The 71,664-nt window shown below is 49.9% G+C and overlaps 1 long non-coding RNA gene across 5 annotated transcripts; it reads right to left on the bottom strand.

Moving 5' to 3' along the window:
* Positions 1-27,126: 27,126 nt before the first annotated feature.
* LOC105603900 (uncharacterized) lies at positions 27,127-64,250 on the bottom strand. Of its 5 annotated transcripts, none has more exons than XR_009597769.1 (6): positions 60,867-64,250; positions 60,337-60,460; positions 59,329-59,552; positions 48,136-58,603; positions 29,711-31,871; positions 27,127-29,133 (listed from the first exon to the last, which is right to left on the bottom strand). It is a non-coding gene; the product is annotated as an uncharacterized LOC105603900 (long non-coding RNA). The 5 variants fall into 5 exon arrangements; XR_009597767.1 differs by having other exon boundaries at positions 27,127-27,861; positions 28,899-31,871; positions 58,525-58,603; XR_009597766.1 differs by having other exon boundaries at positions 27,127-31,871; positions 58,525-58,603.
* Positions 64,251-71,664: the final 7,414 nt, after the last annotated feature.

Below are 71,664 nucleotides of genomic sequence, written 5' to 3'. Positions count from 1 at the left end.
CCTGCGAGGCCCCTGCACGGCAGGTGTCTCCAGAGCGTCAACACGCCCTTCTATTGTTGGATAAAGCATTTCCAAAGTCCTCGTTTGTAAACAATTCTGAGCCAGTATTTGGATCTCAAAACATTAATTCAGACTGAAAGTGGGATTAACCACCACATTCACCAAGCTCGGTGCCAGGATTTATGCTGTCTTTAGAAGTCAGGTTCACTAGCAAAAGATAAACATCTCCCAACCTCAAGGACCGTCGAAAAATACAGCTCTGAGAACAAGAGGTTGCTTCCTATCAGAGCCATCGGGGATGCCTGTTGTTATTAATACTAGGGTTACCAATACCATCTCTCACATTAAGCTGAAAGGAGTCAGGATACAGCAGTGCTTAAATGACAAGCTCTGAGGGCAAAATATCCCTGTCCCCTCTCTGGTTGGTTATGGAACTTTGGCCACATTCCTGCAGCCTCAGCTTTCATTCATGAAATGGAAGAATCACTGATTATTTCAAAAGCATTGTTGGGAGGGTTCAGCACAATTTTGTGCGCCAGACCTGGCACAGGACGAATCCTCAACAAAGCAGCAGCTATTATTATTATTACTAAAAATTTTGAGAATGGGCATTATGCCTTCAGAGTGTGCAGGTCAATGCCAGATACTCACATCTCTAAGAACACAGACATTATTGTGCAACACAGAACACTTTCTCCCCCAAGGTTATATTCTTTTGGAGTATCCATTTTAGCAACAGCCTACCATTCAACTAACCAGATTTTTTTTTCAAGCCAAAGAAAACCTTGTAACTATGATAGGATTATTCCTGAACCTGTTTTGTGAGTGTGTGTGTGTGCGTGTGTGTGTGTGTGTATGAGGGCATTCTGTGACGCTCAGAATTTGCAATTATTTCCAGTGAAAGCAGAAATGAAACAAAATTCTTTCCTGGTAGCAGAAAGAACACTCAGAGACATTCTACCAGCTTTCTTTTTGTCTTGTTTTGATCTCATCAAATACACAGAAAGGAAAATAAACAAAACAGAACACTTCAAACGTTCCATTGCAGTGAAGTCCAACTGTGTGAAAGCCTGGAGTGGAATAGAACCTGGTGCCCTCTCGTCCAGCTCTTCTGGGGAAAATCATCTAGAAGCAGAAATCACACAGCTCCAATGACTCTGCGTCCCCAGCCCCCAGCACAGTACCTGCCCAGGGGGAGCCTCAGCATGTGACCTGGGGTAGAACCTTACTATTTAATGGCCGCGCTTTAACAAGCAGTGTATCATGTTTATGTGGAAAAGCCCGGGGAAGCCAGGGCTAGCTTGCTCCTGCCTTCCTCTCCTCCCCAAAGCACTCTCTACCCAGAGTAGGGCAGCGAGCAACCACCTAGGTTTGTCCTAGAAGGAAACCTTGGCAGCAATCCCCCGTAAGATCTCAGTTTGTAGAGACTGGGGGTTCCCGGCTCCTCCTCCTTCGTTCAGAGGGCCTGCTCTTGACAAGATGGACCGTTTTCATCCTGCATGCGTCCCCGGGCCTTCAGAAAACAGCCTGGAATGTAGATGCTTCTGCAGGGAGGGAAGTGGGTTTTCTCCAACAGTTGGGCGCTGCTGAGTATCTTGTGTGCAGGAAAGCGGCAGCTATGTGGGTCCGCCTTATGATCACTCATCCTTGGTCTGAAAGGTTGAGTTTCTCCTCTGCAAACACAGCACCTTTGTCTCTTCTGAACTTCACTCGTGTTAGTTTCTCTCCGGGTCCCTAAGCCACCAAAGCCATTTAGAATTCTAAACCAGTTGGATCTCTGTTCAAAACGAACGTTCAACATAACCCCATCACGCCCTGCCCCCCGCTGCCCTAGGTGCCAGCGTCCCCAGACTGGACTGCTGCGGTAGCCTCCCAAGCCGTCTCTCCCTCATCGCCCAAGGCCAGCACCCACACAGAGACCCCAGCAGCCCTGTTCACGTGTTAGTGGGGCCCGTCTGCTGCCTGTATGGTGGGCATGCCCCCATGGAGGTGATGGTGCCTTTAGGGGAGGAGAGGCAGTGATGTTATCCAAGGGCCTGGCTAGCTGTAGGGGACGAGGACATGATAACAAAGGGGCCTGTGATGAAGGCGATTGCAGAGGGCCAGCGGGAGCGGGTGCTGAGCCAAGGCAGGGCCCCCAGGGTGGACAGGAGACTGCGGTCTCTCCTCTCACTGGGCCTGAGATCTGGGGACCCCCACCCCCTGAGTGGATCAGGTATCAGAGGCTGAGCCATCTTTATTAAAAGATCATGCAGCACCGTGATGGGGCATCTCCCCCGGGACCCACAGAGATGGCTGGGCAGGGGAGGCTGATGCCTTCGGCAGCACAGCGCTGCTGACCTGGCCCCAATCAGTGGGGGAGGAGGAGGGACAGGCGGGCACTGACTGAGTGGGGATGTGGCCCCGCCTGACCAGCACCCCACCCCCACTTCCTGACTCCCTGCTGCTGGCCCGACAGCCCCGGGAGGTCAGCCGTCACACGCTGGGCAAGGCCCCGAGAAGGGCAGAGATTCCGTCCTTCCCCGGAGTCTGTCCAGATCTCCGAGTTTGGGGTAGACAGGAGCCATGCCCGACACTCGCCACCAGCTGTGCCTTTCTCCTCAGGCACCTAGGAGGCCCTGTTGCCCACTGGGGAGCCTCACTTAGCCCCAAGACCCCCAGCGGAGGTGTGGCGGTACCCAGGCCACCCCAGCCAAGGCACGATGGGCCACAGACGGCCTGGAGCCCCCGGTGTTCCCAGAGCCACCGCAGCATCTCTTCCTGTGGTCAGAGGGAACCCGGCTGACAGAGGCTCAGAGGGAGAGGCCTCCGCTATGGAATCCCACAGCCCACAGCCCAGCGACTGCACAGCGGAGTCCACGACGCCCCCAGCCCCCAGAGGGGCCTCGCCTGCCCTCTCCCTCTGGAAGACAAGGTGCAGACGCAGCCTTGCCTCCCGGTCCTGACTCTGGTCCCCAGGCTGCTGACCGGGAGGCGCCCCCTCCTTCCTCGTCTCCGCTGGAAGCAGACCCCAGTCCAGGCCACAGACCGAGCAAGGGCGGGATTCCCATCCCCTTGGGGGGCCCAGTGGGGAGGGCGGGTGCTTCAGTCTTTCCGGTGGACAGACCAGAAAGTGGGCCATGTAGACCCAGCAATTCCAGAGGTCTGAGCTCTGGGGATAGGCCCCCAAGTGTTCTGGGACACAAGCAGGGAAGGCTGGTGGGAAAGTGGTTTGTAGCAGCAAACACAGGGAACCCCAAGCACCCCCGACCAGGAGAGCAGAGGTCCCTGGGGGGCAGAAGGAAACATGCAGAGCAGTTCAAAGAGGAGCCCGAAGATGCGTGGTGAGGGCACGTGTTTGCAGCAAGAGTAGGGAAGCAGACAGGACCGAGACCGCCGCCAGGAGCGCGGACGGGTGTCCGGCAGGGGGCTGGCAGGATCGGGAGGCGCCCATGCAGCCTGGACGGAGCAGAAACAGGGCCCCTGGGCAGGCCGGCGTTCTTCCCGCTTTACCATCCCCGCAGTCGGGACAGCCTTTAAACTCCTGGCAGCCAGGTGGATGCGCTTGCCTCGCCTTAGAAAGACCTCAGAGTCTCTTGACATTGATGCCAGCTTCTCCAAGGTAGAACATTCTGGAAAGGAGAAGACTCATTTCAGTGAAAATCTCATGATCTGCCTGATCGCAGTCCAACCTGATTTTCAGAATTGATTTCTTGATCACACTTAGCATCGCCGACTAGAGAGAAGCTGACTGCAGACGCCTCAGTGGGGTGATCATACCCCACCCCTCTGGTGTCCGTGCCAGAACTGTTTTGCCTGACTCTCATCATGAGGACACCACCAGATAAATTCAGATCATGATGCATTTTATGAAGCAGCTGGCCTGAGCGCCTCAAAAATGTCAGTATCATCATCAACAAGGAAAGGCTGTTCTAAACCAAGGGACAGTGAAGCAGCTTAATAACAAACACAGCGAAGGAAGCTTGGTTCAACTCTGGGGGAGAAATCTATAAAGGACCACTGGGAGATGATCCATCAGGAATGTTTGAATACGGACTGTAATTGGATTACACTAAATTAATGGATTTCTGAGGTGTGATCCAGGCATTAAAGGCACACAGGAAACTGTTAGTACTTAGCATACATATAATATGTAGAAGTGGAGGGAACATCATGATGGCTGCAATTTTCAAATATCTCAACAAAATAAAAAAGGCAGGGGGGAGGGGGAGGAGGGGGAAGCAAACGTGACCAGCTGTTAACAACTGAGGAGTAAAAAGATGTTTCTTGAATTATCTTTCCAAATGTTTATGTTTGAAGTTTCTAAATAAAAAGGTTTTGAAAATCAGTTTCTTCTATATCAGAGCAAAATATATGCCTAAAAGAAAGGTTTATAAACCCAAGAACTATTACGGGGTTTTTAGTATTCTTAAATAGCTCACATAATTGGGAGAATGGCACGGAAAGTGAATGCCGCAGACACAGACACGTCCTCACTGAAGCTGACAGACCAGGAGAGTGAGGAGGAACACACTGAGAGGACTTTGATGCCTGATGTCTGAGCTGGAATCCCAGCCTTTTACCTAAAGCCTAGGCTGACTCCCGTTCAAGCACTACAGTTTATTTCCAGCAAGAGTCAGCTGAATGAATACGTTCATAACGCTTTGCAGCTATCAGGATCTATTTGATTTTGCCAATACATGCTACCAGCAGAGAAGAAAATGACTCAACATTAAAATTTATTTTAAAACTACTTAAGGTCTACAATGTCATAAGAAAAACTGTCGAATTGGGCAACCATTTCTACTTTTCAGAAGCACTGGAGCTAGTAAGCACTGAAACCCATCCTTCAAAACACAGCTTCCATGACAGCAAGACTTGCAATGATTTTATAACAAAATATTTAAACTCAATATTCTCTATTTCTTGTGACTTAAAATATGAACTACCATTTCATAGGTAATACTTTCATTTATATAATTCATCTAGGATAACTTTGCTCTAATTATTACTAAGAAGAAATAATATGCTCCTTTTTCTTACTTAAAAATAGAAGAAGGACCTTGGTTTTATCCTTCACACAATATCACTCTATTATCAGCCCTGGCTAGATTAGATGAGTAAAGAAATAATAACTGCAAAGAGTAAAATCGAGGAACAAAACGCAAAGGAGTCACAAACTCAAACTGATGTTATGAGCACATTGATATACATTTTAAAATCAAGCGCCATTAGCTTTATCCTCTGAAATTCTGGATGTTTTGCCTCCTCAACTCAATTGAAACAACCAAGAGTACTTGATAATATTAGGCTTGTGGTCACCTAAATTAAATTTGCAATCAACATTGAACTTTGGGGGAAATCAAATTTATTAAATTTATAGGTTCTTTTTCATTTAATCATTGTGTGGCTGGTGTCTGAATATTAAGATGGAGGGTGATTGTTTGAAGATTAATAAACTGGACACTCAACAAAATAGAAACAGCACTGGGTACATCTCTCTGCGCACAAAACACCCAAGGAGATTTCAAGCTCCACCAAGATTCACCACATTCCAGGATGTGATGCCTGGACTACATGTAAGAGGCTGGTCCAGGTCTAGGAGGGTACCTGGCTCGGGAACCCTGCCCAGGAGGCACACTCGACACTGAACAGGCGCTGGCCAAGGCACTCAGTCCTCTCCCCTGGCGTCTAAGACAAACAGAGTTGATCGTCCATGCGGAAAAGCAGGCAGGAACAGCAGAGAGGGGAGACGCTTTGCAAGACCAGGGAAGCCCCTGCAGTGAGCACCCCACCTGCTTGCCGGCGAGCAGCAAGGAGGCTGGCCACCCTGCTGCCGGTAGCCTCCCGGCTCTGCCGGGTCCAGGGCTCCACCGCCTCCCTGGGGAGTTCCTCTGGGCTCCCCTCCTCCAGTGCCCCCGCAGTGCCGAGTGGGTTCATGACAGCCGGTAGGAGTCAAGTTCAACCCAGCCTCCGAGCCAAGCAGGAAACAGGCAGGGAGCATCTGTCATCATCGCCGGGGCTGGTCTCAGCGCTGAGGGTGAACAGAATGCGCCCTATTCAATCTCAAGACACGTGTAGTCTAGCAATTAAAATACAACATCCGAGGGCTTCCCGGGTGGTCCAGGGTTAAGAACCCACCTTGCAATGCAGGCGACTCAGGTCTGATCCCGGCCTGGGGAGTAAGATCCCACATACTGCGAGGCAACTCAGCCCAAGCCCCGCAACTAGAGAGACCTTGGGCCACAGTGAAACATCCTTCATCACGCGATGAAGATCTCGTGCGCTGCCTAAGACCCAATGCAGACAAATAAATAATCAACAAGTAAATAAACATTCTAAAGACACGTATAACATCCAGAAGGCACCAACAGCGTCTATGAACTAAGTGCAAAGACGCCGCCTAGAAGCGGATGATGAACCCTCGGGAGCCTGAGTAGGAGGGATTAAGGATTAGAAAAGTCTCCAAGAGGAATGGGACATTTGGGCTGGCCTTGAGAAGAACAGTAAGGTATTTTACCAAGGTGCAAAAACTGGGAGAAGTGATGCAAACCAACAGCACAGGGGCAGCGTAGTCTGTGCTCAGCTGCCCATTTTTAAAACCTAACCTCACAACTTACTACCCGTGTGACTTGGAGCAAGCTACATTGCCTCTCCATCACTCATTCAGTTCAGTTCAGTTACTCGGTCGTGTCCAACTCTTCACGATCACATGGACTGCAGCACACAAGGCCTCCCTGGCCACCACCAACTCCTGGAGTTTACTCAAGCTCATGTCCATTGAGTCGGTGATGCCATCCATCCATCTCATCCTCTGTTGTCCCCCTTCTCCTCCTGCCCTCAATCCTTCCCAGCATCAGGGTCTTTTCAAATGAGTCAGCTCTTTGCATCAGGTGGCCAAAGTATTGGAGCTTCCGCTTCAACATCAGTCCTTCCAATGAATATTCAGGACTGATCTCCTTTAGGATGGACTGGTTGGATCTCCTTGCAGTCCAAGGGACTCTCAAGAGTCTTCTCCAACGCCTCATCTTTCTTTATAATCCAACTCTCACATCCATACATGACCACTGGAAAAATCATAGCCTTGACTAGACAGACCTTTGTTGGCAAAGTAATGTCTCTGCTTTTCAATATGCTATCTAGGTTGGTCATAACTTTCCTCCCAAGGAGCAAGCATCTTTTAATTTCATGGCTGCAGTCACCATCTGCAGTGATTTTGGAGCCCCCCAAAATAGTCTGTCACCGTTTCCATTGTTTCCCTATCTATTTTCCATGAAGTGATGGGACCAGATGCCATGATCTTAACTTTCTGAATGTTGAGTTTTAAGCCAACTTTTTCACTCTCCTCTTTCACTTTCATCAAGAGGCTCTTTAGCTCTTCTTCACTTTCTGCCATAATGGTGGTGTCATCTGCATATCTGAGGTTATTGATATTTCTCCTGACAGTCTTGATTCCAGCTTATGCTTCACTCAGCCGAGTGTTTCTCACGATGTACTCTGCATACAAGTTAAATAAGCAGAGTGACAATACATAGCCTTGATGTACTCCTCTCTCAATTTGGAACCAACCTATTCTTCCATGTCCAGTTCTAACTGCTGCTTCCTGACCTGCATATAGGTTTCTCAAGAGGCAGGTCAGGTGGTCTGGTATTCCCATCGCTTGAAGAATTTTCCACAGTTTGTTGTGATCAACACAGTCAAAGGCCTTGGCATGGTCAATAAAGCAGAAGTAGATGCTTTTCTGGAACTCTCTTGCTTTTTTGATAATCCAACAGATGTTAGCAATTTGATCTCTTGTTCCTCTGCTTTTTCTAAATCCAGCTTAAACATCTGGAAGTTCATGGTTCACGTACTGCTGAAGCCTGGCTTGGAGAATTTTGAGCATTACTTTACTAGCTTGTGAGATGAGTGCAATTGTGCGGTAGTTTGAGCATTCTTTGGCATTGCCTTTCTTTGGGATTGGAATGAAAACTGACCTTTTCCAGTCCTGTGGCCTCTGCTGAGTTTCCCAAATTTGCTGGCGTATTGAGTGCAGCGCTTTCACAGCATCATCTTTTAGGATTTGAAATAGCTCAACTAGAATTCCATCACCTCCATTAGCTTTGTCCATAGTGATGCTTGCTAAGGCCCACTTGACTTTGCATTGCAGGATGTCTGGCTCTAAGTGAGTGATCACACCATTGTGATTATCTGGGTCATGAAGATCTTTTTTGTACAGTTCTTCTGTGTATTCTTGCCACCTCTTCTTAATATCTTCTGCTTCTGTTAGGTCCAGACCATTTTTGTCCTTTATTGTGCTCACCTTTGCATGAAATGTTCCCTTGGTATCTCTAATTTTCTTGAAGAGATCTCTAGTCTATCCCATTCTATTGTTTTCCTCTATCTTTGCACTGATCACTGAGGAAGGCTTTCTTATCTCTCCTTGCTATTCTTTGGAGCTCTTCATTTAAATGGGTATATCTTTCCTTTTCTCCTTTGCCTTTCACTTCTCTTCTTTTCACAGCTATTTGTAAGGCCTCCCCAGACAGCCATTTTGCCTTTTTGCATTTCTTTTTCTTGGGGATGGCTTTGATCCCTCTCTCCTGTACAATGTCACGAACCTCCATCCATAGTTCTTCAGGCACTCAGTCTATCAGATCTAGTCCCTTAAATCTATTTCTCACTTCCACTGTATAGTCATAAGGGATTTGATTTAGGTCATACCTGAATGATCTAGTGGTTTTCCCTACTTTCTTCAATTTAAGTCTGAACTTGGCAATAAGGAGTTCATGATCTGAGCCACCGTCAGCTCCTGGTCTTGTTTTTGCTGACTGTATAGAGCTTCTCCTTCTTTGGCTACAAAGAAGATAATCAATCTGATTTCGGTGTCGACCATCTGGCGATGTCCATGTGTAGAATCTTCTCTTGTGTTGTTGGAAGAGGGTGTTTGCTATGACCAGTTTGTTCTCTTGGCAAAACTCTATTAGCCCTTGCCTGCTTCATTCTGTACTCCAAGGCCAAATTTGCCTCCAGGTATTTCTTGACTTCTTACTTTTGTATTCCAGTCCCGTATAACAAAAAAGGACATCTTTTTGGGGTGTTAGTTCTAAAAGGTCTTGTAGGTCTTCATAGAACCGTTCAGCTTCAGCTTCTTCAGCATTTGTGGTCAGGGCATAGACTTGGATTACAGTAATATCGAACGGTTTACCTTGGAAATGAACAGAAGTCATTCTGCTGTTTTTGAGATTGCATCCAAGTACTGCATTTCAGACTCTTGTTGACCATGATGGCTACTCCACTTCTTCTAAGGGATTCCTGCCCACAGTAGTAGATATAATGGTCATCTGAGTTAAATTCACCCATTCCAGTCAATCTTAGTTCACTGATTCCTAAAATGTCGGTGTTCACTCTTACCATCTCCTGTTTGGCCACTTCCGAGTTGACTCATTGGAAAAGACTCTGATGCTAGGAGGGATTGGGGGCAGGAGGAGAAGGGGACGACAGAGGATGAGATGGCTGGATGGCATCACTGACTCGATGCACGTGAGTCTGAGTGAACTCCGGGAGTTGGTGATGGACAGGGAGGCCTGGCGTGCTGCGATTCATGGGGTCGCAAAGAGTCGGACACGACTGAGCAACTGAACTGAACTGAACTGAACTGAACTGAACTGAATTTGCCTTGATTCATGGACCTGACATTCCAGGTTTCTATGCAACATCGCTCTTCGCTTCCATCACCAGTCACATCCACACTGGGTGTTGTTTTGCTTTGGCTCCGTCTCTTCATTCTTTCTGGAGTTATTTCTCCGTTGATCTCTAGTAGCATACTGGGCACCTACCAGCCTGGGGAGTTCCTCTTTCAGTGTCCTATCATTTTGCCTTTTCACACTGTTCATGGGGTTCTCAAGGCAAGAATACTGAAGTGGGTCGCCATTCCCTTCTCCAGTGGGCCACATTCTGTCAGACCTCCCCACCATGACCCGCCCGTCTTAGGTGGGCCTAAACTCCATCCCTCAGTTTATAATAACAGTATTAGTCCTTGCTCAGAGGGGCTTCCCGGTGGCTCTAGTGGTAAAGAGCCCACCTGCCAATGCAGGAGACATAAGAGATAAGAGTTCGATCCCTGGGTGGGAAAGATCCCCTGGAGGAGGGCACAGCACCCCACTCCAGTATTCTTGCCTGGAGAATCCCATGGACAGAGGAGCCTGGCAGGCTACAGTCTGTGGGGTTGCAAAGAATCGGACGTGACTGAGAACTCGTGCCCTCGTAAGATTATATGGAGGACTAAGTGAGTTGCAGTGTGTAGTGACCTTAGATCACTGCTTCACCCGTGACCAGCGCTCAGTAGCATCAACTAGTACTTCCACACCCCGTGCTCACGTAAAGCCGCCAACTCTGCCTCCTGCCTTCTGCTCCTGGTGATCTGAGCACACTCGGTGCTCTGCGTTCCGCCCCTCTAGGCGTGTGTGTTTCGGCACGGCCCGTTCAGGCCACCTCCGCCCAGGAGGGCAGTGTGCTCACGCGGGTGTTCCCCGCTCTCCTGTCTGCATCCAGGAGACCCTGAGCTAGGTTCGTCCCAAGCCTGGTCCTCCACCAACCTTGGTGGGTCAGAGATACCTTCCAGTGGGAGCTCTTGGTCTTGAGTTGGATTCAAACCCAACTTTATCCTTGGCTCCCTTGTGCATATTAAACTCTCTGAACCTCTGGTCTTTTGTCTGTAAGTAGAGGGTAGCAACACCTACCTCACAGATGCTATTGTAAGGTTTAAATAAAATGAGGTAAGTATGCAGAGCTGCTTGACCCAGGGCCCAACACAGAGTAACTGCCCAATAGCAGAAGAACTGAGTCTTTCAAACTGTGGTGAAGGAGAAGACTCTTGGGAGTCCTTTGGACTGCAAGGAAAACCAGTCAGCCCTAAAGGAAATCAACCCTGAATATTCACTGGAAGGACTGTTGCTGAAGCTGAAACTCCAGTAGTTTGGCCACCTGATGTGAAGGTGGCCAACTCATTGGAATAGACCCTGATGCTGGGAAAGATTGAAGGCAGGAGGAGAAGGGGATGACAGAAGATGAGATGCTTGAATGGTATCACCCACTGAATGGACATGAGTTTCAGCAAGCTCCGGGAGACGGTGAAGGACCGGGAAGCCTGGCGTGCTGCAATCCATGGGGCCGCAAAGAGTCAGACATGACTTAGCAGCTGAACAACAACAGACAAGCTTTAATACACAAACAATAGCCTTGCTGTGGTGCACAGATTGTTAGTATTTGCTCATTTTTTTTCAGAAATAGTCATCACTTTTATCAGATTATCAAAGAGGTCCTTCTTGCTGTCTGGTGTCCTCCCAGCGTGGAGGGCCTCTGGCTCAGACTGGAGTGTGTGGGCTGTCATCACTGGCCAGGACCCCCCTGAGGGTATGAAACACGGGAAAGGAGCTATCCTGGCCCGTCTCCATTTGCGGAGTTACCTTCCCGGAGGGATTCAGGGAAGACAGATGTTTCTATGGAAAATGATTGATAAGCAAGCTGAACAGGGCTCCCACTTCTCCTCTCTTCTTCTTCACACCCTCACCCCCATTCCCAGGGCCCCCAATTTGGCCAACTTCCTACACCAGCTGCACTTGTTCCAGACAAGGATCTGAGAAATTCGCTGGTACTGAGGCCACGATGAACAAGAACACAAGAGTCCCAGGAATACCTGCCTTTGATCCATTGGGCGAAGCTGGAGTCAAAGGGGAGAGGGCCTAATCAGGGGATTACAGGACTCGGGAATGCCGGGGAGGAGAAACGCTGTTACCGGGAGGTGTTCCCAGGACACGAGGCCTGTCCCAGGTGTGGCAGCTGTGGCTGGCCTGAACAGGGGCACAGGAAGCAGAAACACAAATCTGGAATGCCTGTTCCAAACATCACGCGTGTGTGCTGAGTCGCTTTCGGTCATCTGACTCTTGGCGACCCTATGGACCATAGCCTGTCAGGCTGCTCTGTCCGTGGGATTCTCTAGGCAGTGCTGGGGCGGTGAGTGGGGGTGGGAGGTTGCTTCTTCTCTAGGGGATCTTCCCAACCCAGAGATTGAACCTGAGTCTCCTTCATTGTTAGGCAGATTCTTTACCACTGAGCCACCAGGGAAGCCCCATACATACATGTATATTTGTGCATAAATGGAAAATTCCAGAAAGATACAGAGCTAATTGGTAACGATGACTCTTTGGGGAGGAAGCCTTGGAGGGTTGGAGACCTGGAGTGGAAGAAAGGTTTGTTTCTACTGATACTTTTTACCACTTACATTCTTTTATATCACTGATTTTTTTAAGCATATGTAGGTATGACTCTTTCAATTTAAGAAATAAATATGAAAAGACAGTATGAGTAAATTCGGTGAGCTATGAAATCTTTTGATAAAACCGACAGCATGAAATATTACTTTTAAAAATTCACAAGAGACCACAGTTAACAAAACAGATGCTGTAAATCAAGCCCACAGTCAAAATATTTGCTAGGATTCAGAACTCAAGTAAATTCTGTGATGCAAAGCGTCCTTAAAGGTGACTGAGGATGTACTAGGAAAATTGAGAGGAAATAGGCCCGATACTGGAGTAGGCTTTCTTAACAACATGGGTTTTTATTTTAGAAAGAACATCCAATACATCTCCACACCTATTTTTGAATGAGGAGAAAGGGTTTCAGGAAGTTGTGTTCTTCACTAGTTAAATCAGCCCCCTCCCTACAAGCCTGCTTTGGTTCTGAGCCTGAGAGCCACACTGCACACACCAGCTGACTCAGTCCTTACAGAGAGCATTTTCCCAGGAAGCTTGGAGTGGTCAGTATTAAGGTGGGAGGCCAGAAGCCATGGAACTTCGGGGATGGAAAGGGAACCAGGCCTGGGCATCACACTCAGGCTTCGGGGCTACTCTGGGGATCTTTACTCAGTTTCTCACGCTTCTGCTTTGGGGATACGATGATTACGTCTTTCTGACAGAGAAAAACAAAACTAAAGCCCCACAAGTCCTGAAAATTAGAAGAGTTCCCAGTGGAACATTCTATTAAGAAGGAGGAGAAAAATACTCACACGTTCACCAGCCAGGCACCACCATCAATCCCCAAAGGCGTTGAAAACAGCAAGAGAAAGTGCTCTTGCAGAAATTACAGAGGCATATTCTGCATCACCAGATACTACGCAACCGAAAATAAAGTAAAACAATTTTTTTTAGTTGGCTTTGAAAACACGCTACTAACATCCAAAACGCTCATATGCTCTAGTAATCATGAAAGCAGTATATAAATTTGTGAACTAAAAAGGCAACTGACGAACAGCGAAAGGCAGATGGGTCTATGCAAACACACGGTGGGTTCCACGTTACAGGCAGTTTCCTGGTGCGTTTCTTTAAGCATGTTGGCTCAGACAAGCCTCTGACATTTGTTAAAAGAGAAAGATCCAGAACCAGATTAATCTGCCAGAGTCTCCTGTATTTGGCACAGTTGGATGTAACAGGGAGAGTCTCCATCCTTAAGGAATTACTCCATTTAGAAAGAGACATATAAATGCATAGGAATGATTAGAATAGCACCATAGTGTAAGTAAGATCAAAGTGAAAGCCGATTTTTTCAAATTAACATCTATAAACAGTTTACAGTGTGTGCCAGGCAGTATGCTTACTGCCTCGAATGCATTATCCTGTTTAATTCTCACCCACCTGCAGGAGGCAGATGAAACTGCTGTCTCCACGTCACAGATGATAAAACAGAGGCTTACTCAGAAAGATCGGTAAGTACCTGTTCCAGAGCCCAGGCCCTTAACCAACCTGTTCTATTTCTTCTGCTCATTTCATCAGAAGCAGCTAACAATCAGCGCGGCAGAATGCCCAAGCCACACATGTCCAGGCACCGGGTCTGTCTTCAGTCCTCAGGCAGCATCAAAGGCCAACTTCCTAAACTCACTCCGTTCTTCTATAATCTGTCTGCTCTGCGGGCAGCTGCGCCAAGGTTGGGTGCTGGAGCTGTCGTGTCTGTCCTTTTCAGTCACTTTAGAAACAGTCCTTCTTTGCACGTTTTGACAAAGTAAATAACTCGACCCACAGGGCAGAAGTGAATCGGAACCAGAGCCAACATCTTAGAGGTTATTCTTTTAACATCGAGGTCATATAAATTTAACTTCTTCCTTGATTCAAAATGTTCTCTTACTTATACAAGAAAAATTAGATCAAATCAAAATATGTTCATCTCCTATAATGAATGTGTTTTCAGAAAGTAATATAAACAGAAGTGTGTGTTAAATACACAAGGGAGAATTGGCTATTGGGAAGAAGTTGGTAATGATTCATTCTGCACCACAAGAAATCCTTTGGTATGATTTATTCGTCACGCGCCCCATACCAAACCCATGTTTCAGGCAGCTTAGAAAAGTACACATAATCCCAGATAAAATAAAATTTGAAAACAGTAATGGATTTAAGGCAAATGGAACATAATGACAGCCGGGGGGGAAAAGCAGTGCCCAGAACCCACGGAGGTCTTAGGCCTCCCTGGGGCGGGCTCCCTGGTCAAGCCCTAAACTGTCCGGCGGCCAGTGTCTAGGAAACACCATCCCTGCCCGACTTCAGGTGCGTGGCAATCGCTCTGACAAAACTGGCGGATGTTTTCCGAATGGTTCCGGGGCCGCCCGACCTTAAGGAGGCCCCTGTCTGCTCCCACACCTGCTGCCCCGCAGCCGCCCCCGTGAGGCCGCGGTCGCTCCCGAGTGGAAGCCACCCTCCAGCTGCGCTGCTCTTTCCAGACCACTTTGCAAAAGCTGCTGCTCCTATCGTCATCTTCCAGTGCCCGCCCCCTTCCCCTCGCCCCTCCAAGACCGCCTCCTCCTCCCCTTCCTGTGTGTCCACGGAGCCTGCACCTTGGGCGACAACGGAAACGGTGCCCGCCCGCGCAGCCCGCCCTGTCACCCTCCTTGTCCTGCCCCATCCCGCCGCACCGGCCACGCACTGACACCTCGTGCACCCCGCCTTCCTCGTCCTGCCCCTGGGAGCCCCCACAGCCACCTTCCAGGGCCGGTTCCCCAGCCCGCTGCAGCTGCAACCACCTGGTCCCGGAGCGCCTGTGCCCGGACGCCTCCGAGAGTCTCGAGTAACTGACCCGGAGTTAGTTTGGCCTCCTACCCAGTTCTAATCCCATGCTACCATTTCCCTCTGCCACTTTTTTGCCAGTGTCTTAAACTCTCTTGACCTATTGTATTTACATAGCAACTACAGAAATAAAAAACAAACAAAAAGTTCCAATCTGAATGAATTCAACTATTTCCTTTCTTAGCGCCTGCGACTTCTGAGCAGTGCTTCGAGAAAAAAAAAATCAACATTCCTCATGTAAATTAAAAGTGAAAAGAAAAAATCTTAGCAAATTCAAGATAGAAGAGCATTTCGTTAATTTATAAAATGGAATTTGCAACAAACGTCTTAAACAGAAAAGGTCTAGATGAACTTAGGTTAAATTATTAGAATTAAAGACAAAGTTTGCAAATTTTCTGGACAGATTGTTGTTGTTCAGTTACTCAGTCATGTCCAGCTCTTTGCAATCCCATGGACTGCAACATGCCAGGCTTCCTTGTCCTTCACCATTTCTCAGAGTTTGCTCAAACTCATGTCCATTGCACCAGTGATACCATCTAACCATCTCATCCTCTGTTGTCCCCTTCTCCTGCCTTCAATCTTTCCCAGCATCAGGATCTATTCCAGTGAGTCGGTTCTTCCCATCAAGTAGCCAAAGTTTTGAAGCTTCAGCTTCAGCATCAGTCCTTCCAATGAATATTCAGGACTGATTTCCAGACTGATGGACTGGCTGGATCTTCTTTCAGTCCAAGGGACTCTCAAGAGTCTTCTCCAATACAACAGTTCAAAAGCATCAATCTTTTGGTGCTCAGCCTTCCTTATGGTCCAGCTCTCACATCCAGACATGACTACTGGAAAAACCATAGCTTTGATTACACAGACCTTTGTCAGCAAAGTGATGTCTCTGCTTTTTAATATGTTGTCTAGGTTTGTCATAGCTTTTCTTCCAAAGAACAAGCAACTTTTAATTTCATGGCTGCAGTCACTGTCCACAGTGATTTTGGAGCCCAAGAAAGTAAAATCTGTCACTGTTGCCACTTTTTCCCATCTATTTGCCATGAAGTGATGGGACCAGATGCCGTGATCTTAGATTGTCAGTGTACAGAACTCAGTTGTATTTTTCTGTTATAGCAATGAAGAGTTTGAATATGAAAAAAAATTAGGATGTCATTTATTTCATCAGAAGATATCATGGACTCAGAAATAAATATGACGTTGTTTAAACTGCCCAACTGAAATGAGAAACATATTCACAGAAAAACCTATGCATAAAATTTTATAGTGGCTTTATTCATAACTGCCAAAACCTGGGAGCAACCCAACTGTGTCTCACGTGGAGAGCGGATAAACTGGGATACGCGTCTCTGACAGACACTTACTCAGCAGCGTAGGGAAATGAACTCCCAATACACGCACAGGCAGCGGTGAACCCCAAAGGCACTGGGAGAAATACAAGCCAGACCCAAAGACAGGTTTCCATTTCCACGACATTCTGGAAAAACCCAGTTATACAAGGTGACTGCCAGATGCAGAGGTGGGAAGAAAGGTTTACTAACTTGTGAGGCAGGGGGATTGCTGGAGCTGTTCTGGATCTCGGGGCTTTTTCCTAGCTTTATTGGTAACATGCAACGTTGTGTATATTTAAGGTATACAGTGTGATGACTTGATAATATGTATACATATCACATCACAATAAGGTCAGTTAACACATATGTCACCTCACGTAATTAGCACACGCATCGCCTCGCCTTGTGTGTGTGTGGTGAGAAGCTTTAAGATTTACTCTCTTAGCAAATGTCAAGCATGCAATACAGCGCTGTTAACTGAAGTCACTGCGCTATGCCCCACACCCCCAGACACGTTCGTCTTATAACTGGGCACTAGACTCTGCCGCCTTCACGAACTCCCCCACCGTCCAGCCCCGGCAACTGCCAAACTACTCTACATTTCTATGACTTGGGGCTGTTTTTTTTTTTTTTTTTTTTGATTCCACAAACAGATGAGATCACACAGTAATTGCCCTTCTCTGCCCGACATATTTCACTCAAAGCCTTCAAGCTTTGAACATGCTGTTGCAAACGGCAGGATTTCCTCCTTTTTATGGTTGAATAATATTCTTCTAGAATTGGACATGGAACAACAGACTGGTTCCAAATAGGAAAAGGAGTACGTCAAGGCTTGTCACCCTGCTTATTTAACTTATATGCAGAGTACATCGTGAGAAACGCTGGGCTGGAGAAAGCACAAGCTGGAATCAAGATTTCTGGGAGAAATAGCAATAACCTCAGATATGCAGATGACACCACCCTTATGGCAGAAAGTGAAGAGGAACTAAAAAGCTTCTTGATGAAAGTGAAAGAAGAGAGTGAAAAAGTTGACTTAAAGTTCAACATTCAGAAAATGAAGATCATGGCATCTGGTCCCATCACTTCATGGGAAATAGATGGGGAAACAGTGGAAACAGTGTCAGACTTTATTTTGGGGGGCTCCAAAATCACTGCAGATGGTGATTGCAGCCATGAAATTAAAAGATGCTTGCTCCTTGGAAGGAAAGTTATGACCAACCTAGACAGCATATTGAAAAGCAGAGACATTACTTTGCCAACTAAGGTCCGTCTAGTCAAGGCTATGGTTTTCCAGTGGTCATGTATGGATGTGAGAGTTGGACTGTGAAGAAAGCTGAGCACTGAAGAATTTATGCTTTTGAACTGTGGTGTTGGAGAAGACTCTTGAGAGTCTCTTGGACCGCAAGGAGATCCAACCAGTCCATCCTAAAGGAGATCAGTCCTGGGTGTTCATTGGAAGGACTGACGCTGAAGCTGAAACTCCAATACTTTGGCCTCCTAATGTGCAGAGTTGACTCATTGGAAAAGACTCTGATGCTGGGAGGGATTGGGGGCAGGAGGAGAAGGGGATGGCAGAGGATGAGATGGATGGACGGCATCACGGACTCGATGGACATGAGTTTGAGTGAACTCCGGGAGTTGGTGATGGGCAGGGAGGCCTGGCGTGCTTCGGTTCATGGGGTCGCAGAGTCGGACACGACTGGGCGGCTGCGCTGAGCTGACTGATTTCTACGATGCGCTCTTTAATCCAGGCATCTGTAAGTGGATGTTCCCATGTCCTGGTTGTTGCAAATGATGCCGCAATAATCACGGGATGCAGATGTCTCAAGACAGTGACTTAAGTTCTTCTTGTTTCACATCTTGACTGTGGTGGTGGTTACGCAAAAAATACCTTTGTCCAAATTCATAGGCTTGCGTAATAATGAGTGAGTTTCATTGGGTGCAGATTATACCTCAATTGCAAAGCTTTTAAAAGACGAAAAATAAACAGCATATTCTATATTGTTTACAAGATTTTTTTAAAAATCTCAGTAGTAGAAATATTTCAAGGGGAAGTTTGTAACAATTCAAAATTGCTATTTGAATGTCCCATGGTGCTACGTAGTCATGTGTTTAAATAGTAGATTTAAAATGAACAATGAAAACACAGTGATTATAAGAAAAAACAGAACTTGTATTATTTAAGTTGTGTCATTCTATATCACTTGGAATTTGATTGGTGTTTAAGTTTTAGAATAGTGAAAAGTGTGAGAGGTATAACCTTTGTGCTTGATAAATGCACATTTAGTTCACATATAAAACATTTTATATATTTGGTTACCATATTTAAAATTGAGATTCATTTTATTTTATTTAAATAAAATAAATAAAGCTGAAATAAATAAATTAATTAATTAAATTAAACTGAAACTCCAATACTTTGGCCATCTGATGCAAAGAACGGACTCCTTGGAAAAGACCCTGAGATGGTTGGATGGCATCACTGACTCCATGGCATCATGGACATGAGTTTGAGCAAGCTCTGGGAGCTGGTGATGGACAAGGAAGCCTGGCGTGCTGCAGTCCGTGGGTTAACAAAGAGTTGGACATGACTGAAGAGCTGAACTGAACTGATTTAAATTATTTAATAATTTAAATTTATTTGAATTTAGATTGTCCAGATTTTAAAATTTTCAGTTATTTATTTAAATTATAATTTACGATAATGACAGTTGCGACTTGTTTGAAGACTAAAGAATAAACTAAGAAAATATACTATTACATCAGAGGTTCCATTCGGTAGTTACCTGAACTGTACCTTTGGCACACTGTTCAGACTTATCAACATCGATTTGTTACAGAATATTTTTAAAGGATTTCTGTGACTATTTCCATATCTGCCAGTTCACACGAAAGGAAGATTTGAAATTGAAATTAACAAAAATATTTTCAACCGATCATTAGAGAAGATGGATTTTAAAATGTGGCTACACTACCTTGAACATCGGTATACTGAAATCAGTTTTGACAGGCATTGACAAATCTGTGGAAGGACTGAAAACGGGTGATGGGAAAGGGTGGTCTTTCCTATAAATGATACCTCCCCTGTTGGAGCACGTTTGCTTGCCCACCCCTGCCTAGAACTTACCACCTCCCAACACTCCAGATAATGGGCTCGTTATATTCACTGTTGGCTGCCTTAACTGCCCCGTGAGAATGTGATCTTTCTCTCCGAAGGCAGGCGTCTTAGTCCACGTGGTTCACCTGTGTGTCCTGAACACCTGGAACAGGGCTTGGCACTGTGTAAGGCCTCAGTGAATGCCTTTGACACAAATGAGTGAGCAAGTGGATGAGTCGTGAGTGTGAGAGAAGCTGTAGGGCAGTCCCGCGAGGCCCCGGTTGAGAGCTGTTTGTGCGGAGTCCTGTGAGACGAGGAGTCCCTTTGAGCAGGGGGCCAGGTCTCGAGAATTCTGGCCACGAAGTGACTGCATGCACGCTGGGCCACCGCTGAGCCATGAAGTGCCTTCTGTGTGAATTAGAAAGTGCGGCCCTTCTTCCCAGCTGTGCGCTGTTGAGGGGTCGTAAAATGGTGTAGCTGCGGTGGAAAATGGTATGGCAGGCCCTCAAAACATTAAAAACAGGATTACCGTACAATCCAGCGGGTCCACTTCCAGATGTACAGCTGAAAACTCTGAACGCAGGGTCCCGGAGAGGTGTTTGCACACTCGAGTCCACAGCAGCATTATTCCCAGTAGCCCAGAGGGGTCCACCAACAAACGAAGGGACAGACAAAGCGTGCGCAGCGCACGCCGTGAAGCATTGCATTGCAGCCCTTAAAGAGGAAGGAAATTCTCAACACAGAGAAGCCTTGAAGACGAAACAGGTCAGTCTCAAAAGGACACATACAGCGTGATTCCACTTACAGGAGGCAGCTAGAATATTCAGATCCTTAGACAGGAGGCAGAATGGGGCTGGCAGGGGCTGAGGGGAGGGAGGAGTTCACGTCTAATGAGGATGGAGTCTGGGTTTGAGAAGATGGACGAGGGTGATGGACGGTGGGGATGGCTGCGGAGTGATATGCACGTCACTACTGAGCTGCCTTAAAGAAGGTTGAGATGGGCAATTTCATGGTATGTGTAGTTTACCAGAACAAAACAAAACCGGAGCGAAAATGACCCTCTGACTGAAAGAAGACAGCTCTGGCCTGGGAGAAAAGGGAGGTGAGCGCACTCCAGTTTGGCCTCATTTTGATGAGAAGCAAGTATTTTCAAAACCTAGTCTTCAGTGTCACAAAGAGGTGAAGAAACCCAAGGCCGGCAGTGTGTCCGCTGCGATTTCCTTCCTGGAGGACAGCGAGGAGATCCTGATGAAAGGCGTCTCACATGAGCACGCCCTCGGATACGATAATTGCACTTTCAGGAATTTCCACCTCAAGAAATAATCCTAGCTATTCGCTAGATGTATCTGTAAGGATGAGCATTTGTTTACAACATCAAACGACTAGAAATCACCTAAAAAGCGGGGCACAGTAAAACAAACGAGCGTGCCACACTGTCCCTATACAATTAATAAAAACCCTGCTGCCAAAGAGTGGCTAGTGGCATGGGGAAATGGTCTCAATAAACCACTAAATGTGAAAAGTTGACAGAACAGTAAGACCGCTATGCATGTACTTTTGCTGAAAAACTTTACTCAGGTAAAGAGGAAGCGTTATAGCACAGCTGATTTTGTCTTCATCTTTCCACTTTTATTTATTTTCTAAATTCTTCATACTGTACATATATTCTTTATGTGACTGGAAATAAAAACGCTGTGTAAATATTTTCAAGTTAAATCTGAGTCTCTTTGTTTCCAATTGGTAAACACTGGGACCAATTTGGAACTGTGGTGTTGGAGAAGACTCTTGAGAATCCCCTGGACTGCAAGGAGATCCAAGCAGTCCATTCTAAAGGAGGTCAGTCCTGGGTGTTCTTTGGAAGGACTGATGCTAAAGCTGAAACTCCAATACTTTGACCACCTCATGCGAAGAGTTGACTCATTGGAAAAGACTCTGATGCTGGGAGGGATTGAGGGCAGGAGGAGAAGGGGGAAACAGGTGAGATGGCTGGATGGCATCACCGACTTGATGGACGTGAGTCTGAGTGAACTCTGGGAGTTGGTGATGGGCAGGGAGGCCTGGTGTGCTGCGATTCATGGGGTCACAAAGAGTCGGACACGACTGAGCAACTGAACTGAACTGGACTGGACTGGACTGGACTGAACTGGACTGGACTGGACTGGACTGCACTGAACTGCGACCAATTTAGGTTGAAATTTACTTTTGTCAGATGAGAAAGAAAAGGAGAAAAAAAATGCCTCCTTTTTTTTTTTTTTTTATTGCCCTGTGTCAGGTTTTACTGTCAAAAACCAGACTGTAAAGGAGGGTTTAAAATATTTAAGGGAATAAATTCTGCAATCACTCGAAAAGCACCTGTTCTCGTGAAATCCATTGGTATGCAAATCGCCAATCACTCCTGTCTTATTCATTAAAACCAGTCACCCAAGTCTCTTACCAATCAATAACTGATGGGGGTGGGGAGGGCAGAGGGGGAGAGAAAGGCGAGGCTCCAGAACCTGGACGTAGAGCTCCGCTTCTTCTACACCAGCCCTGTGTCTGAGACTTTCAGATTCTCATTTCCACGACTCCATCGTCCACGGTGTTCACACCGTAGCTTTTCTGAAGTCACCTGCTTGGACGCCTGCTGATGCTATCTATGCGTCTTTTTCTTCTAATTTGTATTGGAGTATAGCTGCTGTACAATGTTGTTTAGTTTCTCTGTGCAGTAGAGTGAATCAGCCTCACATACACCTATATCCCCTCTTTTTTGGATTTCCTTCCCATTGAGGTCACCACAGCGCTTAAGTGGAGCTTCCTGTGTTAAACAGTAGGTGCTCAGCAGCTGTCTACTCTACACGTAGTATCAGTAATGTATAGTGTCAGCGCCAACCTCCCAACTCATCCCACACACCCCACCTCCCCCCTGGGTGACTTTGTCTTCTACCTCTGTGTCTCTATTTCTGCTCTGCAAATAAAACCATCCGTACCATTCCTCTAGAGTCCACATATATGCACTAACATGTATTTGCTTCTCTCTTTTCTAGCTTACTTCACTCTGTGACAGTCCATGTCTGCAAAGGGCACAGTTCTATCCGTGGATGACTAAGTAATATTCCATTGCACAGTCGCTCCACTTCTTTACCCACCCCTCTGTTGCTTCCTTACCCACCCCTCTGTTGCTTCTCTACCCACCCCTCTGTTGCTTCTCTACCCACCCCTCTGTTGCTAGATGCCTAGGTCACTCCTGTGCCCTGGCTATTGTGGACAGTGATGTAGTGAACACACTGGGCATGTTCCATTTGTCACAACCCCAGTGTGGACTGGATCTGGGAGCTTCATTCCACTGCGCCTTGCCAGACAGTACCTGGATGCTGAACTTCGGTCCCTGCAGGAGGGACGAGGCAGAGAGGAGGCGCAGAGACTCAGTGGCGCTTGCAGCTGAAGGCGTACTGTCACTGACTCCATTACCCAGTTTTGAGGAATTTCAGCCTTTGTGTCTTCCGGTGTATCCAACTTAATGGATTTAGGTTTGTAAAGGAACAAGCCTTGATAAGGCCGTGTTCTTTCAGGGGCTTTGCTTCATCTGTTCTGTGCAGCCTAGACTCCAGAATTTTGTCAGAAGTTCTCCCTTAGACACAGCCTGACCAGGTATCCATGCTTAACAACATCCAGAAAGGTCCAGTTATGAGTTGAATTATGTTCCCCCAAATTCATGTGTTGGTCCTAACCCCATCACTTCCAACTGTAACAGGAGACGGGATCTTTAGCGAGGCCCTTAAGCCACAGTGAGGTCAGCTGGGCTGTGTCCTCATAAGAGAGGAAATAGGACGCACACACAGAGCAACAGCCCCATGAGGACACAGCCCGGAGGCAGAGTCTGCAAGCCGAGGAGGAAGACCTCGGGAGAAGCCAGCCCTGAGACACCTGGTGTAGGACCTCAGCCTCAGACCGGGAGAACACCCGCGTCTGTGGTCTAAACTCCCAGCCTGTGGTCTGTTCAGCAGCTCAAGCAGACCAATACAGGTTCTCTCCCAAAATAAATCACTGAGGGGTGATTGAACCTATGCAGGAGAAGCAGGAGAAAAGCATGCGATTGACTAAGCATAATTTTTCACCTATCAAGCCACGATGCACACACAGTGGAGTTCTGTGACTGATTGCTAATGTTCCTCTCTGGGAAACTGGACCCGGCTGGGGTAGACACCTCTGCCTTGGTTTGGCTCAGATACATCAATCCTTTCCTACTGTCTGGCGCTTCTCACAGTCGGGATTCCTAACCTCTGTCACAGGGCACCTTCCGTTTCATCGTCTACCATGCTTCAGAGCTCTGGTTTTAAGGGCCTAGTTTCCATCACTATCCGTCTAGGTTCTGGTGAAAGCAAGGCCCATGCGATGTTGAAACGCCCAATGCGCTGAGATCGCTTCTCCTCCTTCAAGGGGTCGGCTCCTCCCCGATCTAACCTACGCAGTCACAGCTGCTTGTTCCCTGGGAGACTGAGTCTCTGTTCACATGCTTTGCTTGGTCCTGTGATTTGGGGGTGGGGTGGGTGCTGATATACGACTCCTGAGTTTTGGTGGGAAGGAAGAAACTTCCCCTTTGGTTTCTGTCGCTGACAGCTAGACAACTTCCCACCGTACCCCAGGCTTCCTTGACTCAGTCGCGTGTCTTGCTTGTCACCTCACTCCGCCTCCAGTCTGCTCCCCCGCTGGGGTATTTAACTGTTTACACCCCCTCTGCGCAGGCTGCGGGGACTTTGCCAGACCATCCTTGCTGCTTGTTTTAGAATCAAAGCATTTGAAGAAGAAAAAGGAGAATTCGGTGAAGGAGGGTGGGGGAGCCTGGCACAGCTGTTGAGGGGTGGTCTGCAACAGTGACCAGACACCCCCACCTGCTTCCTGCACAAAGCCTGGAGCTCTCACTCATCAATGAGGGGGAAGTCGTTTAAATAAAAGGGTCATAATTACCAGAAAGAATACATTAGAAAGATAAGAATATATTTTGTTTATAAAATAAACTGTCATGGATAAAAATCTAGAAAGTTCAAAAAGTAATAACTGGATGGCTTCCCCAGTGCCTCAGAGGAGAAGAATCCGCCTGGCGCGCAGGTGACTCAGGAGATGTGGGTTCTATCCCTGGATTGGGAAGATCCCCTGGAGAAGGAAATGGTAACCCATGCCAGTATTCTTGCCTGGAGAATCCCATGGACAGAGGAGCCTGGCGAGCTATGGTCCATGGGGCTTCAAAGAGTCGGACACGACTGAAGTGACTCAGCTGCATATGCTGAAGCATCGTCTCAAAAGGATAAAACAGAGTAATTTCATCCTTTTAGATACAATGTTTGCTAAAGGAGGAGGAAGTGGCAAATACAAGACAAGGGGGGCACCCAAGGGCCTGGGGCTGGAAGAACCCCTCCTGGGGGGCCCGAGGGGCTGCCTCCCCGGGGCACGTCTGAGGCCCAGACGCCCAAAGGCAGCAGCATCCGAGGGGCGTCATCCCCGTGGGCTGAGTCCGGTGAGCCCGGGGCTGTTCCAAAAGCTTTCCCTGGGGCCCGGCTTGCACGCCAATCCGACACGCCGTTGGCAGGCAGGATGCTTCCTCCTGACACAGACAGGACACCCACCAGAAAGGGGTGAGCCCCCAGAGGGGCTCACGGGGGAGCTGTGAAATCTGCTGTCGGGGCCGGTCCGGGAGAGAGACACGCGGACGGTCCCGGAGCAGGGACAGGCCTGTGATTCTGGCTTCAGGAAGCAGGGCTCACGGCCGCGGGTCTGGGCAGGCTTCCGGTCCAGCCCTGTCCCTGGCTGTGGAGCTCTGGGAACCCCGCTGCTGCCTGTGTGTCGCCGTGTCCTCTAAGACTGAGGGTGAACCACGGGGCTCTGAGCTCACCCTTGAGTGCCCTGGTGTCGGGCCAGATCCACGTGCTTTCCTCTGGTCCGGGCCACCCCCATGCAGAGCAGGCCTGCGTCCCGCCCTTGGGCCCCGGTCCCTCGCAGAGCAAAGCCCAGAGCCTGTCCAGTCCGCCCAGCAGGGCAGCCTCACCGCCGGCACCAAGGAGCGAGGCAGGACCCGCAGCAGCTGAGGTCAAGCGCCCGGAGGAGGCGGTGGGAAGGCCCAGGCCTGGCCAAGGAGGCCAAGCAGAGAGGAGCTTGGGTGGGACTCAGCAAGGAACCTGCGGGGCCAGGCTGAGGATGGGGCCTGGGGGTGAGGCTGCGCTCAGGAATGGGCGGGCCCTGCGAGGCACAGGGCGCTTCCAGAGATGCCGTGGACTGGATCGGGCCGTCGGGGCCCCAGCTGCAGGATGAGCCCTGCACGCACACTCTGACCTGGGTGCCCCTGGACACGGTCACCACCGAGAAGCCTGCCTGGCCCCCCCTTTGAAGAAGGACGTGCCGCTCGGCCGCGGGCACTGGGTCGGCGGAAAGGCCTCCCCGACCCTCAGTCTGTCGGCAGCTTCAGGGCTGGTCCTGAGGCTGACCCAGCCCGGCTGTCGGTCAGCCCGGGACACAGGACAACCCTGAGGGCAACAGGCTCCTCCCTCCGCCCAGCACCGCCTCCCCACCTGCTCCGCCCCTGTGTCCTGAGAACCCACTCTGCCTCTGAACGGCCCTCAGCTAGTGGGCTGCATTGCCTGGGACTCCCTCCACGAGAGGTCTCAGACAGAGGTGAGCTTCAGCCGGCGCACACCCGCTCTCCAGCCGCATTTCTTCCAACTCTGCTCCGTGATGGAGGCTGGGAGCCTGGCATCGGCGGTGGGAGCAATCATACGGTGGAAGCTGGCAAACACTGCAGATCAGGGCTCTCTCTCTCTCTTTTTTTTTTTTTTTTCTGGAAAGCTGGTTGTTAACCATTCAGCAGCACACCACTACTCTTGAATAATAGCAGGGCTAGACTCTTCAAGGGCTTCCCTGGTGGCCGAGACAGTAAAGAATCTGCTTGCAATGCAAGAGACCCAGGTTAGGTCCCTGGATTGGGAAGATGTCCTGGAGAAAGAAATGGGAACCCACTCCAGTATTCATGCCTGGGGAATCCCATGGACAGAGGAACCTTGCGGGCTACAGTCCACGGTACAGACACTCACATTACTCCACGGCGTGACGGGCGGAGAGCAAGGAGCACCAGGGGAGATGTCGGAGAAAGCTGCTGATGAGCTCCTCCAAGAGCTGACTTTCTGAGGGGCACTCCTGCGTGCCCGGTTCTTATGGGGGTGGTGCTGATCTGGTAGCAGGTCGGAGCCCCGAGCGTGGCATGTATGCCACCTAGAAGAAGTCTGTCCAGGTTCCTGGCATCCTGAGTGCAGCCAGGCAAGACTGACTCTGACTCGGAGGACTGAAGACCCCAGCGCAAACCTCAGAGGTCACTTGTGAGACCGTGTCCCCAGCACAGAGCCAGCCAGCCGCCAGCACACTGAACACCCTTCTGCTGTCTTGCGAATCACCGTCTGGCCTCCCCATCCTGCTAGTAGGTGGACACACTGGCTCCTTCCCGGTTTTCCAATCCCTAGCAGTTTCAGGAGTCCTTCCACACCTCCTGTGTGACTAGGGAAGCTGGGTCTCCAACTTGGCATCTTATTTGTAAAGTGTTGCTGACCTAATATACTCCAATATGAGAGTGCCGAGCACAACTTGTAGAAAGAAAGTCAATCTTTTTAAAGTCTTTTCAGTGAGGAATACATGTTTATTTGACACATATATATCCAGTGCCCACTGCAAGGCATTTTCGCTAACACACATTATGTGAAGGGTGATGAGAGCTAGCCTATGGAGGCTCTAACTGGCTGGGTTCAGATGCACAGAAGACAATGAACCTCTGGGCACTGGCCCAGGGACAGATATTTGCACATACATTTGCTGTCCTTTAAATAACTGTGTAAGTGAGGTGAAGTGAAGTCACTTAGTCATGTCCGACTCTTTGCGACCCCGTGGACTATAGCCCGCCAGGCTCCTCTGTCCATGGGATTCTCCAGGCAAGAATACTGGAGTGGGTTTCCATTTCCTTCTCCAGAGGATCTTCCCAACCCAGGGATCAAACCCAGGTCTCCCGCATTGCAGGCAGACACTTTATCCTCTGAGCCACCAAGAGTTGGCCCATAAATAAGGCTGAGAGCTGAAGAAGTGATGCTTCCAAATCGTGGTGCTGGAGAAGACTCCTGAGAGTCCCTTGGACTGCAAGGAGATACAACCAGTCCATCCTAAAGGAAATCAGTCCTGAATATTCACTGGACAGACTGATGCCGAAGGTGAAGCTCCAATACTTTGGCCACCTGATGCGAAGAGCTGACTCATTGTACAAGACCCTGATGCTGGGAAAAACTGAAGACAGGAGAAGGGGTGACGGAGGATGCGATGGTTGGATAGCATCATTGACTCAATGGACATGAGCTTGAGCAAACTGAGGAGACAATGAAGGACAGGGAAGCCTGGTGTGCTGCAGAGAGTTGGATATGACTTACTGAGCTCAAATGGTAAAGGCTACCCACTCCAGGATTCTGGCCTGGAGAATTCCATGGGCTGTAAACAGTCCATGGGGTTGCAAAGAGCTGGACACGACTGAGTGACTTTCAGTTTCACTATCAACTGAACAACAAGAAGAAGAATAAAGCGGCCATGTGGCACAGCATAGCGGGTGAGTGCACGGCTCTCGGGCTGGGTAACCTGGGCTGGAGCCTGGCCTGTGCCATTAGGACCTATGGGAGCTTGGGCAGGTGGAGGGGCTTCTCTGAGCCTCAATTCTCTTATCTTCAAAATGAGGATAATAATAGTACCTTCTGCGAGCTTCGTTTGTGTTAAGTGAGTAAATATTTGCAAAGCGCCAGGTCCAGCCTACTGCTGCTGCTGCGTTGCGTCAGTCGTGTCCAACTCTGTGCAACCCCATAGACAGCAGCCCAACAGGCTCCTCCGTCCCTGGGATTCTCCAGGCAAGAACACTGGAGTGGGTTGCCATTGCCTTCTCCGAGGGCTACCTAAGTTCTAGGTTAAGATACGTACATAAGACGCAGGGCTTTCCCTCATGGCCCAGTCATCCCACCCTGTCCATCATGACCAGTCTAGTAGCCATCTGTATCTTTGGTCCAGACTTTCCCAGAGCCCAGCTGTTTGTTTGCAACTGTCTGTCGGTTACCTTGGCTTGTCCCACCAACGCCTCAAGCACAGTACGTCCAAAACTAAACCACGCGGCCCCACCAGTCTGCTTCTCGCCTGTGCTTCCTTCTTGGTCATGAGCATCTCTGTCCGCCCCAAGAGAAGCCCGGAGGTCAGAGCCCATGTTTCACCAAACCTCCCCAGCCCCCAGCTCCCTGGGGGTTGGTAACCAGGTAACCCGAGTTGCAGGTCCTCTGACACACAGCTCCTCCTCCCAGCAAGACCAAACCTTGACTCCCCTTCCCGCTTCTGCACCACCCTCTGCTTTCCACCTCCTCCACCACTCACTGCCTGGGTCCCAGCCCTCTTCGAGTTCCTCAGGAAGGACGAGGTGAGGCTGGACGCTAAGTGAGCAGCAGCAGTGTGCACTGAGGCGCAGTGCAAACACGTCCCGTCACGGAAAACAAACAGCTCTGAGCCCAGCAACCGCATCCAACCGATGGCAGGCCTCTTGCATCGTCTTTCCCTTGATGGGAAGCACAGCTCCTTGGTGCTGGAGCCAAAGGACGACGTAGTCTGACTGCTGAGAAAAGACGGATAAAATAAACAGCCGCCGTGAGCAGACTATGGGAACGAGGCTTTTGGAGTCGGGCCCGGGGCTTACGTCAGGGCAGGGTAAATTTATTCTGAAATCACCACCTATCTCAGTCCCCCTTCTGTTTGCTCTTTCCCATATAATGATTTGAGTTAAAATGTATGTCAGTTTAAAGTGCTAAAGATGTCAACAAATTCCTATATCAAAGTGATAGATTTTTCACTCCCACCAAAATCTTGACAGATTCAAGTTTCTCCAAACCTGAGTCAACACTGGGTATCACTGGACTTAAAAATCTTGCCAATCTGATATGTACAACTGGCACTTTTTTGTTTTGATTTGCATTTCTTTAATTGCAAATAAAGTTGAACACCTTTTTGTACAGTTAAGTCATTCTCATTTTTTCTATGAATGCTTATTTACACCTTCTGTCCACTTTCACTCATTGAATTGGTTGATCTCTTTCTTACTGATTTGTAAGAGCTCTTTGTATATTGAGACAATTAACTCTTTGTAATATGAATTGCAAATATTTCTTTTCATCTTGTCTCTCCGCCCCGCCTACCTTTTTTGTGGTAGATTTTTCCAGAGAATACTTTTTTGCTCCTTTGTTATAAAATATAGTAATTCCTTCTTTACAGTGCATTGGTTTTACGTTTTACCTGCTGAGGGCTTTGAAGATCTGAAGAATTAAAGTCTGTCATCTGCTGACTCAGTTGGTAAAGAAACCGCCTACAATGCAAGAGACCCAGCTTTGATCCCTGGGTCAGGAAGATCCCCTGGAGAAGGGAATGGATACCCACTCCAGTGGGTATTCCTGGAGAATCCCATGGACAGAGGAGCCTGGGGGGCCACAGTCCATGGGATCCAAGAGTTCACATGACTGAGCGACTGAACCAGCATCACGGAGAACAGAGCTATAACAGCTGCCCTTCCGGCTCCCCTGCCCGCCCCAGCAGGCTGGCTCCCATCCCCGTGATCCGCACTTCCTCCAGCAGGGCTGACACTCCACTGAGGTCCTGGGTGATTATTCCTGGGAATTCCCTGGCAGCTCAGTGGTTAGGACTCCATGCTCTCACTGGCAGCAGCCTAGGTTCGATTCGTGGTCAGGGAACTCAGATTCCGCAAGCCACACAGTACAGCTATCAGAGAGAGAGTATTCCTTTGTCGTAAACTGAGAGTCCGTCAAATGCCAGGTAATTTTTGACTCGGACAGGATAGGAAGATTCAGAGATGAGTTACAACTCTGTGGTGTTGTTTTCGAATTGGAGGCAGTGTGAACTCATGGAGACTGATAGAGATTCAGATAAAAATACAGATAAAGATGTGAGCATAGAAGTTCAATAAATACAGATATAAATTCAGGTATACAATCCACGGTCGGGGAACTAGATCCCATGTGCCACAGCTAAGACCCAGTGCAGCCGAATAAATACTTTAAAAACTGTACCGGAAACAGAATGTTTTAAAGAGATACTTCCCTACACATCGTTTGCAGTATCAGGAAGCTGGTCTCCCAGGCATCCTTCTCTAAGGAAGTCCATGAGTTTGTTTTTATAAATACAAGGTATGGAATACAATGCTGTCCATCAGAAGCAACTTACTGATGTGCATAGAACTAGGATAAATCCTTACAATACAGCATAAAGGGGAAGATAAATGTTATAGCACAATGCCATTAAAATATGTATTAAAGCACATACATATATATTCATATACGCATACATGTACATGGAGAAGGCAATGGCACCCCACTCCAGCACTCTTGCCTGGAAAATCCCGTGGATGGAGGAGCCTGGTGGGCTGCCGTCCATGGGGTCGTGAAGAGTTGGACATGACTGAACAACTTCCCTTTCACTTTTCACTTTCATGCATTGGAGAAGGAAATGGCAACCCACTCCAGTGTTCTTGCCTGGAGAATCCCAGGGATGGGGGAGCCTGGTGGGCTGCCGTCTATGGGGTCGCACAGGGTCAGAAACGACTGAAGCGACTTAGCAGCAGCAGCAGCAGCACACACACCCCAGGATACAGCCCTTGCTCTGCCCGCTGAGAGAACCTAGAAGCAATGACGCCCAGCAGCAGTAAGAGTACTTAGCATCCAGATCTTGATCCTAAATATCATTCTGGACTAAACAGAACCAGGGATTCTTGGAGAAATGGCCAATTCAATGATCCAAGCAGAGAAAGAATAATATGAGTCTGGAACATCTTACTCTATCAGAAAGTAAGAAAGTACCCCCCAGTTAGGAGACATTTCAAAAAGATACAGAAAATAAATTAAAGAGGTTCCTACTGACCAAACCAGGGATAATCTGATCATCAAAACAAATAATGATAGTTATGGATCACAGGGGATTGAGAAAACCAGAAATTCATGAGTTCATACCGATATACATATACAGATAAATAACTATTCAAAATTTGATGATGTGGTATATCATCACACTGCCTCAATATACTTCCTACAAAATACTTCTTCATTACAAAAGAAAGTAAAGTACCTTCGCGGCAGCAAAGTCTGGCAGACACAACTTTAATCCAGTGATCAAAATAAACACCTCCAATGATTGAACAAATGGAGACCATGCAGCCGGCGACCGGGCAGATGAAGAGACCAGCACCGCAGCCGCGCGATGCTCATCAAGGACGCACGGCCTGAATCCAACGAGGGGATGCCGAAGAGACCCAGGGTGAGGCGCCTCCTGTAAAATGCTGGTCTATTCACTCTGAAAATGTCAAAGTAAAAAAAGTCAGGCATTCTACAAAGGACATTATTGGGACTAATAGCAAAACCTGAATCGAGTCTGTGCATGAGAATTTGCAGGAGGACGTGTTTGTTCATAGGAAATATACACTGAATTATTCTGGTGAATGGGACCTCAGGGTTTTTGTGTGGTTTTTTTTTTTCCTGTATTTATTTAGCTCTCCTATAACTTTTTTAAAAATTAAAATTTTAATTTTGAGATAAGTATAAATTCATACGCAGTTGTAAGAAATAACACAGAAAGACCCTGTGTACCCTGTATCCAATTCCTCCCAATGGAGCATTTTGCAAAGCTTTCGCACAGCATCACTCTCAGGATACTGGCATGGATACAGTCGAGACGCAGAACATTTCCATCACCACAAGGACCCTTGTGTTGCCAATTTATAAACACCCCCACCCCCAACCTTCTCTTCCTTCCCTCCCTCTCTTCTTTTTTCTTGGAGGTGATGTACAGTGTTGTGTTCATTTCTGCTGTACAGCAAAGTGATTCAGTTATACATCTAGGGGCTTCCCAGATGACGCTAGTGGTAAAGAATCCGCCAGCCAGTGCCGGGGACTCAAGAGACGCGGGTTCGATCCCTGGGTCAGGAAGATCCCCTGGAGGAGGAAATGGCAACCCACTCCAGCATTCTTGCCCGGTAAATCCCACGGACAGGAGAGCCTGGCGGGTTATAGTCCGTGGGGCCGCAAAGAGTCGGACACGACTTAGGGCTAAACCACCACCAGTTCAAAGAAGAAAAGGGTCTTATACTGTTTTTTTGTTTTTTTTTTTTTGCAGATTTTCTGAGAGTCTGCTTGTTTCAAAACAAAGAAAAAAAGAAGTATAAGGAAAGAAATAAAAGTTTCTTTCTTAAGATACTAGGAGACAGGAAACTTTCAGTAAAGTTCTTTCTTCTCCTGCAGAGATTCTGGAAAACAGTTTTCTTTCTCTTCTGGGTACGGTGCGGCATTGAGGTGGGATCCAGAGCGTGGTCATCTCCGCACAAGGCTGAGAGGAAGCAGAGCCCAGAGGATCGCACGCACATGGGCCAGAGCCCGTGGATTAAGTCAGCCTGGGACCCAGCCTCCCTCTGCCCTCCCAGCTGCAGGCATCATTACAATTCCTCGTTAGTCTTAAGCTAGTCATGCTGGGTTTTCAATTATTTGCCACCAAAAGCTTCCTGAATGATTCAGTCATTGAAAAAGGATACCAGGGCCCTCTCACAATGAATCCCACTCCAAGCATAACAAATGTTATTGCTCCTGGGTGAACAAAATGTCTCTTGTTTACCAGCATGGACTGTGGGGAAATACACACACGTGGTGTCTTCTAGAGATGGTTCACTGTGACCTTCAGATTCCAGGTAAAAGGCTGACCAGGGAGTGAAGGAATGTGCTCGGTTTATCACAGAGGGAGCCCAGCAGGCCAGGAACCAGAGGCGAGACAGCAATTGTGCAACAAAGTCCCGATCCAAAAGAGCTTTTATGAGTCTGCAAAAATTACCCCTGGTCTTCCCTTTTCTACCTAAAGTCATATGTATTTCTATTTACGTTTCGATTAGTTTTTCTCTTCTGGTTAAATCTTATTCTTTCCTCAGTGACCTTGAATAACTCAACAGTACCTGAAAGAGAAGCCTTTTATCTCATCCTAATACTCAAGGTGCTTCCTTGGCAGACCCCGAACCACCGTGCACGTCTGTGCTGTTTCTCAACATACCGCGTTCTCCAGCCTTACGGTCCCCCCGGGGCTATGCTGCAGGCTGAGGGTCTGTGTCCCCCACCCAACCCTAAGATGCATGTGCCGAAGCCCAATCCCCAGTGTGACAGGCTCGGGAAGTGGGCCTTTGAGGGTGATTAGGTCATGAGGGTGGAGCCCTCATGCAGGGGTTGAAGCTTTTATAAAAGAGGTCCCATGTGTAAAGCTCCTCACTCCCTTTTGCCATGCGGGGACCTGGTGGCATGACTGTCTGTGAACCAGGAAGTGAGCTCTCAGCAGACCCTGAATTGCACCGGTGCCCTGAGCTTGGACTTCCAGCCTCTGGGACAGTGGGAAATAGACATCTGTTCCCGATCAGCCGCCCAGAGTGGCGTAACCACCGCGCTGGTGGTGGTGTTACAGCAGCCGGAACAGACCAAACAGACTCCATCGCACCGCTGCAGAAGGGAGTCACGGGTACACTGAGCCCTGAGGGGCTGGTTGGGATCGGAAGACAGGAGCAAACACGACGATTTCAGAACGTGCAGACGGACAGACACAGAGGCGCAGATGTGAATGCAGAGCTCCGTCAGGAGCCCCTCCCCATCCGAGAGGCAGTGATCCTCCAGCCATCGAGAGAACACCTCCTTCACAGGCGGCCTCTACTCTTGGGCGCTTCTCTGTGCCTAACCATAGTTTCCTACCTTAAAGCCTCTTCATCATGCTCTGTCAGAACTCCCCCGACACGGAATCACGGCATGTAAGCACCACGTGTCTGTCATCAGGGAGGACATATCCCTGCCTCTCCACCAAGGACAGGACACGGACGAGGCATAGCACACAGGACTCAAACGCCTTTTGGGTGAGCCAAGTCTGAATATAGACATAACGATGTCCAAAAGTGAGAGTGAATGTCGCTCAGTCGTGTCTGGTTCTTTGTGACCCCCTGGACTATACAGTCCATGGAATTCTCCAGGCGAGAATACTGGAGTGGGTAGCCTATCCCTTCTCCAGGGGATCTTCCCAACCCAGGGATCGAACCCAGGTCTCCCGCATTGCAGGCGGATTCTTTACCAGCTGAGCCACCAGGAAGCCCCTGATGCCAAGGTCGGGCTCAGATGTTGTCTCTCCCGTGAAGCCTCCTGGGATGTGCGGCAGAGAAACACCCCGTCTCTGCACAGGGGAATCTCCCACACCTTCCTGTAGCACTGGTTCATCCTTCCTTCCTCTCGGGCTCATCTCCCCACTCCACTGTGAATATCTGTGGGCAGGATCTGACTCTTTTTCTTGGTCCCCAGCCCTCGGTTAAGGCATTTTGGATTTGATGGCGTCTCTCCATGGACCACACTGGCCTGCCTGCAGAGCTAATCCCTGCCATTGGCATCGTCGGCTCTAGGCTCCGCCGGTGGAAGCCAACCATTCACAGGAAATCCAGGATGAAAGCAGCAGAGCTCTTTGTTCCAGCCCTATTTCTGCAGAAGACGGTTGCCCTTGGCTAAGCAGGAGGCAGTCTTCAGAGAGCTGACTCACCTGCTTGACAGGTCTGTCTCAGAAATGTTTGACTTGATGCTTTGCTCTTGGTGTGAGTCTCAGAAACGTTTGACTTGATGCTTTGCTCTTGGTGTGAAAGAAGCCTGGCTCTACTTTGCAGCGGGAGGTGGCAGGCTCATGAAATGAGTGTTTGCCTGTTTCTGACGGCTTCCCTGGAGGCTGGCTGGGCAAGCTCCCACGGGGTGATGAAATGGTGATGATCCGGTGCACCATGAAGGCTGCAGAGCTCCCGACACGCTGCTCGAGGAGGCGCCCACGCAGGCAGAAAGCCGCTGCGAGAGAGACGGAAACCCCGAGCTGTAGGCTCAGAAGTTTCCTCACTAACCACGCAGGCCGGGGCGAGCTACAGAGAGGCGCTTTGCCGCTGAGAAACTTGGATAGAAGAGGAAAAAGCAGATCTTCCCAAAGGCTCCGACCTCGGCAAAGCCCTGCGTTTGTTTTTATTGCTGCCAGGACAAATCACCGCACATTGAGTAGCTTGAAACCACACCTTTCCTCATTTCACAGCTCTGCGGCTCCGCAGTCTGTGCGGCTCGGCTCCACTGGGCCCCCTTTCAGAGGCTGCGGGCTGGAATCAGCAAAGCTGCAGTCCCGATCAGGGCTCTGAGTGGAGAGTCTGCGGCCAAGCTCGCTCAGGCTGCTGGCCAGGTGGTTGTGCAAGTGGGGCCCCTGCTCTATTGCTGGCTGTCAGCTGGGGGCAGCCTTAGCTCCCAGAGGCCTCCCTGGAATCCTGGCACAAGGCTCTGACTTCTCAGAACCAGCAAAGGAGCCCTGAATCCCTCCCGGGACTCGAATCTCCCTGACTCCCCTTTCTGCTGCCTTCCCTCTAACTCCATCCAGAGAAAGGTCCTTGCTTTTTTAAGGGCTCAGGTAATTAGATGGATAATCACGGCCTTCCCTGGTGACTCAGCTGGTAAAGAATCGGCCTGCAATGCAGGAGACCTGGGTTCGATCCCTGGATTGGGAAGGTCCCCTGGAGAAGGGAAAGGCTACCCACTCCAGTATTCTGGCCTGGAGAATTCCATGGACAGAGGGGCCTGGTGGGCTATGGTCCACGAGGTCACAACAACAAGTCGGACGTGACTGAGCGGCTAACATGTATATGGGCACTGTGGCCCAGCCAAAGTGACATGTAAAATTAAATATCACAGCTTCTGATTAGGACGTCCTCTTTCCCGTCATTGTCAAAGGCTTCGGGACCGCTGGCTTTCCTCCCCTCTCTGTGACTGTCCCACTTCTTGGTCCATTCGAGCCCTTCCGCCCCCAGGCCTGGCTGAAGGAGGCCCAGGCTCCTCTGCTCGCTATGCTGAGCACAGACATTCAGGCTTACTTTGCGGGCATGGTTTTCCCAACCGATCATGACAGAAACAAACCAGGTGTAAGAAAAACTACAAATGAGAAGGTTCAAGGCTTAGAAAATTATGCTTTCTTCCCATCCAGCACCCAGGTACTGATCTCCTTTCTGAGATGGAAATTGGAAATGTCAGGCTTTTTTGTCTATATATATACTGTTGAAAGTAGATCTCACCCAACCCCTGGTCTTTGAACACCTGAAGTTCCAGCAAAGCGAAATAGAAGGCTCTTGCAAAGGCCTTTAATCTGAAGAGGATTGTTTGCATTTCTGAGGAAGTTTTAACTCTCTGCTCTGGCCCTATTTTTCAAGAAGGAATATTCCCTTGGGCATAGCCTCCCTGGAGGCTTATCCTTAGAGAGGAATTTATAAGATCTTCAGAACACTGTGTAACCATTTCAAAAAGCCCAAGTGGCCAAGGTTTTTAACTGGGCAGGGAATAAAAAGTTATATTTTCCCTCCTTCCTCCTCTTCTACCTCTCATTTCCGTGGTGGTAAAGTGTCTGCCTTCAACGTGGGAGACCTGGGTTCAATCCCTGGGTCGGAAAGATCCCCTGGAGAAGGAAATGGTAACCCACTCCAATACGCTTGCTTGGAAGATCTCATGGACAGAGGAGCCTGGTAGGCTATAGTCCACAGGGTCACAAAGAGTTGGACACGACTGAGCAACTTCATTTTCCTCTTCTACCTCTCACCCCACATCAGAAAAGTCAGGAAGCCCTGCCTTTCCCAAAGGAAAGAATCATGTGGCTGTGGTGCCAAGGCCCTGTCTGTGCTCTGGGCCAGCCTGCTCACCGGCCACGGCCTGTGCCCCCCATGCCCTGCCCCTCCTGACTTCCCACCAGCTACTCCACAGCCAAGCCGGACAGTCAGAGGGAAGCTGTGGCCTTTTCTCTTCTACACTGTTTGGAAACTGTTAAGGACTTTTGCTATTGTTATTCTGGAGAAGGAAAATATTGGCCAAATCTTTTTTTAACTGTATATTCCGATTGTACTTTTTGGGGGGGAGGGGAGGTGGCCTTAGTTACAGCACACAGGACCTTTGGTAGTGACCCGCAGGCTTCTCTCTGGTTGTGGTTTGCAGGCTCCAGAGCTTGAACGGGCTCAGCAGTTGCCCTGCACAGGCTGAGTTGCCCCAGCGGCATGCAGGATCTTAGCTCCCCAACCAGGGATCGAACCTGCATCCACTGTGTTGGAAGGTGGATTCTTAACCACTGGACCACCAGGAAAGTCCTTAGGCAGAATCTTAATTACCAAGAGCATCAGAAGTGGCCACCAGGTGAAAATGTCTGTGGAGCATCTGTTTAAATCAACCCACCTGACCGTGCCCGTCTCAGTGCCACCGGTGGCAGATGAGCCTAGAACTACACCATCTGATGCCTTCACAACCCTGGTTGCCTCCTCAGTGGCCTGCATCTGACTTATAAATCCTGTACCTTTCAACCATCCTCCCTAGGGCTCTCAGGCTATTCCTTCCCAAAATACCCCCCTTCACACAGATACGTTCCCCCTTCGAAATGTTCAGTGGGTTCCCAGTTCTCGCCCAGACCCTCCACAATCAGAACATAACCTGCCATTCCCAAGACATCCACCACTCCCCCATTCATTCACACACTTGATGGACACACTGAGCATCTATTTCGTGCAGGCCCTAGAGACACAGGTCAGGCTGAGCTAACTTGGACAGTCTCTGCTCTCAGGAGCTTGCTACCCAGCTGGGGAACACAGGCCTCGACAAGGCGTTCAGTGAGCGTGATGAGATGAGGAGGACGAAGACCCAGTGCCAGTGTGCCCGCCCGCGTCCACCTGGGCCGACCCTCGGTTCCCACTTGCCGGCTTCCTCGCTGACCGCTGAACACACATGTTCCCTCCCCCACGCACTGGCTCAACCACCCTATGAAACTCCCCCCAGACCCCTCTGTCCTCCAAGGGCCCAGTCGTGTCCCACCTTCCCTGTTTTCCTGATCCATGCAGCCTGTGAGGAACTTGCCCTTGTCTCCGTGACGGGGTCCCAGGCAGCATCTTCTAAGCCCTACCGACTCCGCCTTCTGCATTCGTTTGTCGTGAGAGGGGTACTTGTCATCCTCTCAACCCTGGTAGCTCACATCAGGGACACAAGAGACCCCGCAACCCCACCCGCCCCTCGTCCAGCCCTCAACACTCCAGCTCTGTGCAAATGCTGCCTGGGGTCTTCAGAGCTGCCCTGCGGGGATCTATCATCCCAGCTTTCATGGTGGGATGGTGGGATGGTTGGGGGTGGGGCGGGACGGGTGGTACTAAGTCTGCCAGGGTAAGGTAACTTGCAGAGCTCACCAGGCAGTCTCTTGGCCTGCTGTGGGACGGGACCCCACCTGTCCCCCCGACCCCTCCCAGCAGCTCCCCTTCCTGCTCGGCACCCCTGAGGGTTAGGGGCTGGTTCCCCTCCCAGGGGCAGGAGCACAGGGGGATCCCACGGCCCCGACTTGCTGCCTTTCTCACTGGCCTGTGAGAAGGTGCAGCTTTCAATGACCCCTCCAGCCCCGGGGCTGTAAGAGACAGGCCGGGTTCTCACGTCCGGGGGGGTGAAGGCTCAGGACCGCTACTCAGGCTCCCCTGCCCCTGGGATCTAGCCTGCTTTGTCACTTATCTCGATTCAGACACACGCAGCACAGCCCGGGGCATGGCTGCGGGGCCCCCAGGGGGTGAAAAGGAGAGGCGGCCCGGGCGTGGACCAGGGCACAGGCCAGCGGGGACGCGGCGCAAGGGTCAGGCTCGGGTTCCAGCCTTTCTCCCGCCTGCTAAGAGCCGCCCTGTACGAAGGGCTCGAGTGTCAGCGCCGAGCTCACCTCTTCACACGCCCTGCCTCATTCAGTCCACTCGCCACCGGAGTCTGGCGTGAGATGAGGAAGCCGGCACCTCCAGAAACATCCTACTCCACCCGGGGCCCGGACGAGCATTTCTCAGCCTCCCTGCAGAGCCCCAGGATCAGGCCGCCAGGTGCCTGCCCAGCCCCAAGTCAAGGGAGAAGAAAAGACCATCACTGAAGGTGAACCGCTGTCCAGGGGCTCCAACCCATGACAGAGGAATTCTCTCCTCCTCTTTCTAAAAATACACACGTATGCCACCAACATCGCCTGCATCCTCCACCCGCCCTTACAGCTCCTTAGCTGGCTCCACATCTGCTTCCTTATTCTGCGAGGCCCCGGAGAAGGTGGGGATTCCACCCTCTGTCTACACGTGCACAGGCATCACGTGGACACACACGCGCACACACACACTTCACCTCTCAGAACAGCAGAATGGGCACACTGGTGGGACCTTTAGAGACGCTCTAATGGGAGTCACACCAAAAAACTCTTCCTATCAAGAAGTATTTCTCCTGGACACTGAGTAAGTAGTAAGTAAGTGAAGTCGCTCAGTCGTGTCCAACTCTTTGCGACCCCATGGACTGTAGCCTACCAGGCTCCTCCCTCCATGGGATTCTCCAGGCAAGAGTACTGGAGTGGGTTGCCATTTCCTTCTCCAGGGGATCTTCCCAACCCAGGGATTGAACCCTGGTCTCCCGCATTCCAGGCAGACGCTTTAAACTCTGAGCCACCATCTGCACAAATGAAACTGGGAGTTTGCACTGGCCTGTCTTAAGGCTGTGTCTCTCCTACACTATAACCTCTATCTCCCGCGAGTCTCTGAAGGCGGGACAATGGTTTCTGCTTCTTGCTAAAGCTTTCTAATCTGGGTTTCCCTAGTGGTCCAGTGGTTGAGAGTCCACCTGCCAGTGCAGGGGACGCGGGTTCAGTCCGTAGTCCAGGAAGATTCGCCACGCTCTGGAGCAGCTGAGTCAGCGCGCCTCCCTGAGAGGTGCAACCGCTGAAAGCCTCGCGCCCTGGAGCCTGTCCTCTGCAACAAGGGGCCCCACAGCGAGAAGCGCAAGCGCCGCACAAAAGGTAGCTCCCAGTCATCACAGCTAGAGAGAGCCCACGCACGCAGCCAAAATAAATAAGCTTTTAAAAAGCAGTGTAATCTGCTTTTCACATCCATCATCTGACGCTACAGGACTAGCCCGGCCCAGGAGGCTTCGCCAGTTGAAGGTGGGTCCGGGGGGGAGGGGAAGCCCACGCCAGATACCACCCTGACCCTCGCTGCCTCTGGATTCAGGATCGGCTTTACTTTTTCCAATTTTGTTGAGATGTAAGTCACAAATAAAATTGTATATTTATTGTATACAGCATAACGACATATAGTATACATCGTGACATGATCACCCCGGTTAAGATGCCTAACACATCTATCAGGTCACACAGTCCCCATTGTTTGTGTGTCTGGGGGTGATGATACTTCAACTCTACTCTCCTCGGTTCAGTTCAGCTGTCACTCAGCCGTGTCCGACTCTTGCAGCCCCACAGACTGCAGCACGCTAGGCCTCCCTGTCCATCACCAACTCCCAGAGTTCACTCAGACTCATATCCATTGAGTTGGTGATGCCATCCAACTATCTCATCCTCTGTCGTCCCCTTCTCCTCCTGCCTTCAGTCTTTCTCGGCATCAGGGTCTTTTCCAATGAGTCAGTTCTTCTCATCAGGTGGTCAAAGTACTGGAGTTTCAGCTTCAGCATCAGTCCTTCCAATGGGCTGATCTAGTCCTTCTAAAGGACTGATCTCCTTTAGGACGGACTGGTTGGATCTCCTTGCAGTCCAAGGGACTCTCAAGAGTCTTCTCCAACACCACAGTTCAAAAGCATTAATTATTTGGCGCTTAGCTTTCTTCATGGTCCAGCTCTCACATGCATACATGACGACTGGAAAAACCACAGCCCAAGAATACTGGAGTGGGTAGCCTATCCTTTCTCCAGGGTATCTTCTCAATTCAGGAATCAAACTGGGGTCTCCTGCATTGCAGGCAGATTCTTTACCAGCTGAACTACCAGGGAAGCCCATAGCTTTGACTAGACAGATCTTTGTTGGCAAAGTAACGTCTTTGCTTTTAAATATGCTATCTAGGTTGGTTATAACTTTTCTTCCAAGGAGCAAGCATCTTTTAATTTCATGGCTGCAATCACCATCTGCAGTGATTTTGGAGCCAAGAAAATAAAGTCTGACACTGTCTCCATTGTTTCCCCATCTATTTGCCATGAAGTGATGGGACCGGATGCTGTGATCTTCGTTTTTAGAGTCGAGTTTTAAGCCAACTTTTTCACTCTCCTCTCTCACTTTCATCAGGAGGCTCTTCAGTTCTTCGCTTTCTGCCATAAGGGTGGTGTCATCTGCATATCTGAGGTTATTGATATTTCTCCTGGCAATCTTGATTCCAGGTTATGCTTTATCCAGCCCAGCATTTCACATGACGTACTCTTCATGTAAGTTAAATAAGCAGGGTGACAGTATACAGCCTTGATGTACTCATTTCCCAGTTTGGCTCCAGTCTGTTGTTCCCTATCCGGTTCTAACTGTTGCTTCTTGACCTGCGTACAGATTTCTGCATACAGGAGACAGGTGAGGTGGTCTGGTATTCCCGCCTCTTTAAGAATTTTCCACAGCTTGCTGCGATCCACACAGGCAAAGGCTTTGGTGTCTCTATGCAACAGAAGCAGCAAATCTCAAATGCCCAACAGCGCTGTTAACTACAGTCACCATGCTGTCCATCAGGTCCCAGAACTCACTCATTTTGTAACCACAGTCTGTACAGGTTGAGCAACATCTCCCCATTCTCACCCCCTAGCTCCTGTCAATCTTCATGCTACTATTTCTACAGCCTTGACATTTGCATTAATAAATTTATTTTTAACTGGAGGATGATTGCTTCTCAATATTGTGTTGGTCTCTGCCATACACCAGCATGAATCAGCCATTGGTACACACATGTCCCCTCCCTCTAACCCTCCCTCCCACCCCACCCCCCCATCCCAGCCCTCTAGGTTGTCAGAGAGCACCGGGGTTGAGCTCCCGGCGTCATACGGCAAATCCCTACTGCCCATCTGTTTCACAAGCAGTAAGGTACGTGTCTCAGTGCTGCCCTCTCAACCATTTCAGCCTCTCCTTCCTCCACTGTCTCCACAGTCTGTGTCTCCTTTGTTGCCTGCAAATAGGTTTCCAAATGCCATATATATGCATTAATACACAGTATTGGTTTTTCTCTGACTCACTTCACTCTGTATAAAAGGCTCTGGGCTCTTCCACCTCATTAAAACTGACTCGTACGTGTTCCTCTCTCACGGCTGAGTAACACTCCATCGTATGCACGCACCATGACTTCTTCATCCACTCACCTGTCAGATGGTTCCCATGTCCCATCTACTGTAATGCTGCAATGAACATCGGGGTACACGTGTCTTTTTCAGTTACAATTTCCTTAGGGGATATGCCCGGTAGTGGGGCAGTTGGGTCTACAGCCTCAACTCTTTTCAGTTCAGTTCAGCCACTCAGTTGGGTCTGACTCTTTGCAACCCCATGGACTATAGCACGCCAGGCTTCCCTGTCCATCACCAACTCTCGGAACCTGCTCAAACTCATGTCCATCGAGTCGGTGATGACAACTTTTTTAGAAAGTCTATATAGTTATTTATTTGGCGGCAGGTGGGGTCTCCGTGGTGGTGCACCGATTCTCCAGTTGTGGTGAGTGGGCTCGCAGACTCAGGAGTCACAGCTCGGGGGCTTTTAATTTCCTGGAGGCAAGTGGGATCCTAGTTCCCCAAGCAGGGGTTGACCTGGTGTTCCCTGCATTTCAAGGCAGATTCTTAGCCACTGGACCATCAGGGAAGTCCTTAAGCTCCAACTTTTTTTAAGAGTCCACATTTGAGTGAGGCTGCAGTGTTTGCCTGGCTCACTTCACTGAGCACAACGACCTCCAGGTCGTAGACTGCGTCAGCACCCCACTGTGCGCACACACCGCTTGTTTCCATTCATCCTTCGATGGGCGTTGGGGGTTGTTGCCACCTGTGGGCTGCTGTGAATACTGCTGCTGTGGACTTTGCTATGCACTTGTCTAAAATTCTGCTTACAAATCTTTTGGGTGTACAGCCAGAAGCGAAATTTCTGGATCCCGTGATACTTGTGTGTTTCATTTTTTCAAGCATGCCATACTTTGGTATTTGGTTTCCATGTGAAGATTGTATAATTTCAGAAAACCTGTAAGCCCCCAGTCGTGTGTACCATACTGTTCCTTGGGTCCCTTAGAAACTGGTCTCAGATCCTAGAGGGACCTGATGCCAAGCAGGGAAAGGCCCTGGAGGGTACCAGGCCCCTCGCCTCAGCACGCAGCCCGGAGGGGAGGTGTGACTTGCCTACAGGCACGGCCTCTCAGGAAGACAGCCTGGGCGGAGCCTGGACCCAGACAGTACAGCTGAGGAAGGGTTCCGAAGCCTCCATCATCTCCAGGGGCGTGGAGCCCTGTGGAAGGCCATGCTTTGCATTGAGCCTGCCTCACCCAGCCCGGCTGCAAGGCTAAGGTCTCGCCCCTTGCACAAGTCAGCTTCCCAAGGCCTGGGTGCTCTGCCCCATCAGGCACACAGCCAGGGCCTCCCGAAACGCCTGGTACCAGCCAGCCCATCCACCCGAGGAGCCAGCCCAGCTCGAACCTGTTTCCTTGTTTTCCTTGTGGGCGTCTCCTGCCTTGCCGGCGGGTCTGTGTTATTCTTGCCGGTGGCCCATCCTCCTGCCGAGTCGGGAGCAGGCACACGGGGGCTGGCGGATGGTTTGCTGTTCTTCACCACCCGTCTTGGGGCTGGCTGAGCTGGCTTCTGGCAAAACTTAGGAGAAGTGAAGCCTGCCTTTCCCACCTGGTGGTCTCTCCTCCGCACTCACCTACCCTCTCCAGACTCCCACACCGCGGGCTCGCCCTCACGGCCCCAGTAGCTTCACTGCAGGACTTTTCTCCTCCAAACTCTGCCCCTCGCCGCCCGCCCGCTGCAGGAGAGGAAAGCAGGCCCACTCGTTTCCTCCAGGAACAGGAATGAAACTGCTCACACCGTGTCAAACGGGCTTCTCTGTACAAAAATCGACTTCTCGCCTGTCATTGCCAATGATCCCAACCGCAGTCCTGTAGAATTACTTGGGGAAAAGATGCAAGTCTTCGCTTCTTTGATGAGAACACTGATCCTCGGGAAGGTGAGTGAGTGACCTTCCTAAGGGCACACAAAGTGCAAGTCCAGACCTCAGGGCACATTCTCGCTTTACCAGGGGGCTCTGCAAGCGGTCCTATGCAAAGGTTAAAGCTCACGGCCAGAAAAGGGACACTGAGAAATCTGGGGTGCAGTGCCTTCAAAACACTGCTCCTCCAAAGCAGCCACACCAGAAGCTTCTCTGCTCCACCCGTTTGGGGACCAGTCTCCAGCAGTTCATAAAGGCACCTCACAATCAGAAGGGAGAGAGCAGATAGCGCTACCCTGTTCTGTCTGCTGCTGCAGAAGCATGTGGTCCTGCGTCCCTGCAGGGTGGCGGACCCTCCTGCCTGCGGCCCCCACTTGGAGCCCTTCCACCCCAGCGGGAGGCACGGCCCGACTTCACTCCAGATGGTGGGAAGCCTGGCGAGTGGCGCGAGGCTCCGGCTTCCGCTGAGCCGGGAAAATGAATGACCCTAATGTGAGCCTCTTTAGCCACTTGACTCTCTGCCCCTTCCTTCATTCTTGATGTCCGGCCAAGATACCCTCCTGACTCTCCAACCATCCTTCTGTAACAGCCTAGGAAGTCAGCTGTCTCCCACTCACCAGAGCGCATGCAAGTTTATGCCTGATGAGTGGGAATGAGTGCTGATTTCATTCCCTTTTCAGGGAGAATGTGCAGGAATGAGGAGCCAGTTAGACCTGCTGAAAACCCTTGCAGGCTGGTCATTTCTGAGTCATACGTACCTGACGCAGAATTGCCTGGTTGGGGTTTAATTGCACAGTTTGGCCTGCTGCCTCTACGGTTGGCTCCGTTTGATGATAGAGGCCACGAAAATAATGATCAGTAGCCACTGCAGATCAGACCCAGGGGCAGCAACACGAAGAGGAAAGCAAGCAGCCACGTTAACCACCAAAATGGCCAGCTTGATGCTGTGTGGGAAACGCAACCTGTAGAAAATCCCGGAGATCGATTCGCTTGAAACGAAATTGTTCATATCTGACTGCTTGACACTCTTTAAAAATGGAGGGTTTGCATCGTTCAACCTCATAGCTCCGTCTTCTTGATCGTCGCGTCATCACTCACTGGACTTCTTAGGACTGCTCGGCTGGGAGTCAGGAGAAGGAACTAGTCTGTCTCTTACCGTGGTCCTGACATGTTCTTCTTCTCAAGCACAGTTTAGAGGAAAAAAAACTTTGGACTAGGAGTTGAGAGACCTATATTTCAGCCCCAGTTGACTTCGATATGGCCATGAACAAGCCTTTCTCCTCTAAGCCTCGTTCTTGCCAACTGAAGCTATCCCATAAACATCCTCATGACACCCAAATGAGCTGATGGATGGGAACACGGGTTTTTTAAACGCGAAAATTACGCCATAGATCATTTATAAAGGCTGCACATACTAACCCTATTGATATGTGTGTGTGCACTCCCTCCAGAGAGAATACATTTCGAAGGCAATCGCAGCCGATCACCCTGTTGCTCCAGTGTCATTTCTGATTGCAAACAATGCCAAAATGGTAACAACTTGCCATTGTATTTTCCATTAGTCATCAGAGTGTAAGGATTTGATAAATAGTGAGAAAACCCACGGACTCTCGGGGAGGGGGGAAATCCGAGTTATTGGCAGCAGCAAATTACGTTTCTTTGAAAAGGACGGTGTCACAGTTCTTAGGTATTATTTGCTTGACATGAGGAGACCCTGAGCGGCTTCTGGAGGCCCCGCCTGCAAGATGAGCGGCCTGGCGTCCCCTCCTGTCCCCTGGTTCCAGTGTTTGACGACGCAGCTGGGCAGCTCCTTGGGATGGCCTGGGCCAGTGTTGGGGGGCAGGAGAGGAGGTTCAGGGTGTTGGCTCTGTGTCCTCCGCTCCTGCCCCCGATTCTTCATCTCTGCAGCTGCCTCCCGTCCTCCCGCTGCGGAGACAGCCCGGGCAGATGGCCCCTCGGAGCGGCTGCCAGCCCCATCCACTGGCAGCTGCTACACAGCCCCGGGGGAGCGGCGTGACCACGGGCACCCACCCGTGAGCAGACACATGTGCGGCGCGTCCTGCCCCTGGCGCCAGGCCTACGGGCGCAGCTCCCTGCCATCCGGAGGCCTCCAGCTGGCTCAGCGTAACACGGCCCCCTCCCTTCACCAGGGAGACGTGGGCCTGCGAGCATCCAGCTCTTAGATGTCCGTCTCTGCGGTGAGCAACGCAGTGTTGCACAGATACACACGTGTCTTTAAAACATCCGTATTAGAGAATATGTTTTAAAATTCTCTTGAGGACCTTTCCAAAGCTTAAGCAGATTAACACTCAGATGTTAAGAGGAAATGTTATTTTAAAGATGGAATAAAAGGATACCAAATCTTTGAGAACATCACGCTTGGTGGAATAAACCGGTCACTAAGAGAGAAGCAAGGGGTGACTCCGCCTCCGTGAGGCTCCTACGGCTGGAGACAGAAGGTAGACAGTGTCTGCCCGGGGCTGGGGAAGGCGGGTGGGGGCTTTCATCTTACAAGAGATAAGAGTTCTGGAAACTGGTTACACAACAATGTAAATACGCCTGACTCTCCTGCACTGCACACTTAGAAATAGTTAATGTGGCCAATTTCATGCACATGATTCAATTTCTTAAAAACTTTTTACAGAATCCTAATGCTAAAGCTGAAACTCCAGTACTTTGGCCACCTCATGCGAAGAGTTGACTCATTGGAAAAGACTCTGATGTTGGAAGGGATTGAGGGCAGGAGGAGAAGGGGACGACAGAGGATGAGATGGCTGGATGGCATCACTGACTCGATGGACGTGAGTCTGAGTGAACTCCGGGAGTTGGTGATGGACAGGGAGGCCTGGCGTGCTGCGATTCATGGGGTCGCAAAGAGTCGGATACGATTGAGCGACTGAACTGAACTGAGCTGAAATGTGAAGCAATGAAGTTCTCGGAGTTACATTTCCCAGAATGGCTAGAATCCACAAGATGTAAAAAATAAATAAAAACAAAACCTTCAAATAGAAATGTCCATTATCATCCACAATAAGAAGTTCCATCGTTACCCACTGGAAATTTTTTCTAGGAAATCTGCTATTTCTAATTGCATTAATAAAAACTGTTATAATACACAAAGTCAAAAAGTAGGTGGATGTGGGACTTCCCGGGTGGTCCAGTGGAATTAAGCATTCGCCTTGCAGTGCAGGGATGCAGGTTCGATCCCTGGCTGGGGAACTAAGATCTCATGTGCTGTACCGAGCCCACGCCACAACAAAAGATCCGTCACAATGCATTGAAGGTCCTGCACGCCACGCGTAAGACCCGACACAGCCAAACAAATACTAAAAAAAAAAAAAACCAGTAAGTAGATGCCGTGGTCTGAATGCTCGTTGCGTGTGGAAATCCTAACCTTCAGAGATGATGGCTTTGGCAGGTGATGAGGTCATGGGAGTGAAGGCCTGGTGGTGGGATTAGCATCCTTATTAAAGAGACCTCCCCAGGGCCCAGAGCCGCTCCACCACGTGAGGCCACTGACCCCACAGAGGCACCCCCAGGCTCAGAATTCCCACCTGCAGAGCTGTGGGAAGTGTGTGTCACTCACAAGCTCTCAGTAGCAGCCCAGACAGCCTAAGAAGGCATCTCCTTCCGTCAGCAGACACCTGGAGGGGGAAGCACCAGACTCTTCTCCACGGCTGCTTCTCCTCCCCTCCCGGGGCGCAGATTGAGAGATGGGCTCCAGGAGCCTGACTCCCGATCATTGTTCAGCTTGTACCAGGAAGCAGCTCCTCAGTCACAGGCCAGATTAAAGGGGGGCCTCGCTTCTCATCTAGCTCTGTTTCCCTTGGGATCAAAATTACAGCTCTTCCCAATGCTGGGTCCAGTCCTTTCATCTCGGTCTTGACCAAAATGGAAACCAGGATCACGAGAATTCCTCAGGGCTAGCGTTGAAAGGAATTTCCCCTGCTCTTCTTGCCAGAGTCTCGAGGGGCGCACCCTTCCCCGGGTGAGTAATCGCAATTCCACGTGACGGAACAAACAGCATCTCCTTTTCAAAAGGGAAGGACATGCAAGGAAATCAGCCAAAGGAAGTGGAGATGAAAGCCCGTCTGGACGCAGCATCCGGATGAGATGTTGCCTCTCCAACATGCAGCGCTCTCTCAGAAGTGACTCCAAAGCCGCGAGTCCCCTCGGAAGTTTAGGAGGACTTCTCTGAATCCACGCTCCAGGAAACAAACTAAACGAAACCCCAGGAAAGGCTCAGACTCCACCCAGACGAGTGCCAGGCCTTTGCTGTAAACTCCTCACCGAGCTCAGCCCTGTCCAGGGCCCAGCTGCCACCCCTGGTGACCTGTGTTTCCAGACGCCTCTGCCTGGCAGTGAGAGCACGTGGGGCCGCCTAACCGGGCCAGGAGGCCGCTCTGTGTCCACGAGTCTTCCCGGAGGAGCGGACACTTCTCTGCCTGCTTCTGCTCCTCTCCACCCCCACAATCCTTTGGGACCTCCGTGGCCCTCACTCTAGCCCACGACCAGCTCTGTGCCCGACCACACGCCATCTCTGGAACCCGGCGATCAGGCTTCCATGTTTCCAGACTCAATCCTCCCCCTGCCTTTTCTGAAGCCCCTGCCTTGCTATGATGGACTTGGTCCCGATTCTATGGACTAACTGAAAATACGGCTCATGGCTTCATGTCACAGAGACAAGAAAAATGAAGAGAGAGGAAGGAGGAGAGAAAGAGGCCCCGCAATCAAGTGTTTCCCCAAATTCACAGCTCCTGTTGGAAGCTACTATGTGCAAACAGAGAAGGACCAACCAAGACTTAGTTCCAAGAATGAGCACCAGCAACGAGCCACACCCCCTCATCCTGCCCCTGCAGTGAGCATCACCCAGAGCTCCCAGCCACACTGCGCTCTTATCCCGTGATCACCGGTTAACCGTCGGGCTCTGCAGTCCTCCGGATCAACCACCTCCTGGTGAGCCCGGCATTTCCGCAGAAAGTGACACAGAGGAGCCGTTCATCCAACACTTGTCAACATGGCTGCCGCGGGCAGACTGCGGGCCCAGGACATGTCAGTGCCAAGCCATTTCCATCAGAGCAGGGCCTCGGGGTCTCACATCCTAGACCATGAGTCCAGGCCACCGGCAGATTTTGCAGCCACCGTTTTCTAGTGAACAGACCGAGTGCCTGCCTGCCATCCTCTTCCTCTCTGATCTCACCCCACACTCGCTCCATCCTGCCCGCGTTCACTGTGTTAACTCAAGAGGATGGTTTATAAAGTGGGATTCTTCTCCAAGCACAGAGCAGACTCTGGGCCTGTTGCTTCGATGAATGTCATTCATGAAACACTCCTTGGGCCACACTGTCTGATGAGAGGAGACCATTAGCTGCTAGACGGGGCTGTTCAGACTCACAGGGGAGGCTCGCGATGTAATCAGTCCCTGATAAACGACCACGCTGCTCGACACTCTCTGCAAGAGGAAGCCACCCGCACAGAGTCAGGGATGGTGAGAGGCAGGGGGCTGAGGCCCTTTCCCCTGTTCTTTCCATTGCGAACACTCACTTTCAGAAGTTTTCTCTTCATCCAGGTTGGGGTTTTGGAGGCAGTGCGTTGTTCATCCGCTTTAGCGATCTCTTGCACAGGACCGGGCGTTTTCACAGCCCGGCTCTGGGGGTGCAATGGAAAGCGGGGGTGGGGGTTGTGGCTTAGATGCTGCCATGAGCGCATCTCCTTCCTTTCAGAAGGAGCTGCCAGAGGAAGGAGGACTCAGAAAAGCAACTGTGACCTCGTAGCGACGGCATCTTAGAATCATCGCTCTAGAGAACACAGAGGGAGCACATAGCTTCTCATAGATTGCACCCCATGCAAATGAGTACTCGGATCACCTGTTCAGTGACCCTGAGACCTCCCACGGTGGAGCGCAGTAGTGAGTCGGCATCGCGGTGAACACGGACTCACCATCTGAGTTCAAGTCCTCCAGGCACTTTCTGCAGACTCACCACCTAAGCCAGGCAACCAGCTGGAAACACTAGGGCACCACAAACGTGCATTCCAAAGCTCCGCCCTCTGCGGCTCAGCGCAGGGCATCCAGCTGAGTCAGAAAGACGCAGGAAGGCTCGGGGCTGTGGAGCCCTGTCTTCCCAGAACGGAGCCTCTGCCCAGCAGACAGCAGAGCAGCCAGCGCTCCCCCCACAGCCGTGAGCTGGCCCCCTGCTGGAAATCTCGGCCTGACCTGAAGCTTATCTCCCTCTCCTCCCCCGTCACCCAAACCGTGGCCCAACGCCTCTCTCATTCTTCCTGTGGCTGCCCTAGAATGCTGATGTTTGACTCCAAGCAGAGCAAGGTACCTGCCAAGAATCAGCTTCAGGGGGCAAGGGATGGATGCCCAGCAATGCTTAATCCCAGGCCCAGTCTCGAGGGTGGGCTCTGGGTTGTGGTCACATCGCCTGGCTTCAGGGAGTGGCACTGTGGGGACACCAAGCCTCGTGCGCATTTTGTTAAAATTCCGGTTCCATGGTGTTTCCCCCACGATTGCTGTTCACTCACTCAGGCATGTCCGACTCTTTGCGACCCCATGGACTATAGCACACCAGGCTTCCCGGTCCTGCTTGGTCTCCCACAGTTTGCTCAAACTCATGTCCATCGAGTCGATGATGCCATTCAACCTTCTCATCCTCTGTCGTCCCCTTCTCCTCCTGCCTTCAATCTTTCCCAGCATCAAGGTCTTTTCCAAAGAATCAGCTCTTAGCATCAGGTGGCCAAAGTATTGGAGCTTCAGCTTCAGCATCAGTCCTTCCAATGAATCTTCAGGGCTAATTTCCTTTAGGATGGACTGGTTTGATCTCCTTGCTGTCCAAGGGACTCTCATTAGTACTCTACAGCACCACAGTTTAAAGGCATCACTATCCCCTTATCCTAGAATGTTCTGAAAATGGAGTCCTTGACTGATTAGCTTAGGGCCACGGGGTCACAAAGAGTCAGACACAACCGTGTGACTGAACTGAACTGAAAGACAGTCTTCAGGGAAGACGTTCTATGTCCAGAAAGCATTAAATCATGCCAAAATCTAGTAATGCCGGGCTGGATGAAGCTCAAGCTGGAATCAAGATTGCCAGGAGAAATATCAATAACCTCAGATATGCAGATGACACCACCCTTATGGCAGAAAGCAAAAAAGAACTAAAGAGCCTCTTGATAAAAGTGAAAGAGGAGAGTGAAAAAGTTGGCTTAAAGCTCAACATTCAGAAAACTAAGATCATGGCATCTGGTCCCATCACTTCATGGGAAATAGATGGGGAAACAGTGGAAACCGTGACAGACTTTATTTTTGGGGGGCTCCAAAATCATTGTAGATGGTGACTACAGACGTGAAATTAAAAGACACTTTCTCCTTGGAAGAAAAGCTATGACCAACTTAGACAGCATATTCAAAAGCAGAGACATTACTTTGCCAACAAAGGTCCATCTAGTCAAGGCTATGGTTTTCCAGTGGTCAGGTATGGATGTGAGAGTTGGACCATAAAGAAACCTGAGCACTGAAGAATTGATGCTTTTAACTGTGGTGTTGGAGAAGACTCCTGAGAGTCCCTTGGACTGCAAGGAGGTCCAACCAGTCCATCCTAAAGGAAATCAGTCACGAATATTCATTGGAAGTACTGATGCTGAAGCTGAAACTCCACTACTTTGGCCGCCTGATGCAAAGGGCTGACTCACTTGAAAAGATCTTGATGTTGGGAAAGATTGAGGGCGGGAAGAGAAGGGCACGACAGAGGATGAGGTGGTTGAATGGCATCACCGACTCAACAGACATGAGTTTGAGTAAACTCTGAGAGTTAGTGGAGGACAGGTAACCTGGCATGCTGCAGGGGGTTGCAAAGTGTCGGACATGACTGAGCGACTGAACTGAACTGAAATGAATTCTGCCATAACAAAGCACCACAGACCAAATGGCTTAAACATGAGAAACTTCACTGTCTCACAGCTGGGGAGGCTAGAAGTCCAAGATCAAGGTGTTGGTGTGGTCGGTTTCTCCCAAGGGCTACAAGGGAAAACCTATTCCCTGCTCCCTCCTGGGCCCTGATGGTTTGCTGGCGGTCTTGGCATTCCTCAGTTTGTAGGTGCATCACTGTGATCTCTCTTCTTCACATGGCGTTCTCTCTGCATGTCCATGTCCAAATCTTTCCCTTTTATAAGAGCACCAGCCATATTGGATTAGGGCCCACCCCACTCCAGTATTAACTCATCTTAACTAATTACTTCAGCAATCACTCTGTTTCTAAATAAGGTAGCATTCTGAAGTCCTTCGAGTTAGGTCTTCATCACGTGAGTCTGGAGGAGACACAATTAACAGCCCACCCTCTGCATAATTAATGCACATCCTTCTCACATGCAAAATATATTCACTTCATCCCCACATTTTCAGAAGTCTTAAATCATTACAGCATCAACTTGAAGTCCAAAATCTCATCTAAATACCATCTAAATCAGATATGGGTGAGCCAGCGGGATGTGAGTCACCCTGGGGCAAAACTCCCTTCATCTGTGAACCCATGAAACAGACAAGGCATTTACTTGCAGAATGCAACCGTGAGGTAGGCCTCGGATAGACATTCTCATTCTGAAAAGGAAAAACGGACAGAAAAAAAGAATCATGGGTCCCAAGAAAGTCTGAAACCTAGCAGAGTATATTCCATTAAATTTTACAGCTTGAGAATAATCCCCTTCGGCTTGATGCTCTGTGGTTGATCCCAATACTGAGCAAGGCCGTTTCCCTTAACAACACATTCTGTTAAACCTATCAGGAAAATCTCAGGTTTTCCAAGCATTCACAGATCTTTTGTTGGGCAAGCCGAGGAATCTCAACATATAACCAATGCTTTTGACACTTCCAGAGAATTCTTTCTTTCACCTCCAGAATCAGAGTGGGAACACTGGCCTTCCGAAGAAGCAGGTTACTATTTTTTTTTTTTAATTAACTTTATTCTTTGAAACCACTGGATCGCCAGGGAAGCCCCATTTACTATTTTAAATGGTGTGAAGTAGATCTGTGCTCTGCTTCTCTTAAACTCACATTCAAAGATGTCAGGGCCTCTCTGAGATGAAATGGATACATTTCCACGGACATAACATCCCGCTCTACACTGATCACCAAGCCCGATAACTGTGGTTCAGAAGCAGCTGAATGTACTGACCGTATGCTGCCAAGTGGAAAGGGAAACCGTTCATCCCCTGCTGGTCTAGCCTGGAGTTCCCAAAGCGTGTTCCACGAAACAGCTGCAGCAGAATCTCCTGAGCCACACACGAACTAGTGAAAAGTGTTCATCACTCCGTCGTGTCTGACTCTTTGCAACTCCACAGACTGTAGCCTACCAGGCTCCTCTGTCCACAGAATTTCCCAGGCAAGAACACTAGGATTGGCTGCCATTTCCTTCTCCAGGGGATGTTCCCAACCCAGGGATCAAATACAGGTCTTCTGTGTTGCCAGGCAGATTCCTTACCGTCTGAGCTACCAGGGAAGCCCAACTGCATATGGAAAATGCATATTCCCAGGCCCTCCCCCAGGTCAACCGGAGCAGAATCTCTAGAGTCAGTGCCCATTTTAAACCAGCTCCCAAACAACTAGAGAGCTCATGCTAAGTCGCTTTCAGTCATGTCTGACTCTTTGCAACCCCATGGACTATAACCCACCAGGCTCCTCTGTCCTTGGGATTCTCCAGGCAAAAACACTGGAGTGGGCTGCCATTTCCATCTCCAGGGGATCTTCCCGACCCAGCGATCAAACCCCCGTCTCTCATGTCTCCTACATTGGCAGGTGGGTTCTTTACCACTATTGCCACCTGGCATGCCCTAAATACCTAAATAAAAATAAACTAGCTCCCATTGACTGCTGATCCTTATGGGTAAATCAGCTTGAGAACCACGGGTCTTTTAACAGTCCAGCCTTTAGTATCAAATCAGCTGAGGCCTCTGAACCAGCTCTGCCTGTAAGTAACTATATACCCTTGAGAAAATTATGTAACATCTGTGAGCTTCAAGTTTTTTTCAGCTGAAAAACAGGAATAATAATATGTGGCCCAGAATTCTCAAGACAGTTAAATGAGATAATGCATGTGAATGATAAAGAAATACGTTGTCAAGAGCATCTGAGAGTCATCAGACCATGGTTTTATAGACTGTTTCACAGGGCTGTTTTCAGAAAGGGAGATGAGGCGCGGGCAGCATTTCAGGGCTGCAGGGATGGAGTTTTGCAGAACCTATCCCAGGGGACTGTTCCGAGAAGTAAGTGAGGCACGGCCGGCAGAGCTCTGACGCAGCACCTGGCACGCTCTTAGGTGATACCGGCTCGGTCGTGTCCGACTCCCAGCGACCCCATGGACTGCAGCCCGCCAGGCTCCTCTCTCCACGGGATTCTCCGGCAAGAATACTGGAGTGGGTTGCCATTTCCTTCTCCGGGGAAAGTTAGCTGTCGGTGCTCCAGCCGCCAGCACTGTGAGGCCAGGACACCAGCGAGGGCCCTGCGGGGGCGGAGGCAGCTTGGCCATGCATGGGGCGGGCCAGACCAGGAGACTGCAGGCCAGGCGTGGCGAGTGCAACAGGGCCCGACCCGGAGGAGGCTGGGAGATCATCGTGAGAGTGTTCGGAATCCACTGGCGTTTTTGAGCCTAGGAATGATGAGATTAATCTGGCAGAAGGAGATATGAGGAAAAACTCCAAGGTAGAAAAGCTAGGCTAGGAGACCGGTGTATAAGCCAGAGAAGTTTGGAGCTAAGCAGTCAGTCCAGGCACAGCTGGACACCGTGTATGAACTCAGAAAAAGATTGCCCCCTCCAGGTGACGTCCCCTGGAGGTGTGCAGGCCATGCCAAGCACAGGGCCTGGAAAAGACAGCAAAGCTGAGCCTCTGCCCAGCTGCCCTGCTGGCCAGGGCCCTACTGCAGCGATGAACAAACATGACCACACAATGTGGCCTCAGCGCTAGAAAGACCAGAGAGAAGGAGCAAGCATGTATTATCATGCTGATCCATAAGCCCTTCACTCTTATACTCCCGGAGCTACCAGAACTGTCTCAGGGACCTCCCTGGGGGTCCAGTGGCTAAGAACTCTATGCTCCCAAGGCAGGTGGCCCTGGTTCAATCCCCGATCGGGGAACCACATGCTGCTACTAAGCGTTCAAATGCCGCAGCTAAAGATCCTGCTCCTGCAATGGAGACCCCGAGCAGCCAAATAAATAAATATTTTAAAACGTGTCTTAAATTCTCATCTTCAGCTCTGGCATACTGACATACAAACTCTGACATTTTAAATGACTGGACATTGTCCTCCAGAGGAATATGCATGAACTAGCTCCTTCCTAAGGAGCTTGACACACTGTAAGGGCACTCCCCTAGCATAAGATGAAGTTAGTCAATCAACAAGCACTGTATTTCCCCAGTTATAAGTAACTGCCTTTCACATCCCGCACAAGGACATAGAATACACGTGAAGCTCCTGCCATGGCTCTAATGTGCCGGATGCTACAAATTCATTGCGGGTGGGAGGCTAGAGCCCCTGCCTTCAGGCTTTCAGGGAAGACAGTGAGCAAAACCATCAGCAACCACAGAAGTGCAGGAGCCAGGCAGACACCTGGTGGGAGAGTCGCTGTGCCGTGGGCTGTATGGCCGCCAAAGCCAAAGGTCTTTACTCCCTGTCCCCTACGGGAAAAGTGTGCCCACCCCTGATTTAGAGGGTACCTTTTCTTGGAGAAAGTTGGTAATTAATTAGCCATCTGTCTTCCATGTGCTTTAGGTAGACAGCAAACTTTACCAAAAGGACATAGTTTGGAAGGTTGACTTTTTTCCCTCCCTGCAACAAGGTCATTGTTACATGCAGATATACAACGGATCCATCGGATACTACTTAATACAAGTTTTCCCATTTCTAAGAAAATTATTTGCAAATATTCGCATGCAAATACACAAATGATTCCACTTGGAATACGTTTAAGGTTTCTAATCATGGCTTCCATGTCTCAGCGAGACTCATTCTTGTCTTATTAGTTCATCCATTGATTACAGGATTCAGCCTCTCTGATTTCTTGACTCTCAGACTCCTGCGTGCTTTCTGACTTCTGAATCTGCTATTCCCTTTCCCTGGACTGCTTCCTCATCAAGTCCTTTAATGATCGACTCCCTTTTATCATGAAAAATTCAACTCAAGGGTCATCTCCTTAGAGAAACCTTCTCTGATCAAGGTAGGTAGAGAGGTTGACTTTTTAAAAAATGAATACGTGAAAGCAGAGTGTAGTATATGCATACAACGGAACATTCGGTTCAGTGCAGCCGCTCAGTCGTGTCCGACTCTTTGCGACCCCATGAACTGCACCACGCCAGGCCTTACTGTCCATCACCAACTCCCGGAGTTCACCCAAACTCATGTCCATTGAGTTGGTGATGCCATCCAGCCATCTCATCCTCTGTCGTCCCCTTCTCCTCCTGCCCCCAATCCCTCCCAGCATCAGAGTCTTTTCCAATGAGTCAGCTCTTCGCATCAGGTGGCCAAAGTATTGGAGTTTCAGCTTTAACATCAGTCCTTCCAAAAAACACCCAAGACTGATCTCCTTTAGAATGGACTGGTTGGATCTCCTTGCAGTCCAAGGGACTCTCAGGAGTCTTCTCCAACACCACAGTTCAAAAGCATCAATTCTTCCGTGCTCAGCTTTCTTCACAGTCCAACTCTCACATCCATACATGGCCACTGGAAAACCATAGCCTTGACTAGACGGACCTTTGTTGGCAAAGTAATGTCTCTGCTTTTGAATGTGCTACCTAGGTTGGTCATAACTTTCCTTCCATGGAGTAAGCATCTTTTAATTTCATGGCTGCAATTATTCAGCCTTAAAAAGGAAGGAAGTCTTGGGGAAATGGAGCAGGACCCTGTGGTCCTTGCCCCCTCAGTGTCATCTGCTTGCCTTTTGCTGTTGAAAACTTTCAAGAGTAAGTTTAGTCAGAGGAATGAGAAGGGCAGAAACAAAGGAAAACACTCAAAGGAGACCAAATAATAAAGGAGTCATTGAGCATAGTCAAATAATAAAGGAGTCATTGAGCATAGTCAAGGACCTTCAGTTCCTCCGCCAGGACTACAGGTAATACTCTGAGCCAAAACCTAGGGCTGCCGTGGAGGTGCCACACCAGGTGGAAGAAGAGATGACCGGACCGTGCCCAAGATGTGAGCTGCCCCATTCCCGAGAACCAGCCTCAAAGAAATGGAACAAATGGACCCTGGAACTGAAGACTAACTGTCCCTAAAACAAGATGATGCTGGTCAGACCACTGATGATCAGTCTGAAGACGACTGTCAGAGCTGGCTGTGCTGTGAGCTCTTGCCCACTGGTTGCCAGTGGAGAGAGTTGGCCTTTGGACAGATGTCCACCCCACCACCCCCCACCAGTTGCCCAAATCTGAAATAAAGTAAACTTCCTTTTCCACCAGCCTGGCCTGTTTTTTGGCTGTTGAGCAGCGAGCAGCCAGCACCCACGCCTTTCAGTAACATGGGCACGTGCCACAGCACAGATGAGCTTTGAGGACTTTAAGCTGAGTGCAGTCAGTCACAGAACGAGAAATATCTGATTCCACTAATTTGACGAACCCAAAGTGGTTCAATTCATAGAGACAGAAAGCAAAATGGTGGTTTCCAGGAGCTCGGGGAGGGGAACTTTGGGAGTTGTTGTTTAAGAGGGAGAGTTTCAGTTTTGCAAGATGAAAAAGCTCTGGGGATCTGTCTCGCTGCAATGTGAAAGTACTTACTGCTGAGCTGTGCACTTTAAAATGGTTACAACAGTAATTTTTAAAAAGATTATTTTAGCAAGACCCAAAGCAGGTATGGTGATGTACTGAAAAGGCACGGGACTACGGATTTGGGGGTTTCCTTTCCAGTCTTGGCTTTGCCGCTTATTTGCTAGAAATGAGGGTGTCCGCTAAGGTCTGGGAAACACCAGGGGCGGGACCAGGACAACTGACCTCGATCACCTGTGCAGCCTCCCCTTCTCCCTCCTCCTGGTCTGTGTCTTCCAGAGTCGGGAAGGACAGAGGTTCAACTCTGCAATTGAGAGCATCGAGGTTCCCCTGTTAGAACCTCCCTAAATCAGCTACTGAACGTGTTTTGCAATAGACTCTTCCCTGTTGCCATCTCCACAACAGTTGTGGCAAGCCTGTGGACAGCTGCCTGTTAGGTAAATGTTATATTTTGGGTTTGGGGTTTTTTTTTTAAACCACCGATTTTTTAAAAATTGGTTTTAGTTTAAATGAATTTCTGGAACCTGGAGATAGGATACTAAAACATTTAGGTTTGTTTAGTGTTTCTATGAAGCATCAAGCTGAGTTTGACGATTTCTTCTCTTTCTGGATAATTTATCATGAAAATTGGATGGAGAAATAGTAATTAGACTTCTCGATGCTCTCGCCAGAGATGCACACAGTTATTACAGAGTTGCATTAGCAATCATAATCTTCATTAGCAAACAACGCCTCGGTGTGACAACTTGCCCAGCTGTCCTGGACGAGACTGGCCGAGCACCACCAAGCCTTTCGTGGACGCTGTCTAAGTTCAGGCCTCCCCGCAAAGGGCTCCCTTCTGCTCCTGGCCCCGTGACCCACGCCCTCCCAGGTTTCCACCTGTCCACCTGTCCACCTGTCCTCTCAGCCTCCTTCAGTTGTTGGTGCTTCTCAAACCCAGACATTAAGCGTGTGGTCCCCCGACGGTCCACCCTGACCCCTCCTCTCTCCCTCTGGACGGTCTCCTCCACACTCTTTCCTTATTCCTACCTGTTAAGAATTCTCAATTTTGGGACCTCTCTGGTGGTGCAGTGGGTGAGAAGCTACAACGCGAAAGACGCAGGTTCAGTCTGGTCGGGGAGCTGAGATCTCGATCTCACGAGCCACGGGCTGACAAAGGCCGTGCAGCAACTGCTGGGCCAGGCGTCCTGGTGAGAGGATTCACGGGCGTGGACAAAACCCCACGTGCTGCCACGGAGACCCGACATGCCAAACTAAAGATAAGTAAACACATTTAGGAAAAACAAGAATTCTCACACTCCTGCCACTTATCCAGGCTTTCCCTCTGAGCCCTAGAGTCACGAGTCCAAATGCTCACGTGACATCTCCCCACGGATATTAGGTGAACTAAGACACAGAGAGACCCCACGAGGCCGTGTCTTTACAGAGGCGTAGCTCTCCCTCACATCAAGATGACAGGCAGGCAACCTGAGGGAGGCTCAGCCATCCCCCTCGTAAGGCTTCCAGCTCTGGGCCCAAGACGGTCGTTTCTGCCCCATCACCCGGCCAGCAGGAAGGGCCCCAGGGCGTGGATCCCCCTCAAGGGCCGGGCCTCAGAAGCTGTGCACAGAGCCTCCACTGGCCAGAAGTTAGGCTTACGGGCACACCCAGGGGCAAGGAGCGCTGGGGAGTGCTTTCTCCAACAGCAGCTTCACCCTGCGCCTGGTGAGATTCGGGAGGGCTTCTGACTAGTAAGCGGCCACGGCCGTGAGTTACCCGTCCCTGCTCCACACACCTTAAGGACTTCGGGTCTGACATCCCCGAAACCAGAGCCATGATCGCCGGCCTGCGTGGGGTGGGCTCTGTGGGTGCGTCCCGGGGTGAATGGCCCCGGCGTCTACCCGGCCCGCTCCAGAAACCCCAGCAGGGGCCTGCCCCCTCCCGCCCTCACCCCGAGACCCAGCCCACCATGCAGCCCGGCCAGCTGTGAACCGGGAAGCCTCCTGAGCCCCTCTCTCCTGCCATCCTACCGCGAGGCGAGGCACCGCGGCCTCTCACCTGGACCGAGGCCCAGCCTCCTGGATGGGCGCCTCTCCATAACCCTGGCTGCCTCCCCTCCTCTGCGGATGCTGCGGCTGGTGTGGGGGCCTTCCCCGGCGCCGGTGGTAATCCAGTCTCCCTGCTGAAACCTTCCGTTGGTCTCAGTGTAACACAACCTACAAAACCCTGCGCGGGGCCTCTCCCCGTGGGGCAGCCCGCCCGCCCCGCCCTGAGTCACACCCAGCTGCTCGCCTCTCTCGGGGGCCGGCTGCTCCCAGCGCAGTCCCTGGAACCCACCCCGCCTCTGCTGGTCATCGCCCAGCTTCCCTCAGGGCGCAGGGCACCGGCCACTCTGGAGGGAGGCCTCTGTCACCCTCCCCACTGGACCAGTGGCCCCTGCGAGGCTCTCACGAAGCCACAAGGCCGCTCCCTGCGGCGTTTCCTCTGTGCTACTTGGACTGGGGGCCTGGGTCCCTGAAGCCTGTCGTTCCCGCAGGACCTTCCACCACGTGGGGCCAGACGCTGAGCCTCCCCTCTCTCCTTCTTACCATTCCACTCCCACGCACAGAGCCCAGTGCCTGGCAAATAGCACATTCTCAAAAACACTGGATGAATGAAAGCAAAAATTCAGCCCGACCGGAAGAAAGTAGGTCTGAACTGCCTCGTCTGCGTCTCAGCATTTATGGAGTTCAGCAGCGGTATGCTGACGAGTACAAGCTCCTGAGTTGACAACACGGGGCTACACGAACTGCTTCTGTGTGTTCAGAGTTGCTGAAATACTGACGTCCGGGAGGGGAATGGGAAGAGGGGAAGACTTGGTCTCTGTTCCCCACCAGGACTCAATGTGATTCACAGAGCAGTTACAGCAGAAAGCGAAAACAAAACTCATAAAATGGTAATTTCCAAAAGACAGTGCATGACTCAGAGAAACGCTCACAGAGTCTAGTGGAGTTCAGATGCAAGAAAGGTCAGCACAGCCCAGAAGATCCGGGAAGTCTGTGAACAAGGTCATGACCCGCAGTGGACCGTGAAGGGCAGGGAGGGGGTTAGGGTGATGACATCCGAGGCACTGGGCAGGAGAGGGCCGGGCAGCTGTGTGCGGGGAACTCGGTCCTTGGTGGGCGTGATGACTGCCTCGTTTTCAGGGAGGGCGCAGTGGGAGCTGAGCTGGGGACCAGGCTCTAAATTCCCATGAAGCACGTTTGTTCTTTATCCAGAGGACAGTGAGAAACTGCTAACATTTGGGAGTGAAGTGGCTGAAGAGAAAGTTGAGAGGACTGGTCCGGAACGTGCAACGCGAGCTGAAGGCTGCCACCTGGGGTTTCTCAGCTGAGAACTGTCACCCAGCGAGGAGGCATTGTGCCAGGCCGGCCTGCTCTGCACGGTTGTGTATCCAAGGGCAGGGAAACCCCACCAGGACCTGTGCTCTGGCTGAGAAGGGAGGCCTGTGACTTCCCCAGAACTTGGGGGTGGCACTGGCATCACTGACTGAATGAACATGAGTTTGAGTGAACTCCGGAAGTTGGTGATGGACAGGGAATCCTGGCGTGCTGCAGTCCATGGGGTCGCAGAGAGTCAGACATGACTGAGTGACTGAGCTGAACTGACCTGGGGGTGGCAGGAGGGGTCATTTATGCTGCCGGTGTCCACCTTCCAAGCGCTGACCCCTAGAGCTGAGCCTGGGTGCTAAGACCTGGGTCTCCAGGTGATTCGTCAATGGACGGGAGAGACCTGCCCTCCTTCTCGCCAGACAGGGTCCTGGCTCACAATCTCCGGCCAGTTTGACGCACAGAACATCTGAAACGCAAGCCCTTACTTCCTCCAATCCTGGGATGCAGCTGTGTCCCACGGGGACTTCTGTAGATGGACAATTCTTTTTTTGTATCTCCACCAAATGTGCAACCATTTATTATCAGTCACGCGCTGGCTGATCATGACGCTCCAGGGGGTCTGGCCTCTGGCCTCCTGCCTTCCTACCAGAAGCTGCCACGGACGGAGCCAGTTCCAGGGGAGGACAGCTCCCGTTGACTCCGGAAAGGCACAAAGAACTCCATCAGCAGCTTCTCTTTAAATCAACAGCGAAGCAAACAGAGACACAACTTTTCTTTCTAGATGAACGATTCTTGAGAAAGAAACGGTCAGGGTTCTGTAATGAGCATGAGGACACTTGGTGAAGAAATCAGCCCTATTAATGAAGATTTTCGGGAGTCCGTGTGTGTGTGTGCTAAGTCGTTTCACTTGGGTCCAACTCTTTGAGACCAATATTGACTGTAGCCCGCCAGGCTCCTCTGTCCGTGGGATTCTCCAGGCAAGAATATTGAAGAGGGTTGCCCCTCCTCCAGGGGATCTTCCCGACCCAGGGATGGAACCCCTGTCTCTTACCCCTCCTGCATTGGCAGGAGGGCTCTTTACCACTAGTACCACCTGCAAAGCCCCTTCAGGAGCCTACCAGCCTCCAACTGAAACACGGAAAAGGATTAGCCAGGGCTTACAGTCACAGAAGCACAGGAAGTACTCGGGATGAATAACTGAGACTTGATTCCATCTTTAATGAACAGAATTTCTCCCTAGGCACATAGGAGCAACTCCAGTCTGGCACAGGCGCCATGTGGCAAGGTGCTCTTAGCAAAGAAGCCGATAAACTACACTTAAGCAACTAAGCCCCTGAACACAGTGTTTGATTTCTATAACCTTATTTGTATATTTTCATTTTTAGGTGAAGGCATGTCTGAATTATAAGAAATTTATGTAAAGTCAGAAAGCAAGAACTTCTCTTCTGATAACTCTTGAAAGTTTATAAATCTCCAAGAGACTTTACTTTTAAAGGGTGCTAGGGCTTGGAGGTTATTTCAGAGACGTTCATTCAGTGACTACACTATGTTTCTTAAATCATCGGAGAGGTGAGAAGGTAACTAAAGCAATTTTCTAATAGGACAATAGGCAAAACACAAAGCCCTGCTAAGGCATTGATAGGGAAATTAAGTCTTTTAAAGAAAAAAAAACAACAACCCCATAGGAAATCTGGCAAAGGATACAAACAAGTGATTTATGGAAGACAAAAGTATCCCCAAAACAGGACACTCAACACCTATCGTAGCAAGAGAAATGCATATTTAAAGAAGATATCATTTTTTTACTGGCAAAAGAGTGATAATATTCAGTGCTGATCATGGTGCAGGAAAAAGATATTCTTGTTTATTACTGGCAAGACCATAGGGTATCTGAGTAGGGCTGTCCAATAAGATCAGCTATCTTTAGCTTAGGAAAGATGAATTAATCACCAAATTTAGAATAACCAAATGTCTCTAAGCAAAAGCCCTTGGGACACGTGTGTTATTTCTGCCAACAGTCCCTGGGCACCCATCATGGGCAGACACCAGGCTTCTGAGCCAGGCACTCCATACAGGGCACAGCGGGCTTAGGGATGGATGTGCTGTGACCTGTCCTTAAGGACGCACTGAGGGACTTCCTTGGTGGCCCAGGGGCTAGGGCTCCGAGCTCCCAAAGTAGGGGCCCAGGTTCGATCCCTGGTCAGGGGACTAGATTCCACAGGCCACAACAAAAGATCTCACGTGCCACAACTAAGCCCCACGCGGTGGCCAGATAAATACGTAAATATTAAATAATAATAACTTTTAAAGAAAGAGCACACCGAGCTGGGGAGAGAGACCGGGCCATGTCTAAGGCTGCTTGAGCTGCAGCGGCAAAATACCGCAGGCCGCGCAGCTTCAAAGACAGACCCACTTCTCCCGGTTCTGGAGGTGGGGGAGCCCGTACGCAGGTGCCCCAGATTTCGTTCTCAGGGAGGGCCCACCTTCTGACTTGCAGGGGGCCCCCCGCCCACTGAGTCCTTTCTCGGCAGAAGCGGGTGAGAGCGAGACGGTTGATTCCTCCCCTCTTACGAGGGCTCTAATGCCCCCCGGGGAGCTCCACACTCACGACTTTTTCTAACTCTACCTCCCAAAGGCCCCACCTCTTAACACCATCACAGCGAGGGTGAGGGGCTGAACACAGGGCTTTGAGAGGACACAAACATCCAGCCCATAAGCGTTCAGTCCGCTGTGGTCACTAGCTAATAAACGGATAATCTCAGATACGTCGTCTGCATTAAAGGGTACTCCTCAAATGTTTAAGCACTCTTCCCAAGTCTTATCTACTCTATTAATTTATGTCACAAACCCTTTCTCAGCAAATAATGCAAACAGAGAGCTCAGCAAGAATAAGTGAAGTCTAAATTAAAGCAAGTTTCTTCCATCAATTTTTATTTCCATTTTTTCAGATAAGGCAACAGAGAGTCCCATGCAAGAGTGTGGCCATGAATAAAATCAGCTGAAGAACTAACCGTCCCTGATTTTCTTGAAAACAAAATATGGAAATATCCCCATTTGTGGAGAAATAAGTGTAGGATCCTCAGAAGAAAATAATCAATTAGAAACTCACTTAATATTGATTGAGGGTTTGATATGTGCCAGATGCTATGCTAAGGCAGCCTTCGTGTACTATCTCATTTAATCATCACAAAACATGAGGCTTTATCACAAGGCCTGCTTTACATATGTGGGCACCAAAGCTCAGAGAGGTTAAATAACTTGTCCAAGGTTACCCAGCTAAATACCGAAAGAGTAAAGGTTAAATAAAACTCAGGTCTGAAAGCTCACGCTCTCAATCAAATGGATAAGAATAAGAATATAAAGAAATATATAAATATAAAGATAAGAATAATATATAATAATATATAATATTATAATAATATATAAGAATATATAAGAAATATATAAATATAAAGAATATAAATACAGCTATCACTGTATTTATATAAATACAGTGCTCACCATATGCCAGGAGCTGTGCTAAGAATCTCGTAATAAATGAGTCGCTATCTTCTTCAAAGTTCTCTGACATTTACTCACTTGAGCCTCTCCATTAAATCTGAGGACGACAAAAGGAGTGGGTCCAGGAGGACAGGAAATCCGCGGACAGGAACCCTTGGTTTGATTTGGTTGCGGGGCTTTAGGGCATTTTGTCTTAGTTGCTACTTTAACCGCACATCTTTCCGTAAGCTGCATTCCGTTACAGAAAAGAGCAGGAGTTTCATCCTACAAACCACGAAATGAAAAATCAACAGCAAAGGGTCCCTGACCTCTCTGAGCCTCAGCTTCTTCATCTGTAAATTGGTGCGACAAAAACACTCCCACCACTTCCCTCACGGGTGTATTGTAAAAAGCAAGCACGACAAAGGCCACAAAAGCACTTTATACCTTTTTAAAACCCTCCGTTTAAGGGACTTCCTGGTGGTAGAGTGGATAGGGATCTGCCTGCCAGTGCAGGGGACACAGGTTCGATCCCTGGCCCGGGAAGATCCCACCTGCCTGTGGGCCACAGCTACCGAGCCCGGGAGCTGCGTTTGCTGAAGCCCACAGGCCTAGACCCCGTGCTCCACAACAGGCGAAGCCGCCGCAGTGAGAAGCCCGCACACCACCAAACAGAGGAGGCCCCACTCTCCGCAACTATAGACAGCCCACGCGAGCAACGAAGGCCCGGCACAGCTGTAAATAAATAAACAGCTACAAGTTTAAGCCAAGGCCCAAAACTGATTCATCATACTGTGATATGTACATGAGCCTGACCACTCAGATGCTATAAACGCCACGTAAAAGAGTGGGCATTACTAATTAAAGCCGCTGGGTGCTGGCATGAGAATGCAGAATACGTACATAGATGGAGGGATAGAGGCTGGAAACAGACCACCCACATATGGGAATTTGGTGGATGATAAAGCAGAATTCAAACCGCTGGGGGAATGAGATACTTCAGTGAGTATGTCAGAACAACTGGGCATCCAAATGGAAAAATCGTGAGTGTGATGCTGACTTTATCACTTATTCTAGCAGAATTTCCAGATGTTCCAAAGATTTAAACATGAAAATAATCAAACTGCAAATTCCTAGGAGAAAACACAGGAGAGTTTACTTATTTTTAGAAATGGCTATCTTTCCAAGTAAGACACAAAGGTACAAAAACTATAAAAGAGAAAAGATTTCCAAATTTGACTGTATAAAAATTAAAATCTCCTGCAAAGGAAATAAATACCACAAACAATTTCAAAAAGCAGATGAGAAGTTGGGAGAGAATATGGCAACATATATGACAGACGAGGGACTAAATCCCTTAGTAATTAATTAATAAGCTGGCAAACGTTTAATGAGCGACTCTTACATGCCAGGCATCATTCTAAGCTTTGGGGGATTCAAATCAATCAAAACTTCCTGCCTCTTTGGAGCTCACATTCTGTGGGAAAGTCCACAAAGGGATCTCGGATATTAGTAGAAAAAGAATAAAAAATGAGCAAAGACCATAAAGAGTTTGCACAGTTGATTATACAAATGGTATTTAAACATATAAAGTGTTTACTCATTCTCGTAACAAATGAGATACCAGTTAAATTTCAGTAGGGTACCATTTCATCCACTGGACTTTCCAAAATGAAAAATGTGATAATTTACGTGTTGACAAGGGCACAGAGAAATAGGCATTTTCTTGTTTTCGGTGGCGGCGTGAGTAGAGAAAGGTCTTTGAAAAGCACTTCGTCATCGTACGTGATCATCTGGACCACGGGTGTGGGTGCTTAGTCATTGACTCTTTGCGACCCCATGGACTGTAGCCCGTCAGGCTCCTCTGTCCATGGGTTTTCCTAGGCAAGAATGCTGGAGTGGGTTGCCATTTCCTTCTCTAGAGCATCTTCCCAACCCAGGGATCAAACCCACGTCTCCTGCACTGGCAGGCGGGTTCTTTACCATTGTGCCATCTGGGAAGACTGATTTGCCGTCATCGATCACGATTACAAACGCACCCCTCTTTAGCCCAGCAATTCTGCTTCTAGAAGCTGAGGCTACGGTATATTTGCGTGTGCTTGCTGCGGCATGTGTATGAGAACGTTCGCTATAGCGTCGCTTCTAACAGTGAAACTCACCGCCTAGATACCCATCGACAGGACCGCGGTTACACAAACATTAAGCGAAAGTGAAAGTCACTCAGTCATGTCCCCCTCTTGCGACCCCACGGACTGTAGCCTGCCAGGCTTCTCTGTCCATGGAATTTTCCAGGCAAGAATACTGGAGTGGGCTGCCATTTCCTACTCCAGGATAAACAAACATGGAACACATCTAAAACAGTACAAATTGTTTAAAAGAATATAGTCTTGGGAATTCCCTGGCAGTCCAGTGGTTAAGACTCTGCTTTTACTGTCTGGGGCCTGGGTTCAGTCCCTCGTTGGGGAACTAAGATCCTGCAGGTTGCAAGACTTGTCCAGAAAAAAAGAATATAGCTGCTGAAAATAACGTATGAAAGATTCTTCAAAATACATTGTGAATAAAAGTAAGGTTCTAAACAGTTATATGCAATGCTGAGCTGATAAATGTTTAATAATGTAAAAAATAGTATGTTTATATTATATAATTACAAATTATACTAAATAAAGGATTTTCATGTACAGATAATAAATACTAGAATAAACAATATTCTTCATTGTAAATTCCATCCTTTAACATCAATGAGATGTGCTATTTCTTATAAAATCTATTGTCAGTTTTATAAATTTATCGCCAACAATTATGTCACAAAACTGAACCATGAAATCTTGCAAACTATTCGATCAGCGAAGAAATCGCTCAAATTGATAATGTGTTCAAACATGAAGGTCAATTGATAGCTCAGTTTTATTCGTGAGGAAAACAGACAGAAAACAAGCGTGTGTGTTGGAACTTCACCATCTATCAGCGACCTGGGCTGCTTGGCCCAATCAGGTCACGGTTTCTGAAAACCAAAGAATATTTCCTGGGGCTTCCCTGGTGGTCCAGTGGCTAAGACTCCACGCTTCCAAAGCAGGGGGCCTGAGTTCGATCCCTGGCCAGGGAACTAGATCCCATATGCCACAGCTAAGACCCAGGGCAGACAAATGAATTAAACAAACAAATGGACATTTTTTTAAAAAGAATATTTCCTCACCTTTCTGTTCTTCACAACATAGCAGAGTCAGACGACCCAGCGCTCTTACACTGAACCTGTATCTCTTCCATATTCCCCACGGCCGTCTCACATCTCGAACAGGAGTCAGCCAAATCCCTGAGCCACATCCGGCAGCCGTCTGGTCTGTAAATGCAGTTTGGAGCCCAGCCCCTCTGCCTCTGCGTCCCTCTGAGGCTGTCTGCGTGCTCCAACAGCAGAGTCGACTATTGCAACAGACGCCGTGTTGCTGCAAACGCTCAGATATTTACTCTCCGGCCCTTCAAGAGCGTGTGCAGACCCCTGGTCTAGATCTCCAGCAGAGCAACAAATAGCACTCGGATTTGCCGTGTTTGCTCATTTCCAGGGTGTAAATATTCCCACCATGACCAGTTCCGAGGCACCAAGCATCCTCACAAAAGGCAGAGTTGGGAGGGTATGTGTGGCTTTTCCACTCTACAGATAACGACAGGTGTCGATGACCTCAGGAAGGCAGGTAACAGTAATACGTAGTAAAATAATTAGGAAGCCATGAGTTGTAAGTATTTGTTTTAATATGATTTCCTTAATATTCAGGTCATGCAATTTACTTTTCGATGATGGCTGTGTGTGACAACCAGCTCACCAAATTCCCCTGTGAGCCGACAGGGCTGCCTCCAGCACACCGCTGGACGTGGTGCACAAATGTGTGAAAACGTGTGAGCAAGGGCGCGGCCTCCTGTCCTCATATGCTTCTATGTTCACAGAATACCTGAAGATGCGTGAGAAGCTGAGGTGGACCACGGGTCCAGGAGATGGAGTAACATGGAGATTTATTTTTTTACTGTAGCTTCTTTTTGAATTTTTAGGCCTATGTGACCCATAAAAGCCCAATTTGTTATTGTTTTTTGGCAGGCTGTTAAATCCCTATTTCCTGCGTCTCCCTTCGACCCTTGAGAGTTGGCACGGCTGGTGGAGCCCTCGGGCACGGCCGCACCTCCACTGGGACCGGAGGGTGGCCTTCCCAGGTCCGAGTGCACCGGGGCGAGGAGCCCTGGAGGCCACGTGGCAGCCTGTGAATCAGCGCATTTCCCAGATGAAAACCCTGCCGGAAAGCCATCTCAAGAGCGCCGGCCCCACTGCGCTGCCCTGACTTCTCTGTCTCGGTTTGTTCATCTTTCCTGGAAAAAAATAAGCAAGCTTTTCCCCATCACCAATTTCCCCCGGCATTTTGCAAGGCGGGCCACGGTGCCCTGCCTGCCAGCTCCACCCCACATGGCACGGCTTCCTGCCTGTATTTACCCCATGCTCCAGTGCCCTGGGCTATGTCTGCGCCCACAGATGAGCGGGCGGGGGCAGCTGCCAGCCCAGGTCCGCCCTCCCAGCTGGGGACCTCCGGGCATCTCTGCTGGGAAGATCAGCCTGGCGGTGCCTGGAGCTGCGTCCTCAGGAACCAGCTAGAAGACTCAGCCAAGAAGAAGAGAGGTTGCCTCAGCCCACGGGGCCCCTGAGGGGCTCTCACGAGCTTTGCCAGCTTCCTGACTCCACCTTGAGCTGGCCCCTGGTGCTAGTCACCAGTTCCTTTTCGTTCTCTGGCTTATGAACCTCTTTCCGCCTCACTTGGTCCTCACCTGGACACCGGCCTCGTGGCAGAACTCCTCCCATGAATCCCACGTGGACGGACCGTCTCCTCCCAGAGGCCCACCTCGGCTCCTCGCAGTCCCTGCCATGTCCTCCGCCCCCTCGGTCCTGGCCCCCTCTCTCCCTTGACTCCATAATCAGGTCGCCTCTCTCGCCAGCCTACTGTCTCGGGGCCAAGGACACACCCAGGTCTGTTTCCCAGGGGAAGAATTGCTCGGGATGACATGACAGGTAGCGACAAGTGTGACGACGCTCTCCCTTCTAACTCCTGGAGATCCCTCCTCGCAGACCCAACGTCCAGGCTAGATGAGGCTGAGGGTGTCTTAGTCAGGCTCCCCCGAGGCTGTGTGTGTGACTGGGGTTTACTAGGCTGTATTCCCCAGAGATGTTGGTGGGAGAACGAGAACGGAAGGAGGCCAAGCCAAGCAGGGATGCAGGGCTCTGCGTTCCAGGTTTTTGTCGCTGAGGGACAGGCATCCAGCTCAGTGGCGGAGATCAGCTGCTCCTCCGAGATCAGCTGCTCCTCCCTCGTGCTAACAGACTCCGTGGGTCAGGAATGTGGACATGCCAAACAGGACAGCAGCTGGTCTCTGTCCTACGTGTCTCGGGCCTCAGGTGGCAACACTCGAAGGCTGGATGGCCCACTGAACAGGGACTGGGGCCGTCTAGAAGCTGCCTGACTTGCAAGTATGGCTGAACTGGGATGTGTCAGCCCAGGGGGCCTACACGTGGCCTTTCACGTGGCTTTGGGCTTCTCCCTGCGCACCTGCTGGGTTTCGGGAGCAAGCCTTCCAGGAGGCGAAGTCTAGGAGAAGAAGAGCTGCAGGAGATCACGGCAATCGCTGCAAGGCTTGTTCTGACCCGGTTCCGAAGTCAGCAGCAAAGTCCTGCTGACTCAGCTGCATTCCGCTGGCCACAGGTTATCGCTCAGGCCAGTCCAGATGCATGGAGAAGGGACTTGGGTCTAAGCATCAGCGAGCGTTAGACCAGATCACACTGCAGAAGAACACGGGATGGGAGGCCACTGCTGTGCTCATCTTTGAAACGGCCATCTCCCGTGCGCCCCGCGGGTGCCTCTGCTTGATCCCACGTGAGGAGCTCCGGAGAGACTGCAGGTCACACCTCGGGGTCACCCAGTCTGGGGCTGGGGGCCTAGACTGTCTATACCCACGCCACAGGCCACCCTTGGAACAGCACAAATTTCCAGACACTTCTGTCTCTCTCTGAACAGACGGAGCAGACTCTGGCAGTCTGCGGGCAGGCCCCGTGGCCGAGCGTGTGACGGAGACGCAGGCACTGGCCTTGGCATTGAGAGCAGTGGAGGAACAGATGAGCATAAACTGGAAAGGAATCCCCGGTGGTGGTGGTGGGGGCGGGGGGCAGGCTCCATCCTTTCAGCTGCTGTAACAAAGGACCCTGCACGGCGGAGGCAGGAGGGGGCTTATAGCAGCAGAGATGTCCCGGAGTCCTGGGGGCTGGGAGCCTGGGGTCAGGGTGCCAGCGCCGTCAGGCCGCGGTGAATCCTCTGCCAGGAGCAGACGACCATCTTCTGGTGGTCCCTCACACGGCCCAGCACAGAGGGGACACACCCTCTCTGGTGATGCCCATCCGGCACAAATCCCCTCCGCGGGCTCTGCCTCGCAACCTCATCAGATCCGAGTCAGCTCCCAAGGGCTTCCGCTTCAAACACCAGCCCCGCGGAGGGTGGGGCTTCCACACCGCCAC

This window comes from Ovis aries, chromosome 20, assembly GCF_016772045.2.
Source record: "Ovis aries strain OAR_USU_Benz2616 breed Rambouillet chromosome 20, ARS-UI_Ramb_v3.0, whole genome shotgun sequence".
Taxonomy (NCBI): domain Eukaryota; kingdom Metazoa; phylum Chordata; class Mammalia; order Artiodactyla; family Bovidae; genus Ovis; species Ovis aries.
Note: the sequence above shows the minus strand (reverse complement) of the source record. Positions and strands in the feature narration are given on the sequence as shown.